This window comes from Apium graveolens, chromosome 6 (genome assembly GCF_009905375.1).
Source record: "Apium graveolens cultivar Ventura chromosome 6, ASM990537v1, whole genome shotgun sequence".
In the NCBI taxonomy this organism is placed as follows: Eukaryota; Viridiplantae; Streptophyta; class Magnoliopsida; order Apiales; family Apiaceae; genus Apium; species Apium graveolens.
Genome location: NC_133652.1, coordinates 129,778,012 through 129,850,100, shown reverse-complemented (window position 1 = coordinate 129,850,100; position 72,089 = coordinate 129,778,012). Strand labels below are relative to the sequence as shown.

Genomic DNA, 72,089 nt, shown 5'->3' with positions numbered 1-72,089 from the left:
CGCGCGGGTGAAATTTATCCCAAAAATTACCAAAATAATTTTAAAATTCTCGGAATATTCCAAACTTAATAAAATATAAATTTCGAAATTTTTGAAGAATTCTAGAATTAATTACTGATTTTACAATTAAATGAAATCAGAAAATTATTTAACGATAAATAATCAATAAAATATTGATTTCTAAATTTTATAAACTCATAAAATAATTAATAAGATTATGAAGCCATAAAAATGATTTTAGAGATAATCCCCATATTTATGAAAATAAATCTTGAATAAAATCACCTTTAAATATAAAAACAAAACAACCCAGCTTCACAACTACTTACACAAATTATACTCGAACACCAATACTCTTACGTAATTAATACAATAAAAATAATATCCAGTTGACAGAACCCATGCACATAATTTATTCATTTAATAATTTGAAATTTACATTTATATATCAGATCCGAAAATAGATTACTTAGCCGTTAAGTAACTATAAAACGGTACAATTTTAATACCAGATATGGATAATTATCAAAACCGGGCTTTTCATAAAACACCATATACGAAAATAATGTAAAAGTATCCCGTCTCTCGAGAATACGGGTCTTGTTGATTTATCGAAATGGTTATCGTATCGAAAATCTTGCGCCGGGCCGCGCACGGGTCAAACCGTAATCCGGATCGAAAAAGTCAAAACACGGAAAATGTCCGGAATTACCTGATTAGGTAATGAAGAAATTTTCGGAACAGTTTCGGGTTGTAAAAACGCAAAAACGAATGAAGTTGGACAATTCCCGGCTTAATAAAATAATTTTGTAATTATTTAGAAAATAATTAATAATTCATAAATTATTATAAAATCATATAACAGTCCAAAAATTACCAGGAAAATACCACAATTATCTATATTTTATTCTGGACATATAAAAATTCAAATACTCAAATAATGTCATATATAAACACTCAAACATCAATTCCAATTATCATATAATTCACTAAAATTCACATAAAATCACATAAATAATTCCAAATAATAATAATAATAATATTTGAAAATATGGAATATTATAGAAGATATTTATCAGGAGATAATATCAGGACTTAAGAAGACATTCAGAGGAGGAAGACGACTGATTGAAGGAAAGAAGATTAAGGCAAACACAAGAAGAGATATGCATGGAGAAGAATTCTATGAAGAATAGAATACTTGGAAGAAAAGATAACTAGTTGATATATTTTAGGATGCAGACTTATGTTCGATATCAATTAGAAGTTTATCTTGTAATTGTGTGTCTATATAAACACAACATAGGGTTTACACTATAAGTGTTATCTGAATCGAGGATATTATTCATTGTAACCCTAGCAGCTCTCGTGATATTTGTTCATCACTGAGAGAGAACAGTTCCATTGTAATACTGTTTCATTAATAAGATTATTGTGTGTTTCATACTTGTGTTCTTAATTCGATTTGATGATACTAGACACTGTATTCAACCCCCTTCTACAGTGTGTGTGACCTAACATGTCAGAATAAGAAGACTGTCAGGATCTGAGTTGATAAGGCAATTCTGCGAGATAAATCAGAAGGTGCTGATATATAGGATCGCAGTTGATATATATAGAAAGTGGTAGAATTATACCATAACATATCTTGTGATTGATAGTGATTGATTGTAGCTGTGTAGCATATAAACGCATAATATGTTAACACTTTAAGTGTGGTTCTTAACTCGAGTATTCGCATAACCTAGAAGCTCCTATGAATATTGTTCTTGAGAGAGTTTTGTAACAGTTTATTAAAGATCAATATAAACTGTTATTTGATTCATCTGTTCTTACTTTACTTTCATAATACATTGATTTGTTTAGTAATTGTATCCAACCCCCTTAAACAATTACTTTAATGGGCAACATCACAGTCAGTTCTTTAGATTGTACTCTCCTTTCACTCCTCATACGTCTTCTATATTGTCTAGATTGAGTTCTAGTGGTTTTTGACGATCCACTAGTCCCAACTAGCTCTTCACTTCTCCTTTTCACAAGCTCCTTTCTTTCTCCCTTTTTACCTCCATCAAGATTTTCATCATCAGCACCATTCAATGTTAGCTTCTTGCATTTAGTTTTATCAACTTTTTCCCCTTTTCTGGCGTCATCACCAAGCAGAAGGGAAAGAACCACCTCCATTGAAGTTTTTACCTCAGTAAGTTTCCCAGATATTAGCTTCTGATTTTCTTCCAATCTAGCCTGACCGGCTTCAATTTGAGTCTATCTGTCAATAATTGGTGCAATCTGCTTTTGAATTTCTTGATGAATAGTCAGCTTTGTAGAAAGAAAAGAATATCTGATTTGATTGATTTGAGAAGTTATAGATTCTTAAGCTGTATGTAAAGATCTTACCAAAATAGTAGATGCTTTTAAATGATTGAGCATGTCAGAATTCTGAATTCAGATGAAATCCATGACTCTGAAACGTAAAGCTCGTCTCCCCTTTCCCATGTAGAAACTTGTTGATACGGCTCCACCAAAAAGTCGTATCTAGTTGGAAAGGAAAACTCACCGATATTTCCCAAGCGATGCATGTTAATGGATTAACTTATTCCAAGGATTTTACTTCCCAAGTGTTGGGTAAGTAATCAAAAACTCTTTTATCAAAATATCAACCTTGTTGCGAATATAAAAATACATCACGAAGCCGAATCCCTCATATTTTTGAGCGAGTATTTAAATCCCCTTCGAAAGGAAGATCTTAAATTTGAAAACGAGTTTTGGGATCCACTCTAACCTTCCAAAAATAGTTTTGATAAAGTTTGAAAATAATCTCTGGAAATATTTAAAGTAAGAATAATTTGATAGTATCAATTATTTGAAAACTATATATATATATATATATAATATACTCGGGAACATCACCTCCCGGTTTAGGAAAATGTTCAACTCTAGGTCCCCTATACTAAGGGTATAAGCAAGTACTGCTTATCTCTAGCATAGGTATTATGCATTTTATAAATAATTGAATCGATAACAAGATATCAAGATTACGAAACATGCATGCATATATATGTCATATCAACATGCTCCAATATATCGCAAGACTTTGCTAATAATAATCATGCACATATCACAAGATAATGCATATATATATACATCACAACAACAGTTATACGGGTAGAAAACTTGCCTGAGTGTTCCGGGATAGACTTAAGTTTAGAGTGGGTCCGGTAACCTATGAACAATAATATAATCCGTAATTAGACCACGGTCGCTTAAGAAACTAGTAAAAACTCACTCATACCCTAACTGTCGCTTACGGTTGCTTACACGCTTAACAATTTGCGTTAATTGCTTGCGTACCCTCGGCTCCACCAATTTTAATAAATTAACCATTACGAATATTAAGACGACTCTTTCGCGAATACTCTACCAACTGCCTAACCCACCTTACATAATTGTTTCATAATCCAATTAGTATTTTAAGGGCCGTAAACAAGGTCACAAAGTAAAGCGAGGGGTAAAGGTTCGTTCGCGAAATGCCGTTACTTAAAATGGTCGTTTCTCCTAAACCGTACATCGAAACCAAGCGATCCACATATCAAAATGAAGCTTAAGACATGATCTAGCTAAATATGGCAATGCTACAGATTGTTTTTTGATTTTTATGTCCTGAACACTAAGAACAAACAGTTGAATAAAAACGGGCATTACAACGGCTATGTTTACGCGATTACCAATGCTTAAACTATTCCAATTAACCACCAACCAACTCATAACCATTAATACAACAAAACTTCACCTAAACCATACCACATAAGTCCATAAACTCCAAGTTTTTCAACTCAAACAACCACAATCAAGACCTATGTACTATAATCAAGCTTCAATTATCAAAATACTTCCAAATCAAACTAAACTACTAATAATCACAATCCATGCTTCTCATTTCACAAAACTAACTATTAAACTTACTAACAAATAAAGTAAAGGCTAGGGTTTGAATTTTATACCTTCCTTGGTAGGTGTTAAGTTTCTAGAAAGCCTTAGGGAGCCTTAATCTAACCACCCACAAGCATGATCTTTCCAAAGAAATTAAGAACACAAAGTTAGGTTTTGAAGTTTCTAAAAGTCCGATTGAAAGAACTGTAAAACTGAGGGTCTTACCATGCTTATTGGGACGAGACTTGTGAAAAAGAGTTGTAGGCCATCTCAATACCTTTCCAACGAGCTATAGAACACAACATTTGAGTGAGTATTGAAGGAGATATGGTAGTTTGAAGTTGCTGGTATTATTTTGGCCGAGAGCTTTTGTTCTTGGAAGCAAAAGTCAACTTCTAATTTTTGTGTTTTATGATATTTGCTTGGTTGCTTCTCCTTTTTGTCTTGGAAAATGTTTTAGCTTTTTACTATGGTAAATTTTACATGGCCCAAAATCAACCAACAAAACAAAATCCCTTGTCATGCTTATGTCATCCTGCTTGTGTCATTTATTTGCCACATGTCTTTTTCTTATGGTTTGATGATATCATAATAGCTTGGATTCTTGTACAAGCTTATCTCTTGGTTGCGTATTTGTTTTACGGTTCGCGTAACTTTCATTCTCATTCGTCGTTTGAGGGATCATATCCGGGATCTTATTATTTGGGTTCCCCTAAAGCTTTCTCAATATTTTATATTCCTTTTATGATCCTCTCTTATAATCCTTGAATTTAAATCCTTTTAATCATGTTACCTTATACTCAATTTTTTCAGTATCTGGTGAATTTTCGGGAAAAATTAAAGTGTTCGAATTTTGATTCTGACGATCTTTACATATACTCATTTACTTTATAGATTACTAATACGATCTTAGAATTTCCATAACAGTACTCCTGTATAGCGTGGTCTGATAATTTTCCTTAATCAGCATCATCAGCAAAAAGTTACTATTCATCAGTGTGTCAAAAATTCCAAAAATTGGGGTTATTACAGTCTCCCCTCCTTAAAAGGATTCCGTCCCAAAATCAGATATAAAATGAATAGGGATACTCTCTTAGCATTGCACTTTCTAACTCTCAAGTAAATTTTCCCACATTGTGGTTCTACCACCAAACTCTGACTAGTTTGATAACCATTCTCCTAAGCACTTGTTCCTTTTCGATCTATAACCCTTCCTGGTTGCTCCATATAGGTTACGTCTGGTTGCATGTCTATGCGCTTATATGCCCCTATTTTTCTGGCATCCGGATTACACATCCTTAACATTGATATGTGGAACACGTTATGAACTTGCTACAGGTTCGGGGGTAGGGCTAGCTCATATGCTAACTTCCCAATATGTCTTAATATCTCCAAGGGTCCAACAAGTCGTGGACTTAGCTTTCCTTTCTTTCCGAACCTCATCAATCCTTTCCAAGGCTTTCCAAGGGGATACCTTTTACAACACTAGGTCCTTTACTTCATACTCCATGTCATTTCGTTGTCAAATTAGCATACTTCTTATGTCCATCTTGGGCTACTACCAGCCATCCTCTGATTAGATCTATTATATCCTTGGTCCTTTGGACTACTGCTGGTCCGAGCATAAGGGAGATCGACATTGTCTTCCCTCAAGGATCTCGTAAGGAGACATCTCGATACTGACATATGATCTATCATCGTATGAAAACTCAATCCGCGATAAATGATCATTCCAAATTCTTTCAAGTCTATTGCACAGACTCTCATCATAGCTTCTAGCACTATAGCTTTTGCTTCTCAATACTCCTTTTCTTGTTCGTAAGCATTACTATCTTTCATTCATAATACCATTCTGGCTATACTGTTACTCTCTAGCGTTCTAAATCCTTCTATTTATTTCATCGACCTTAGTACCAGGAACACATTTTGATTTCGAAGACAACGCACTTACAATACTCCTTTTCTAGATGCTTCTATTTTTGGAAGCTTGATCAATCATATAGAAGTAAAGGACTTTATTGAGAGATCACTATGATCATGAACACTTGTTATGTTGCATAGTTAGTACAGAAGGTGGCCAGCCTTCAGTACTTGACAAGCAATTAAACAACATGTGGTATCCTACTAGGCTTCTATCACACAGATAGATAGTCATTCGGCAATACCCCCTTCTGGAAGGGTTGTTCTTCTCTGTTTACACGAAAATAAAAAGAAGAGAGAAGAAAGAATTTAAGAGAATTATACAAAAATATTGCCACAAAACATCTGGCTTGGAGTCTACATCTGAACTATAGAGGTTTATCACAGGAGAATAAACCTATATATGTATATATCTAAACATCAAGTATTATCGCATCGCAATTCACGTGCCTGAATATTTACTTTCGTCCATCATTCTATGAACCCATGCTCTTGCTCGAGTTTATACACAATCACCTTTGAAACCCCCTCGACATCGAAAATCGAATCTGTGATTTCATTCTAGACATCATCGTTACTAGAATTCTATATTTGCACCGCAACCTTCTTCGTATAGTAATACTACCTTTTATCAATAAGGAGGATTAAATATATCATAGGTAAATGTTCGGCTTAGTTGGTCTATCATTAATAACTTATACATCACCACGACCTGATTAGTTGTACTCAATCTCAACATCTATTCCAATACAACTCTCACGGTTGTAATCGGCTCATTACTCGCATAATCATTGATGCATTACTATGGTCCGCTGCTGACCTACTGTAGTCATTCGTTTTCCTTGGAATCTTAATAGCAAATCATACGGAGTGCATACCTGCCGTATCAAAATCTTATAGAGAGGCAACATAATCACTATTCATGATTCATGGAGAACACTCCTAAACTTGACATACATATAACATGAAGCAAATAAAATTGTAGAAGAGTTTTAATAAAAAAACGATAGCAGGTTAATACCATTATTAACCATATGTCTTTATTAGGAGACATGAAGCTCAAAGGTTCATTTAGTCCTTTCGTAACATGGCCCTGGCTTATCTCAAGATAGGACCTTCTAAGATAGGTAGCCCGCTCACGGTGATAACATGAATTAAATCTTTACCAAACTACTATTATGGTTGAGTAATGCACAATCATCAGAAGGAATGTCAATCTTTCACACCATAATATAACCTTCACGGATTTAATCATCATCACTGTATTCCTCTAGCACGAGCGCCTATAATTGTCCTCTTATACTTAAAGTGTCGGCCACCTCTTTGGCCTTTCTTGATAGTAATATTTCCTTAAAATCAATGTCATTTTAACCACCTTCAACTAAATTTTCTACCTCATTTCAAATCACTGCTTATGTGAGAATGCTTTTCTTAATTCCTGGTGAGAAAAAAATATCACCATTCTTCAATAAGTCATTGCCTTAGTCTTTAGATGTGAACATTGTCACGATTGACTCTCGATCATACTTAGGACGTCTCTTATCTTGGGTCCTTCTTGTTTTTACCAATCTTGACCGTCATTGATTCAATCTATACTTTCTCATGTTTAACTTGTGCCCTACTTGGCATTATTATTATTGTGTCATATTTCCTTCATCAAAATTTATATTCTTGAGAATTTTGAATATTACCTTTCTCCTTGTAAAACCTCTAGGGTTATCCTTTAAATCCTTCATCCTGTACTCCCTAGGTACATGGCATATCAAGATACCATTTACTAATACTAGAACTATTGTATATATAGTTCTGAAAACTTTCTCCACTGATCTTTAAAGGTTGTTGTTGCCTTAGTTCTTCATTCCGTACCACCCAAACTCATAATGTCCCCATTAAGGGTGAAATGCCAACCTTTATGCATTCCCCCATGGTTCATCTCAATTTATCGAGGTTCTGTCACGCCCCCAAATCCGGGGTCAAGGGATTTGGTCGTCACTATAAAACCTCAATCCAAATTAACCTGTTAAATCAATAAATAAATGCCAGCGGAAGATATTTATCATAAATGACCCCAAACTAATCCAAGATCTTTTAAGGTTACAGTTCTAGAAACAAGATATCCAAATTCCACAAATAAATTTTTCACTTTCTTTTAAAACTCTTTTCAATAATTCTCAATATCCAAACTTAACCCGCTAGTATAACTTCGAAATGAAGTATACTAGGCCCAAATAAAATATACAACTATAATATAATATAATATAATATAAACAACTTTACACAATAAAACTTACACTAGCCCGCAAACCCTGGATCAACCACCTTCCAAGAGCTTCTTCTTTGCTTCCTCGAATTACGCAGCTAAACAGCAAGCTAATCCTCACTGGAGGTTAAATTTAAAAACAGGCAAGTATGAGCGAAAGAAATGCTCAGCAAGTTCATTATGACATAAATATGGTTGTTTTGACATAAAACCGACATCTGCATTAGAGCAGAACATTTAAAATCATATAATTGCTGAATTATAAAATTTTAGTTGAGGAATCCCAGAATTGATTCCTTAATTGTATTCAAAACCATTTTGATATTTTTGAGCGAAATGCTTCAGCAATACTTTGAATCTTGACGAGAGGAAAGCTCGTAAAATAGTGTTTATGGAAATATCGTAAACAACAATAACATGAAACAATGATTATGGATTGAATCATAAACTTTATTCAAAACCGAACTCTGGAAATTAATACTTATTTTGTTGTCATATCAAATTAGATATCAATACGAACTTTGATGCTCACAACATTCCATACTGAAGTTAACATCAATCATCTATACTAATACCACCTTTGATATTTAACAACAACGTAAGTATCAACATAAATCAGAATCTGAATCAAAACCGCAATTCATTTTTAATCCACAATAGAATCAGTACTTTTAATCCAAAACAGAATCAGTTGATAAATCATTCCTTATAAGATTATCAAAAGCAATATAATAATATCGATTGGAACCAAATTATGCACTATGTTGTTCCTGATGATCAGTCATGAAACAACACCGGTATCCCGCAGCCATACCGTTAATATAGGTACTACCCGTATCCCGAAGACATACGGTACCTATAGGGCGCCAGAAAAAGGCATAACTAGCCTTGTAAGATATTACACTTCTGTATTGCACTTCCGTATAATAGCTCACGCTGGACCGGTGCCTCGGCCTCTTACGCTACCAGTAACCATTCAATCTCAAAATCTTTTATTGAAAAGGGGTCATAATACTCGATACCCGAAATAATTTTATTCCCCCATTCACTTGGGCAGGAATACTTGCAACAAAATCATTTTTCTCAAAACCCAAAACATTTGTAAATCTATTCTGAATATAGAATAGCAGAGGGTACTTGCATAAACAGAATTATTTAATTCAACGATATGTAAAATATTTATCTATCTTGAACTGAATAGGGAAAGCAATACTTGCATGATAAGATTCAAAATAAATATCACTTGAACAATAAGTGATGATAGGGATACTTGCATGATATGATTCGAAATAAACGTCACTTGAATGATAAGTGAAATCAGGGGTACTTGCCTTTGGGTTTTAGCAGTTAGTCACACTCGCAAAGACGCATCTATTATGACATTCTGTCTCAAGACATCTCCGTCCTGCTTTTCAACACCTTACTGATATGCTGCTCCTGCGATTGCTAGAAGCCAGATATCCACTTCCATTCCATCTCACTCTTTATCCAACATCTTGTCTTGATCAACTCGAATGATCCGCATCTATAATTAATATATAGAACTTTAATTGTCTAATCGATAACCACTCGACGAACTACGCGTCAAAAGCCTATCGTCTACCCATACGATAGCCCACACACAAGGAAAACAGTCAAACACAAGACTTATGACCCACATATACACGTAATTCACATAGCACATAAGCACATAACTCATATATCACATAATTCATATCACATAAGACTCGGTTCATCAGAAGGGTCGACTCGATATGTTTAAAACTAAAATCGGGTCAAAAATATGATTTATCGATCAAAAATCGACTTGGAATGATTCGTAAAACAAACGACCTTTCGAAACAAAAGGATTTGGGTCTCGAAAGTATTTTTAATAAAAGCAGAATATTTTTCTGAGTCTGTACGCGTTCGTTTCGTATTAAACGGACGAACGGTTGATTTATTATGAATTTTTGAACATTTTTCGGAATAAAAACAATCTCCGAATCATTTAATAATAAAATAATAGGGTTCAAACACCCTAAAATAATTTTATATGATTTATCGAGCCTGTAAAATAATTTAAAATAATATTTTAAAGCTCGAAACTATTTTTCGGAATTTTTAAATCAAAATAAATAATTAAATTTAATTAAATAATCAATTAAAATTAATTAATAACTAATTAAATTAATTAATCAATTAATATTTAAATTAATTGACTAATTAAATAATTAATTATCAACTAAAATTAATTAACTAAATAATTTGGATTTATTTTTGAATTAAAATAAATTTTCAGAATTGAAATAATGATTTTCAAAATAAATAAAATGAATTTTCAGAAATTAAAATAGGATTTTTGAATTATTTTTAAATCAGAAATTCAGAAACAGTTTTCAGATTTGTTTTTGGGGAAAGGGAGGATCAAACCCGGGTTTTAATTAAAAAAAAACGGGTTAGTCATGGGTTGTAAAACGGGTCAGGAAGAACACGGTCGGGTCCGACCGGATCTTCCCCAGAAACCGGTCAACAGCCGTTTTCCGGTGACTCAATAACGGCCTAAAAACGCACGGTTTAATCCCGTACTCAAGCCACATCGATTCTACAACATCCCATCTTTTCAGATATCCTGCGAACATTAACAGACAAAGCCGCCTTCGATTTTCCGGCCAAAACTCCATACAAACCGGCGAGCTTCAAGCTCTTTCCGGTGAAAGACCGAGTTCAGTCAAAACGCAACCAAAATCAACAAATGAAATACCAAAATAATCCTCGTGACCTCAGGAACAACATTCAATCATCACAAACAGTCAAAAACCATTAAATCATAAATCCCCAAAATTCGAATATTAACCTTAAAAATCGATTTTATAATTTACCAACTGTTGAAACGATTTGATGATATAAAATGATAGAGAATGGTCTGTGATTCATTTTGGTTATTCATACTTGTGATTTGGGGTTCAATAACACCTTCAAAATTAACTTTGATTTTTAGAATTCTCCAAGAACACCAAGAACACATATTCAAGAAATTTTCAGAAAATCAAACCTTAATTTCTATATGATATTGAACTCTATTTTTGAAGTATAATATACCAAATCGACCAGAAAAACATGTTCTACAACATGGAAGCATCAAATCACATCAACAACATCAAGAACAAATTTTCATAATTTAATTATCAAATAAATCGAATATAAATAAATAAATAAGAAAATTACCATGATTTATGGGAAGAAACTGATGATTGATTCAGAAAGAAGATTTCGAGAGCTTCGTTTTGATATGCTGCACGCCCGAATCGGAGTTCGATAACGCCTTCGTTCTTGTGTTTGATTCTCGGGAATGTATCGGTTTCTCGGGTTTTTCTCTGTATTTACGGTATTTTAACTGGTTGCAAATGAATAAACGGAATAAATGAAATAAGAAATAGGCTATTTATATTTATGGAATATTGGATCGTTCTGGATCGTTTTGGATCATTAAATTAGTTGCTTAGCCACTAAGTAACTACAAAAATGATACAATTCAATACCAGAATTGGATAATTATCAAAACCGAGCTTTTTATAAAACACTATATACGAAAATAACGTAAAAATATCCCGTCTCTCGAGAATACGGGTTTTTGTCGATAACCGAAATGATTATCGTATCGAAAATATTGCGCCGGGCTACGCACGGTTCAAACCGTAATCCGGATCGAAAAAGTCAAAACACGGAAAATGTCCGGAATTACCAGATTAGGTTAAGAAGGAGTTTTCGGAAGAGTTTCGGGTTATAAAAACGCAAAAACGGTTGAAGTCGGACGATTCCCGGCTTTATTAAATAATTTTGGTAATTATTCAGAAAATAATTAATAATACATAAATCATATAAAATCATCTAACAGTCCAAAAATTACCAGAAAAATATCACAATTATCTATATTTTATTCTGGACATATAAAAATTCAAATATTCAAATAATGTCACATATAAACATCCAAACATCAATTCTACTTATCATATAATTCACTAAAATTCACATAAAATCACATAAATAATTCCAAATAATTATAAAAATAATATCTGAAAATATGGGATATTACAATCTACCCCCCTTATAAGGATTCCGTCCTCGGAATCAGCAGAAGAAAGCACTAAGGGTTTTTTTTAACCAACTTTCCATTTCCAAATAACCTCAATTTTCCATAATCTCAAATAAATCTTGTATTCCTTGTATAATAAAACTCTTACAGGAGTTTCACTGTGCACCACTGTTCCATTTACATCCTTTGACCAATTCTTCAATAGAATTACTTTTTACTGATCGCGAGAAAGAAGAATAGAAAGAAAGATAGAGAGAAGAAAAGAAAGAGATATAGCTAAATAGAGAGAGAAATAAAGAAACATACTGACTTCGGTATACACCACTGATATTCTAATCGCATTGCAGTCCACTGTCGTCCTTCGTAATTCCATCACATCGCCTTACTTTGACTTGACCAAGATAACTCAGCTTAACTTGATTGGCATACCTTTGAATATTTGAGATGATAAAATCATAGAATTTTAAAGAGAAAAGAATTTCATGTCATCACAGGATAGAATCTAAATTTGAGAAAAATATTGTTGAAATGAAAGAATAACTGAGAGATCAATATGATCAAATAAACTTGGTATTGCGTGTCCAAATTAAGACACTACTAAAGGTTGTTAACCTTCTTGTAGTCACAACACACACAAATGATGGCGTCCCATCCAACTCCTATCACACAGACATGTATACCTTGTGTCCCTTATATTTAAGGTTGTTCATCTCAGTCAGAATAAAAGAATATCAACGGAATTCAAAATCAAATGAATAAAACTGAAAAGATTTCAAAGCTGATATTTCTGAAGGAAATGAAATCCAGAGAACAAAATTATGTCACCAAATGAGCAAATGGTGTCACATCATCAAGAAACTATCCACCAAATAAGAAAAGTGGAATTAAATTATCATAACTTGACAGAACTATCAAAACCTGAAAAATAGGCTTCATGACAACCTCTGGCACATTTAAAACACAGTTATGATTGAAAATGAGTGTTAGGGAATATATCCTCTAACAATTACTTCTTTTTGAGAGATGTCAAAAGGAATTATAGAAAGAGAAGGTATTGCCAAGTCTTAATATTTATCTTCAATTTGAACTCTTCAGTTGACTCGCCCTCTGATTCTAGACGCTCCTTCATGTTCCAAGGATATCGATAATCTTCATCGTCGTCAAATCGTAGTAGCCTCGAAAGATTTCACCATAGAAGTTTTGCAACTGCCAGGAGTTCCATCCGGCTTAGCACAACCATCTCAAACAAATTTGCCTTATCTTAACTTATTCGTTGGTACTATATCCAATAGTCCAACAGGAACTCGATATGAGCTCAAACGTCCTCACATAGCTATACACACGCCTACACACTCTCGTTTCTAGTTTACTATAACCTCAGCTCTGATACCAACCTGTCACGCCCCCAAATCCGGGGTCAAGGGATTTGGTCGTCACTATAAAACCTCAATCCAAATTAACCTGTTAAATCAATAAATAAATGCCAGCGGAAGATATTTATCATAAATGACCCCAAACTAATCCAAGATCTTTTAAGGTTACAGTTCTAGAAACAAGATATCCAAATTCCACAAATAAATTTTTCACTTTCTTTTAAAACTCTTTTCAATAATTCTCAATATCCAAACTTAACCCGCTAGTATAACTTCGAAATGAAGTATACTAGGCCCAAATAAAATATACAACTATAATATAATATAATATAAACAACTTTACACAATAAAACTTACACTAGCCCGCAAACCCTGGATCAACCACCTTCCAAGAGCTTCTTCTTTGCTTCCTCGAATTACGCAGCTAAACAGCAAGCTAATCCTCACTGGAGGTTAAATTTAAAAACAGGAAAGTATGAGCGAAAGAAATGCTCAGCAAGTTCATTATGACATATATATGGTTGTTTTGACATAAAACCGACATCTGCATTAGAGCAGAACATTTAAAATCATATAATTGCTGAATTATAAAATTTTAGTTGAGGAATCCCAGAATTGATTCCTTAATTATATTCAAAACCATTTTGATATTTTTGAGCGAAATGCTTCAGCAATACTTTGAATCTTGACGAGAGCAAAGCTCGTAAAATAGTGTTTACGGAAATATCGTAAACAACAATAACATGAAACAATGATTATGGATTGAATCATAAACTTTATTCAAAACTGAACTCTGGAAATTAATACTTATTTTGATGTCATATCAAATTAGATATCAATACGAACTTTGATGCTCACAACATTCCATACTGAAGTTAACATCAATCATCTATACTAATACCACCTTTGATATTTAACAACAACGTAAGTATCAGCATAAATCAGAATCTGAATCAAAACCGCAATTCACTTTTAATCCAAAATAGAATCAGTACTTTTAATCCAAAATAGAATCAGTTGATAAATCATTCCTTATAAGATTATCAAAAGCAATATAATAATATCGATTGGAACCAAATTATGCACTATGTTGTTCCTGATGATCAGTCATGAAACAACACCGGTATCCCGCAGCCATACCGTTAATATAGGTACTACCCGTATCCCGAAGACATACGGTACCTATAGGGCGCCAGAAAAAGGCATAACTAGCCTTGTAAGATATTACACTTCTATATTGCACTTCCGTATAATAGCTCACGGTGGACCGGTGCCTCGGCCTCTTACGCTACCAGTAACCATTCAATCTCAAAACCTTTTATTAAAAAGGGGTCATAATACTCGATACCCGAAATAATTTTATTCCCCCATTCACTTGGGCAGGAATACTTGCAATAAAATCATTTTTCTCAAAACCCAAAACATTTGTAAATCTATTCTGAACATAGAATAGCAGAGGGTACTTGCATAAACAGAATTATTTAATTCAACGATATGTAAAATATTTATCTATCTTGAACTGAATAGGGAAAACAATACTTGCATGATAAGATTCAAAATAAATATCACTTGAACAATAAGTGATGATAGGGATACTTGCATGATATGATTCGAAATAAACGTCACTTGAATGATAAGTGAAATCAGGGGTACTTGCCTTTGGGTTTTAGCAGTTAGTCACACTCGCAAAGACGCATCTATTATGACATTCTGTCTCAAGACATCTCCGTCCTGCTTTTTAACACCTTACTGATATGCTGCTCCTGCGATTGCTAGAAGCCAGATATCCACTTCCATTCTATCTCACTCTTTATCCAACATGTTGTCTTGATCAACTCGAATGATCCGCATCTATAATTAAAATATAGAACTTTAATTGTCTAATCGATAACCACTCGACGAACTACGCGTCAAAAGCCTATCGTCTACCCATACGATAGCCCACACACAAGGAAAACAGTCAAACACAAGACTTATGACCCACATATACACGTAATTCACATAGCACATAAGCACATAACTCATATATCACATAATTCATATCACATAAGACTCGGTTCATCAGAAGGGTCGACTCGATATGTTTAAAACTAAAATCAGGTCAAAAATATGATTTATCGATCAAAAATCGACTTGGAATGATTCGTAAAACAAACGACCTTTCGAAACAAAAGGATTTGGGTCTCGAAAGTATTTTTAATGAAAGCAGAATATTTTTCTGAGTCTGTACGCGTTCGTTTCGTATTAAACGGACGAACGGTTGATTTATTATGAATTTTTGAACATTTTTCGGAATAAAAACAATCTCCGAATCATTTAATAATAAAATAATAGGGTTCAAACACCCTAAAATAATTTTATATGATTTATAGAGCCTGTAAAATAATTTAAAATAATATTTTAAAGCTCGAAACTATTTTTCGGAATTTTTAAATCAAAAATAAATAATTAAATCTAATTAAATAATCAATTAAAATTAATTAATAACTAATTAAATCAATTAATCAATTAATATTTAAATTAATTGACTAATTAAATAATTAATTATCAACTAAAATTAATTAACTAAATAATTTGGATTTATTTTTGAATTAAAATAAATTTTCAGAATTGAAATAATGATTTTCAAAATAAATAAAATGAATTTTCAGAAATTAAAATAGGATTTTTGAATTATTTTTAAATCAGAAATTCAGAAACAGTTTTCAGATTTGTTTTTGGGGAAAGGGAGGATCAAACCCGGGTTTTGATTAAAAAAAAACGGGTTAGTCATGGGTTGCAAAACGAGTCAGGAAGAACACGGTCGGGTCCGACCGGATCTTCCCCAGAAACCGGTCAACAGCCGTTTTCCGGTGACTCAATAACGGCCTAAAAACGCACGGTTTAATCCCGTACTCAAGCCACATCGATTCTACAACATCCCATCTTTTCAGATATCCTGCGAACATTAACAGACAAAGCCGCCTTCGATTTTCCGGCCAAAACTCCATACAAACCGGCGAGCTTCAAGCTCTTTCCGGTGAAAGACCGAGTTCAGTCAAAACGCAACCAAAATCAACAAATGAAATACCAAAATAATCCTCGTGACCTCAGGAACAACATTCAATCATCACAAACAGTCAAAAACCATTAAATCATAAATCCCCAAAATTCGAATATTAACCCTAAAAATCAATTTTATAATTTACCAACTGTTGAAACGATTTGATGATATAAAATGATAGAGAATGGTCTGTGATTCATTTTGGTTATTCATACTTGTGATTTGGGGTTCAATAACACCTTCAAAATTAACTTTGATTTTCAGAATTCTCCAAGAACACCAAGAACACATATTCAAGAAATTTTCAGAAAATCAAACCTTAATTTCTATATGATATTGAACTCTATTTTTGAAGTATAATATACCAAATCGACCAGAAACACATGCTCTACAACATGAAAGCATCAAATCACATCAACAACATCAAGAACAAATTTTCATAATTTAATTATCAAATAATTCGAATATAAATAAATAAATAAGAAAATTACCATGATTTATGGGAAGAAACTGATGATTGATTCAGAAAGAAGATTTCGAGAGCTTCGTTTTGATATGCTGCACGCCCGAATCGGAGTTCGATAACGCCTTCGTTCTTGTGTTTGATTCTCGGGAACGTATCGGTTTCTCGGGTTTTTCTCTGTATTTACGGTATTTTAACTGGTTGCAAATGAATAAACGGAATAAATGAAATAAGAAATAGGCTATTTATATTTATGGAATATTGGATCGTTCTGGATCATTTTGGATCATTATATTAGTTGCTTAGCCACTAAGTAACTACAAAAACGATACAATTCAATACCAGAATTGGATAATTATCAAAACCGAGCTTTTTATAAAACACTATATACGAAAATAACGTAAAAATATCCCGTCTCTCGAGAATACGGGTTTTTGTCGATAACCGAAATGATTATCGTATCGAAAATATTGCGTCTGGCCACGCACGGTTCAAATCGTAATCCGAATCGAAAAAGTCAAAACACGGAAAATGTCCGGAATTACCAGATTAGGTTAGGAAGGAGTTTTCGGAAGAGTTTCGGGTTATAAAAATGCAAAAACGGTTGAAGTCGGACGATTCTCGGCTTTATTAAATAATTTTGGTAATTATTCAGAAAATAATTAATAATACATAAATCATATAAAATCATCTAACAGTCCAAAAATTACCAGAAAAATATCACAATTATCTATATTTTATTCTGGACATATAAAAATTCAAATATTCAAATAATGTCACATATAAACATCTAAACATCAATTCTACTTATCATATAATTTACTAAAATTCACATAAAATCACATAAATAATTCCAAATAATTATAAAAATAATATCTGAAAATATGGGATATTACAGGTTCTATCCTTAATTCCACCTTTAAAAAGGTACTTAAATCCTTCCATGGATAAATCAAGTCATATATCCCTGATAAGGGTATCTTATTCAATCATTCCCACCTCGATAGTCTATACCTAATTTCACAATAGTATCCTTATTCAAACTGCGGTCAATCCATATGGCCTCCAAAAGATAACAACGGTTATCCACACTTTTTTTAACTGATTTGGTAATGATGACATGGACATTCTGGAAGATATTGATCGTGTTCAACATGAACTTCTTTTTACTGAATCCTCATTTACTTTTGTTGTTGATCTCAACAGTCATCTCAATGTTGAAATATCTTCTATACTTGGTGTCTCCCTTTTGGGCATCAAGTCACATGTCTTACATATACTTCACATTCTTGAAGGTCAATTCCTTCATCCCATTTTCTTAATTTCTTGTTATCATGTCTCCTCAGTCCATCCGTGTTTCCTTATTAATCCATCGGTCTATCTCAAAGTTTCATCGAATACTCTCAACTTAAGGATATTAATTATACGTATCACTTACGCCTTTAAACCTTGACTTTATCTCATGATCAGTCACCATCGCGTTGATGATGACACACTTCTCTATATATTTATCGCTAGGGTTTCTTAGGGTTTCACATACCTAACTCCCTTATTGCTTCTCAACTCTATTTCCTTTATATCCCTTTATACTCCTTCCCCTTTCAGTCTTTTATTTTCATTTTTATTACAACCATTTCATGAACCAACACAACATAAGCATTGGTTTCAAACATCCCGTCATTCTGGATTCGTGTCCTTCAGACGAACCTTGACGACTTTCACAACCTAGATTCATGATACATCATACTTGTCCGCCTATGGCCTGGTTTTAAAACTTCTACACTATCTCTCTATCTTCCTTAGCCTTCCACCAGCGGGTGGCCTCTCTCTTTGGAAGGTAAGTGGCAAAAATAGTCTTTTGCACTTCGTCAATCATTTAGAATCTCAAATGACTCCTCTATTTCCTTTAGCCAAGATCTTGCCTCGACTGGGTCAATTTGTTCCTTGGAACTCTGAGAGCTTAGCGACTTAAAGGTCCTGAAAGAATTTCCCACCGCATTATTTCTCAAGGTGGTGGTTGGGGATAAAAGTATAAGTTTTGTTTAGGAAGGTCCATGGATTGCCCAATAGGAGTACCATCCTGGTTCTTCCTATCTTGCTCGACTTATGTTTTCTCATTATGAAATGTTTCATCATTCTCCCATAATCGGGGTTATTTTATACGTTAAAATTCTTGATTTCCACTTTATTATGTTATGGGTTCCTTCTTTCTTGATGGTGACCTCCCTGACTATCACATTCAGGGTTTGCCCTAAATCTTATTCCTCAAACTATGGCTTTCATCTAAGGTCTCATCTTTAAGCTCTTGAACATTGAAACCCAATTTCTGTAGGAATACCTCATTATTCCCTTGTCATCTTTCTCGCTATTGATCTCTTCTCCAGTCATTGGCTCTCTGCCTTCATTCATCACTTTTTCTTGGCACCATACGATATTTTTCTGTAATTTGGGCTGCATTGCAATCTCAACAGCTTTTCAGTACCGGCTCCGGTTACCTTTACTTCTATTTCCATTTTCTCAAAATATCTTATCAATTCTCTCGAAGAAATTATCATCTTGAGTCTCTCCTTTCTACTAAGGGCGTCAGCCACCACATTGGCTTTCCCTGGATGATAAAGAATCTATAATCATAATCCTTGATTAGCTCTAACCACCTCCTCTGGCGCATGTTGAGCTCTTTCTGCGTGAAAATGTATTAGAGCTCTTATGGTTTGTGTAAATCTCGCACTTCTCTCCATATAAGTAGTGCCTCCAATCTTTAGGGCAAAACTATTGCCACGAGCCCCAGCTCATGGGTGGGGATATCGAATTTTATATTCCCTTAATTGTCTTGACTTACGATTACCTTGCCGTGCTATATAGGAAGCACCCTAATTCCTTATGTGAAGTGTCACTACAAATCACAAAATTTCCTTTTTCGTCCGGCAACGCCAACATAGGGGCCGTCACCAATCTTTGCTTCAGTTCTTGAAAGATGTTCTCACATTTCTCTGTCCATTCGAACTTCTCAGTCTTACGAGTAAGTCACATTAAAGGGGCTGCTACCTTTGCAAACTTGAACGAACCTACGGTAATAACCGGCCAATCCTACCTCTGGTAGTCGCCCTAACCACGGTCATCAATTCCTTAACGGTCCTTTTTTCATTCTTGTCAGGATCCTCCACGGGATCCTTTCTCAGCAACAATCCCTTTTGGAATAACATCCTTAATTGCTACATCCTTAATATGAACATCATCTGGTCCCTCGTTAGGGTGCTCCATTGGATCAACAATCTGATCCCCAATATATAGTAAAAATCATCGTATTATTGCTCTTGAACTTCCGGGTTCGCAGTCCCACTACCATATACAATAACGAACTACGCTTCTATCATGATATTTATAAAGGTTCTCGTAAGGGTGGTTTTAATTGTTAGGACTACGCTAGGTAGTACGACTATGAACTTGGAAAGAGTTCTTATTATCTTAGTGAACTTATAATTTTAACGACGCATCATCTCTGAGGTTTATAACTCTTAGCTCTGATACCATTTCTGTAACACCCCCAAATCCGGGGTCGGGGATCCGGGTTGTCACGAGTTCCATTTCCCTTAATAATACTTAATCTTAATAGACAGCCAACTACTGCGTACTGTGATCCCACAATATACACACACCCACAACAAGTTATAGTCTCAGAGATGAATACCAAAAATAAAACAAATCATTTTATTCCACAATTATAAGTCATTACACCTCAAAAGGGTTTCTGAATAAATTTACATATTCTTTGCCATTATTACAATTCATAATATACATAAGTCTGGTACATCAACAACTGAAAGCCTAGCCTATTGGTAGTTCCTACCTCGGCTACAGCGGCATCAACGCCTACAGAAAACTGCGAAACGTTTCCTATCCGCTCACGAATTGGGAGCTTGGTCATGTTCATCTTGTCTATCTGTTCTTGTGTGATGAAAGAAGAAAGCATGGGTGAGCAACATGCCCACCGAGATAATATGTATAATAATTAACAATATATGAGCATCTTCATAGTACTCATGAAAGTCTTGGTCAAGCAGAAATGAACCAAGTTTGATATCTTAATGCGACGAAGTCGTAAAATATTCAGTATATATATACATATATACTTCTCACAATCTTTTAAATCCTCTGACATGTATAATATACACAGAGTTCCAATTTATAATTATATAAAGATATCTTTGCAAGGTGATCTCATATATCTAACCTTGTCTCAACATTTTTCTAAAAATCTTTGTCATGCTAAGATAATCATTTACTAGATATAAGTTGAAAAGATGAAGTTACAAGATACTCCAATATACTTATATCTTTTTCGAATACTACTTGAACTACCACCGTTCAAGGTATAAATAGTTCATCCCACTGATGAAGTTACAAGACAAAACTTGTATAGAGTCAATCTCTGAAATATCATCAAAATTAAATGAAGTTACGAGATACTTCATTTGATGAAAACATCATTTTGAAAACTCGACCCTGCCAACACTCAACAATCGCCCAACCGTAGCCTTTCTATCAAAGTGCTCTGGGTAGTGTTGCAGAAATATCCAACTGGATGATGAAATCATTACGAGAGTTTGTCGCACCAGGAAGACCATCACGATGATCAGTTGCAGTAGTGCAACCCCACAATTTTCTACATGTAGAGGAGAACAGTCGGATTTACTTGTCAACCGAACACTGGACTCCTAAGGAATGGACCGTCTTAGCAAAACTTCCGGGCCATTTGGGCCAATATAAAAAGGCTGGGCTGGCGCCACTCGACTACTTACGCCACTCCTAGTTCAGATGAAATCCATGACTCTGAAACGTAAAACTCGTCCCCCCTACCCCCAAGTAGAAACTTGTTGATACGGCTCCAGCAAGAAGTCGTATCTAGTTGGAAAGGAAAACTCACCGATATTTCCCAGGCGATGCCTGTTAATGGATTAACTTATTCCAAGAATTTTATTTCCCGAGTGTTGGGTAAGTAATCAAAAACTCTTTTATAAAAACAGCAACCTTGTTGCGAATAAAAAAATACATCACGGAGCCGGATCCCTCAGATTTTTGAGCGAGTATTTAAATCCCCTTCGAAAGGAAGATCTTAAATTTAAAAATGAGTTTTAGGATCCGCTCTAACCTTCCAAAAATAGTTTTGATAAAGTTTGAAAATAATCTCTGGAAATATTTAAAGTAAGAATGATTTGATAGTATCAATTATTTTCCGAATACTTGGCAAATATCGAAACATTATTCTTTAATAAAATAAAAAATATTATTTAATAAAATAAGCGGAGTCATAAGTCCTCGAATGAATATTCAAAATAATATTCATTAAATAAATAAACGGACTCATAAGTCCTCGAATGAATATTAAAAATAATATTCATTAAATAAAATAAGCGGAGTCATAAGTCCTCGAATGAATATTCAAAATAATATTCATTTATAATATAAAACTATTGAATAAACATTATTTGTTTAATAGTTTTGAAAACTATATATATATATATAATATAATATAATATACTCGGGAACATCGCCTCCCCGTTTAGGAAAATGTTCAACTCTGGGTCCCCTATACTAAGGGTATACGCAAGTACTGCTTATCTCTAGCATAGGTATTATGCAGTTTATAAATAATTGAATCGATAACAAGATATCAAGATTACGAAAAAGGCATGCATATATATATATATATATATATATCATATCAACATGCTCCAATATATCACAAGACTTTGCTAATAATAATCATGCACTTATCACAAGATAATGCATATATATATATAAATATACATCACAACAACAGTTATACGGGTAGAAAACTTGCCTGAGTGTTCCGGGATAGACTTAAATTTAGAGTGGGTCCGGTAACCTATGAAAAACAACATAATCCATAATTAGACCACGGTCTCTTAAGAAACTAGTAAAAACTCACTCATACCCTAACAGTCGCTTACGGTCGCTTACACGCTTAACGATTTGCGTTAATCGCTTGCGTACCCTCGACTCCACCAATTTTAATAAATTACCCGTTAAGAATTTTAAGACGACTCTTTCGCGAATACTCTACCAACTGCCTAGCCCACCTTATATAATTGTTTCGTAATCCAATTAGTATTTTAAGGGCCTTAAACAAGGTCACAAAGTAAAGCGAGGGGTAAAGATTCGTTCGTGAAACGCCGTTACTTAAAATGATCGTTTCTCCTAAACCGTACATCGGAACCAAGCGATCCACATATCAAAACGAAGCTTAAGACATGCTCTAGATAAACATGGAAATGTTACAGATTGGTTTTTGATTTTTATGTCCTGAACACTAAGAACAAGCAGTTGAATAAAAACGGGCATTACGACGGCTATGTTTACGCGATTACCAATGTTTAAACTACTCCAATTAACCACCAACCAACTCATAACCATCAATACAACAAAACTTCACCTAAACCATTCCACATCAGTACATAACCTCCAATTTTTTCAACTCAAACAACCACAATCAAGATCTATGAACTATAATCAAGCTTCAATTACCAAAACACTTTGAAACCAAACCAAACTACTAATAATCACAATCCATGCTTCTCATTTCACAAAACCAACCATTAAACATACTAACAAATAAAGTAAAGGCTAGGGTTTGAAATTTATACCTTTCTTGTTAGGTGTTAAGTTTCTAGGAAGCCTTAATCTAACCTCCTACAAGCTTGATCTTTCCAAAGAAATCAAGAACACAAAGTTAGGTTTTGAAGTTTCTAAAGTCCGATTGAAAGAACTGTAAAACTAAGGTTCTTACAATGATTATTTGGACGATACTTGTGAACAAGAGTTGTAGGCCATCTCAATACCTTTCCAACGAGCTATAGACACAACATTTGAGTGAGTATTGAAGGGGATATGACAGTTTGAAGTTGCTGGTATTGTTTTGGCCGAGAGCTTTTGTTCTTGGAAGCAAAAGTCAACTTCTAATTTTTGAGTTTTATGATATTTTCTTGGTTGCTTCTCCTTTTTGTCTTGGAAAATGTTTTAGCTTTTTACTATGGTAAATTTTACATGGCCCAAAATCAACCAACAAAACACAACCCCTTGTCATGCTTATGTCATCCTGCTTGTGTCATCTATTTGCCACATGTTTTTGTCTTGTGGTTTGATGATGTCATAATACCTGGGATTCTTGTACAAGCTTATCTCTTGGTTGCGTATTTGTTTTACGGTTCGCGTAACTTCCGTTCTCGTTCTTCGTTTGAGGGATCATATCCGGGATCTTATTATTTGGGTTCCCCTAAAGCTTTCTCAATATTTTATATTCCTTTTATGATCCTCTCTTATAATCCTTGAATTTAAATCCTTTTAATCATGTTACCTTATACTCAATTCTTTCGGTATCTGGTGGATTTTCGGGAAAAATCAAAGTGTTCGAATTTTGATTCTGACGATCTTTACATACACTCATTTACTTTATGGAATACTAATACGATCTTAGAATTTCCATAACAGTACTCCTATAAAACGTGGTCTGATAATTTTCCTTAATCAGCATAATCAGCAAAAAGTTACTATTCATCAATGTTTCAAAAATTCCAAAAATTGGGGTTATTACATACGGGATTTTAAAACACTGTTTGAGTTATACGGATTTTGATATAAACCAATAACTGATAATAAAACACTCAATAAATACTTGAAACACATTCCGATCAAAACAGACAACACGTAGCACATAGCAGTTAGGGTTTACGACTCAACACACTTAATCACATAATAATACACATAAATTATCTTTATTAGAATATAATACAATTGTAATTTCTCGGTCGTTACATATCCTGACTATCAAACAGATCCCGATAGGCTTAACATATCATGATTCCTCTGTCAGATCCTGACGCCTTAATAAATCCTAATTCCTGACATAGATAGTTCCTAACAATCTCCCCCTATTTTAGCTTTACAGAATAAGTACAAAATCCAAATTAATGTCTAGTGTCAAAAACCAAAGAGACAAATTATAGAGTACAAAGCATACTTTTTTTCAGACTTGAATCTTCATATTTCTTGATAAACTCTGCAGTATCTCTAAACAAAAGCTTTAACTCGGTCATCAATCTTCTTCAACAATATCTCTTCTAATATGATCTTCAACTTCTTCTCATATCCAGATTTATCTGACAGTTGATAGGTAGCAGCTCTTAAGTTTCTGATAGAAGTTCTTTCAATCATCAACTCCTCCAGTGTCACGTAGCAAGCTTTTGAACCATCAAGATTCATGGTTATGTGTCTCTGTGTAAGAACATTTTCAATCACAACTTATCCTTTTTTCATGTAGAATTCTTACCCTTTGAAATTTATGTATGTAGGAATGTATGATCTAAAGTAATATTGACCATCATCCAGAATCCTTTTTATGATATTAGCAAGAATATTTTTGACCATAACCTTGAAATTTCATCTTCAACTCTTAGCAAATAGTGAATATATTTCGATTCCATTGTAGACATGATCAGCAGTTCAGCCAGTGAAAGAACTTGAACTTGATCATTTTGCAATAAGAGTAAGATCTTCTGTTTAGGTTCGGAACCATCATGTTTATCAAGAATAATCTTCACAGCTTTAAGTCTATCCAGATGATCAGTAGTTACTTCCTGACCATGACTATCAGCAAGAGTGAAGCTCAACAACTTTAAGTTGACAAGTTTAGCTTCATGATGTCCTATTCCAGCTCTTGTGAATGGTTCAATAAATTTGAGATTCTTGGATTGTACTAACCAAGACTGCTTATCTCCCATGGTATTAGAACCAGGTAAACCATACATCCTTATTCCTCCAAAAGTAAAGCTCAGTTTATCTTTACAAATAAGATCAGCAATATTTCTCCATTTGTACTTGCTCTTGATCTTTGGAAATACTTGAGCTTTCCTTTCTGCTCTTTTATGTAACATCTCCATATATGTACTCCTTCATATATTCCCTTCAGATCTTCTAAGCATATTTTGTATGCTTGATTTGCTTCGTCAATAACAATTCTGATTTTTCTTCCGGTGCCCTTTCTTCTTTGTCAAAAGCCATTTCTTCTTCCTTGAAATTTTCAGCATTAAAGGCTTCAACATAAGCAAAGAGAATCTACAAATCCATCTGAAATAGAATTTCTTCTTCTTCAGTTTTAACAGAATCGGGAAACACTATTACTCTTTCAGTGTTAGGAAAAGAATCAGAACTTGTATCTTTGTTATCAGAAATTGAACTTGGAGTAACAAGAGCAGCTTCTAGATTAGATTCATATGATCTACCCTTAGAGACTTGAATTGAATGTGTAATTTACTTTTAAATTCCAGTCCCAATTTGAACTAACACAGCCTCAGAGGTCTTCTTTTCTTTTTATCACCATCATAATCAGAATTGGTATATCTCCTTAAAACTGATTCAGGTTGTCACTTTATCTTTGGTACTATCCCCCCTTTTTGGCATCTAGACTCTGTAGAACAGAGAGAATAACATCCAAATTGGAATTTGTTACATTCTGACAAGCCTCTAGAGCTGTCAGCTTCTCAGACATGTGATCTTCCTTAGCCTCCATGCTGAACATCCTCTTTATCAACCCAATATGTTTGTTTATTCCTTGAATAGTCAAAGAAAGATCAACAATCTTTTCTCTAAGATTAACGTTATCTTGTTTGAGTGCAAAGACAGAAGAATATAATCATTTAACTAAAACTGTTATGGCCTTGATAGATGCTTTTATATCAGAATTAGATACCAACTAAACAACATGATCAGCTAAAGTCTGAGCAGTTTCTATAAGGATCTTTTCACTTGATAATCTCTAGAAGTGAATCCATTTATGAGCCCTATGAGGAGTAAGAGTAGGAGCATGACCAGATGATGAACCAAACTCAAACATTTTAGATGCTTCTATTCCAGCTTTCAGAGCAACATCATTAGGATTATCATGATCAGAATCATCAGACTCATCATCATCACTAGAAGATTTCTCAGGATCAGCAGAATCAGTATCAGGAACTATACCTTTAAACTTTAAATCAAAACTTGACTTAGAAAACTTAGTTACAAGTAATGATCCTGAAAGAAATGAACCATAAGTACCTAAATCTCTCTTTTCTTTTAAATTGATCTCATCACTTCTCACACCACTCATCTCATGACTTTTAATAGTCAGAGTTTTCTCACAAGGATTAACTAAATCCTGACACTCAACTACCTCTCCTTTTTCCAGGTAAGGATCCCGCCTCTCTTTAATTCTGTTTTTCTCTAAATATTTTCTCTCATTCTCACATGAAAGGCTCGGATAAGTTTGTCCTAGAGAAATAAGAGGTGGCTGAGAAGATTTGTATGTGATCATATGACTAGAGGTATTCCTTCGTAAAGGTCTAATCATATTCATGTTAGCTGATAAAATAGAGTATAAAGTATTTGTACCTTGAGTAGAAACCATTGGTATGGACTTGAGTGGTTTTACCAAGATGGCGTCTATAGAAGTAACCAGTATGGCAGGATGTGTTGTGTTAGGAACAGCTGCATCAGGAATTATCCTTGAATCATGAATATGCTGCTTGTTAGGATTTGACCCTATATCAGGATTTGTAAAGAAGTCTGCAACAGAACTTTGAACTGTTGGTTCTTGTGTGACTTGAGGATTAGAAGCTTCTTTAATCCTTTGGACTGAAGATTCTTTTGTACTTCCCATAAAAATAGGATCATTGATAACAACATCTAATGTAGCAATATGCTTCTGATGAGCTTTCATGTCGTGTACTATCTTCTAAATATCATCCGACATAGAAATATGACTTCCTTGAGCAATGTCATGAATAATAAAAAGAATCTCAGTGCTCGCACCTACATAGGTGGTTCTTGTGTAGCTGGGGCATTAATAGGTGCATCTTCATTTTGAGAAGATGGTTCTTGTGGACTGTACCCCTTCTGTAATGAATGAAGCTTGGTCTTTTTACTGATATAAACTTTTGAAGTCTTTGTTTTTCTCTTGACAGACTTCTGTAGACCAACTTCCTTTGCAATTTCATCAATTTTGGTTGTTGGAGAATCAATAATTGTCTCATCATTATTTGTCACTATCATGTCGGGAATTGCTTGAGACCTGTCAGGATTTGATGATGACTTATCAGATTTCGTTGATTCCTGATCCAGAGCAATATCAGCCAATACATTAGACCACCTATTTTCTTTGAAACTCTCTCGGCTGCCTTGATCAGTCTCCTTTTCTTAGGCTTAGTAGCTGCAATTGAAATTTGGTCTTCTTCTGCAATAGCACCAATATCCTCCATTGGTCTAGCAGGCATCTTGAACACAATTTGACCATCACCGTCACTCTCAGTGTCTGATTGCTCATCTACCAACTTAACAGAAGTTGGAGTCTTTCTTCTCTTTCTTACTACATTTTCCTTGATGCTTGTTAATGAGGAAACTCTTTTCTTCCTTACTCCACCTTGTTTCTCCAATAATTTAGGTGAATGTGAAACAATCTTTAGACCTGGTTGTCTCTGAGACACATCAGTCTTAGCTATTGTCTTTGATTTTACAACTGATTCTTTTTTAAAAGAACCAGAGGTGATAGAGTGTTTCCATTTAAGTGAAGAAAAATGATCACTGTGGTTAGGAATATGGTTGGATGTGCCCTATTCAGTAGTGTTAGGATTTAAAAAACTGTACTTGTTAGGCATTTTGTTGGACAAAAACACCCATAATTCTCTTGGTAAAATTGTATCTCTCCAAGTGAAAAATCACGAGAAGTTCAAACACTGTGTAATCAATACCATTTTTCTTATCAGTATACACTGCGTAAATTATCTTATTCCTGCTCAAAACCTATGTTCTTGATTTGTTCGTTTGGAATATTGAGTTTAGAGAGAGTGAAACGTTTAAGTAATGGGTAGGTTTTTAAGAGATAAGAAGAGTGATTTTATAGCTAAACACTACTGGGAATCTAAAGAGACACCTTTGATTAACGAATAATAATGAATACAACATGCATGATCTTACGCGTATCTAGGCAAATAAAGCAAACTCTCTTTACACACTCATATTCCCAATATAAAACAAATTCTGATGACAAATTTATCATGATTACTTCAAGGAGAATAAAACAAATTTTTAACAATTAAAATCATGAAAGAAATAATATTACCGTCCTTTGTAAGAAAAATCATGTTTTGTCCATCACTTGCTAAGATAGAATTTGCAATCCAAATCAAGAATTTAATCATGATTCTCCCCCTCAGCATTTGCATTAATGAATTTAATAACAAAATCAAGAATCTCTTCTCCACTGATCAATTTGTCAAAAATTGAAAAATCATTGGTAATGTAAACTACATGATTAGTTCCATGCGAAGCTCCCCATGTAACTGTGATGTCAGTTCCTGATAGATTTATGTTGCTCCCCCTCAAGTCGTGCATTTTCACAATATTGACTTAAATCATCATGATTTTCCCTCTTTCATGATTTAAGATTTTTGACCACTAGTGCAACCTTTTAATGAGTGCATGCTTTTCCAACTTTTATCTACTGATGTTTTGATTTCCAAGTAAGTTTCAGGACCATCAGTATTTGTATAAAGTTTGGCTTTATAAATGTTTCCATGTCTATAGGCTTTGAAAATAATCTTCTTTATGATCTTATGAACTACTTCACAGTGAGTGTCATAGAACACAACATAGAAACCTCTGTCAGTAATTTGATTAATGCTCAATAGATTGGGCTTTAGTCCATCTACCAGAGCTACATTTGAGATGATAACATTTCCAATGATTATATTGCCATATCCCAATATTTTTCCTACATTGCCATCACCATAGGAAACCATTGGGCCAACCCTCTCCTCATATTTTGATAACAGGGATTTAGTTCCAGTCATTTGTGTTGAACAACCACTGTCCAAGACAAGCAAATTCTTCTTAATTCCCCGTAATCAGAAATATAGAAATTAGTTAGAATTTTAAGAACCCACACTTGTTGGGTCCTTTTTGACATCTTATATATTTTTACATTAGAAGACTTCTTGTCAGGATTTAATCCATCAGGAATTACTCCATCGGGATTTGTCTTGACAACTTTAAATCTATTAGATGTATGCATATTTAGTTTAGCAGTTCTATTTAAAACAAAAATATTATTGAATTTTGATAAATGATCATAATTGTTGTGATACAAACTATGATAATCTTTACAAGTGTAAATAGAATGCCAACTGCTACCATAATGAGAACAAGGGTTCTGTGGTTTATAAAGTAATAATCTACCATTAATATCAGACTCAAGAATCTTAGAAATTTTCTTTTTAGGCTTCCTGCAATCAATAGAAATATGATTAGTATTACCAAAGTTAAAACAAGCTTTCCTAGGAGCATCAGGAATGTACTTATAGTTGCTTGCCTTATTTATCCTTTATTTTCCATTTCTACCTCTCTTAGTCCTAGATTTGGGAGTCCCAACAGTTAACTCAAAGATTTTATTATCTAACTGAATTTTAGAAAGAAGTCCTATATTTTTGCTTTTCTTTTCTTGTATTTTAGGCTCTTCTTTCCTTTTATCAGAGACTCTAGGTTCAGCTTTCTTCTTATCAGAATTCTTAGAGGTTGAACCAACTTCATAGACATACTTCACTCCATTTTCATCAGTTCTAACAAACTTAACATGAGTAGTGTTATTAATAGTCTTATTGATATTCCTATCAGTAAATTTATTATAACCTAGAAATTCTTTCCAATCTTTGTCACGGATGAAATTATGAACTTTCTTTCCTAAAGTCATCAATGGTTTAAACACCTCTCTTTCTTTCTCAAGAACTTTCTCTAATATGACATACTTGATATTTATCTGAGTTTTATTATGTTAGGCCTTCTTACATGCTTTATCATTCTCATGCATGCAAACAAACTCAGCTTCCAAAAAATCATTTCTTTCTCTAAGCTTATTATTATCAGCAGTTAGATTGTCACATTCAATAGTCTTATTTTTAAAAGTGACATGCAAAGATTATAAGAAAGTTTTCAGTTCAGACATGTTATCAATATCAATAGGGAATATAACAGAAGGTACCTTATCAGTTCTGAAGCATCCTCTCCATGAGTTGCCATGAGTGCATAACATTCATCATTATTGTCAATTCCTGATGAGTCCATCCAGTCTTTGTTGAAGTTTGTTGTGACCAAAGCCTTTCCAGTTGACTTGGGGCACTCAAAAGCCAGATGTTCCCTTTCATTGCAGTTGTAACAAGTCACATTTGTCTTGTCAAACTTCCTTCCCTTGGTGCACTGTCCATCAGTTTTTCTGAACATGCCTTTGCCATCACCAGAGAATCTTCTGTTGGGACCACCTATTCTTTGTGGTTTTGCAAACCTCATCCTTCTAAAGCCTTTAAATAGCATAAAGGCTCTACAAATCACCTAACTCACCTTTGTAAAAAGGCTGTTAGTGAGCCAATGGTGGTAGCATGCAAATACAATGAAACAAAGGCTGAAGATCCTTATTCCTTTTGTAACAAATTTGATTGCATTCCTTGCAATATGAAAGTAATGGCAGGCTGTCATAGACTGGGAGTGAATCTCAAAGAGGCAAAAACCGAGTCTACAGCCAAGAAGGAAACTGTAAATTAAAATTTGTACACTCTTCTTTCGGAATCATTAAATTCTACTTCTGTTAACAAGAAGAAAGTACCCAACACTACTTGGGTAGCTTAACACACTTAATCCTTATTGTGTGCAAGGCAAAGAGAAGAAGACCATATGGATCATAGACAGTGGATGTTCCAGGCATATGCCAGGTTATAAAGCCATGCTATCATAATTTAATGGTTGGCCCATTGGTGACTTTTGGAGACAATAGCAAAGGATTCATAATGGGATATGGCAAGTTAGTTTCTGAAAATGTTGTCATTGAAGATGTAGCATTGGTAACTGGTCTTGAGGTGAATCTCCTGGGTGTTAGTCAATTCACAGATAGAGGATTCAAGGTTTCATTTGACAAAGGAGAATGCTCAATAATCAGCAAAAAGACAGGTGAAGTTTCTCTGAAAGAAGCAAGAAAGGGAAGTTTATTTGTTGCAGATTTATACTCAGCAAATAAGGATGGAATATGTTGCTTCTACACCAAGGCATCTATTGAGAAAAGTAAGCTGTGGTACACGAATTTCTCTCACCTAATTACAAAATAATCAATACCTTGGTTAAAAGGGAGTTAGTGAGAGACATGCCAAATCTGGAGTTTGCTCAAGATGATGTTTGTGAGGCTTGTCAAAAAGGCAAAATAAAGAGGTCTAGTCATAAGAGTAAAACTGTGAATTCCATAAGTATACATCTGCAACTTATTCACATGGATCTGTTTAGACCAATAAATATCTTATCAATTTCAAGGAAGAAATATGCACTTGTGATGGTGCATGACTACTCAAGGTACACATGGGTAGAGTTTATGCATTCTAAGGATGAAACTCCACATATCATTATTGAACACATTAAGATAACTGAGAAGCGGGATGAAGATCAAAATTGTGTAAAAAGATTGAGGAGTAACAATATCATAGAATTCAGAAATGCAATTCTGCATGAATTCTGCAAGGATAAGGGTATTGATCAAGAGTTCTCAGCTGCAAGGACACCTCAGCAAAATGGGGTAGTTGAGAGAAAGAATAGAACTCTAGTAGAGGCTGCTAGAATAATGCTGCAAGACTTCAAGTTGCCAACAAGTTTTTGGGAAGAAGCTGTCAACATTACATGTTACACTCAAAACAAATATCTCATTAACAAGAATATTGGCAAATCACCCTACTCAATCTTATAAAAAAGGAAGCCTACAGAGTTTATGTGCTTGAACAAAAGAAAATTATGGAAAACATAGATGTGACTTTTGATGATGACAAGTGTCCAGGCTTGGAATGCCTTGATGAAAATGAAGCTGAAGCCCTTAATTTTGAAAATCTCGATATTGATAGTGATCTGAAGATGAAGCTGAAGTCAACATAGGAAATAGAATGAATGAAGAGTCAACTGAGCAAGTGAATCATGAGAATGGAAGCTCGTCTCGCACACACCTGAATTTGATGACACAAACTCAGGGGGAGAAAGAGGAGAAAGTCCTGCAAGTCATGCCAATGGTGAAGAAAATGCAGAAAATTCAAGTCAACAAACTCACACCAAAAACTAGGATAGGAGTCACGCAAAAGAAGCAATTATTGGTGATCCAAATGTTGGATTGAGTACTAGAAGTGCAACTGCTAATGAATGTTTACATGCATGCTTTCTTTCACAAATTGAGCCTCAGAAAACTGAAGAAGCTCTACTTGATCCTGACTGGATATCTGCTATGCAAGAAGAGCTAAATCAGTTTGAAAGAAGCAAAGTTTGCAAATTGGTTCCTGCACTAAAGAATAGAAGTATAATTAGAACAAAGTGGGTGTTCGGGAATAAAATGGATGAAAATGAAATTGTAACAAGAAACAAAGTAAGGTTGATTGCAAAAGGCTACTTATAAGAAGAAGGAATTGATTATGATGAAAATTTTTCTCCAGTTGCAAGACTTGAAGCAATAAGGATCTTTCTTGCATTTGTTGTACACTTAAACTTTAAAGTATATCAAATGGATGTAGAGAGTGCATTCCTTAATGGTGATTTGGAAGAAGAAGTTTATATGCAACAGCCACCTGGCTTTGAAGATCCCGAATTTCAAGATTTTGTCTACCAACTTCTCAAGGCTTTCTATGGATCAAAACAAGCACCTTGATAAGTGGATTTTATATCTACTTGGAACGCTTCATATCGGCTTAAGTTGGTGTTTTGGACTCAAGTATTTGGTGTTTTTGATGTGTTAATGTTGAGTCATTACAGGGAACTAGTTAGAGGTGGAAATGAGCTTTTAAATGATTATATGTTGATAAGAGATCAGGGAAGGAGTCGTGGAAGTTTGTACGAAGGACGAAGCGCAAAAAAAATGCAGAAATTCTACAGAAAGAAGGCACGCCCGCGCCCAAAGGAGCGCGTCCGCGCCCCATTTTTCAGACACAGAGCGCTCCACGCCTGTTCAAGCGTGACCGCGCCAGCCAAATTTTGCAGAATCCTGATTTGATTATTATTTGGTTATTGCGAGAGTCCAGGTCAACCAGAGCTATATATATAAAGAAAAGAACTTGTTTCTAAGAAGAAGGAAGCCAGGTAGAACATAGAGAACACCAAAAGCACACAAGACGGCTAAGAAGAAGAAGATTTAGTTTTCACTTTTGTATTCTTTGATTTAGGCAATACTTTTGGATGCTTGTTTTTGATTTGTTCTAAACCGTAGTACTTTTATATTATCTCGTAGTATTATGAACTTATTTATTATCATGTTTTCATTGGAACCCATGGTGACGATGTGTTAGATCATGAACTAATCATTGTCATGGGGTTCTAGCAGATTTATTTATGGATTTCAATAGTTGATTGTTCCAAATCGTTAGTGTGTGGTGATTTACGATTTCCTAGTATGGTTGTACTTATTCTTCTTAGATGCGTAGCTAACATCTAAGTCGTTTGTTAATCTTTATTGAAGTGAAAGTGAATATAGAGGTTTAGAACTTGCCATGCTAGCATAGGTTTATGTATGTTTTCATGCATGATTCATAGTGTAATTTTAACCATCTTACGATGCCCTATGTAATCTCAATAGATAACTTGCTCATTAAACTGTTATGTTTTCAAATCTTATAGACATATAGGGTCTATGCATAATTGGTGTCTTCTCAACTTCTATCTTAATTTTGGATGTTTAGTAGTAGGGTATACGTATATCGAAAGATAGCGTATACTAATTTCGTGTTATCTGATTAGTTGTCATCACTATCACATGCTAAGATTAAAGGCAAAAACTCTGAATAAAGTATTTAATGAAGTTAGAATCCCATGTTTTATCTCATATAAGTAAATCAGTTTTATTCTCTTAGTTAATGCATACTAGTATAATCACTTTAATTAGTTAATCAACTCAAATTTGATATGTGTCTTAGTAGTGAATAATAACCATACATTGTTGCATAAGTCACTACTAGAAATATGGGACCAGACATCGGTTCTGAACCGATGTTAAAAAAAAACTGAACCGATGTCTTCGCGTGTAATGTTAAATGTCATTAGCCTTTGACATCGGTTCACAGCCGATGTCTATTATAGTGCTATACATCGGTTTTAAGAATAATTCTGATATCTTTGCAACAAATTTCAGCTTATATTACAGTATTTCTAGGTGAATATGAGTATATTATGGGGTAATTATCCATTAAAACATGAAACCTACAAGCTCTAAAAGACATTTTTTTTAAATCTTTCAAACAAACCGATGTGAAAATCTAGATCAGACATCGGTTATGTTGTCTGACCGATGTGAAATGGTCCATCAGACATCGGGTACTTTTATCAACCGATGTAAAATACTGGGTTAGACATCGGTTTCGTTCATTTGGTGATGTTAAATCCTTTTGTTTAACATCAGTGTTTTTTCTAACCGATGTTTAATCTTTAATATTGTAAAATTTAAGACATCAACTATTGAAAATTCGATGTTATTTGGCTTAAAATACATTGATTTTTTTACAGAACCGATGTCAAATGACTATTTGACATTGGTTTTTGTAGTTCTTTTTCTTTTAATATTTTTCACCTGATGTCTTTTGTTCATTTTTACATCGGTTTTAAATTACCATTCTGATGTTAATGTACTGTAAATTGCATATGCCATTCTGGTACTATTAATAGCCCAGGGAACCAATTGCATTTTCAACCAGAAAAATACCAACAATATGCAATACATCCAACCAAATTTGTAAAAACATAGAGGTATACATTGATACCAAATTTACTAACATTCAATCCAACAAGAGCTCAATTCGGACATTACATTCCAAGTCAAAAATAAACATCCCAACTAAAAACAATAAAACCCAAATTCTCTAGTTATTACATCCAACATTCTAAACATATTTGACTAGTTAATATATACCACTTGTCAAATTTCGACAATTCCAAACATAAATTAGAATGATGGATGTAATTGTCACCAAACATCCCTTAATTAACCACCAACCACCAGCAAACACAATATCAATTCACATAGTTCAGAGGAAAGCTATATATATAGATACTTATCATTTTTACATCTTGTCTTGGATAAATTCAAGCACCTCCATCCGCACCTCATCCAGCTCCTGCCTTGTGTAGGACTTTCGAGTTTTGGCTGCCCACTATAAAACACACGTAAAAATTAGCAACCAGAATATTATTAACCAGAATTGCCATATGTATAATTAAATATAAATAGAACCAACTATTTATAATTTAACCGGAAGAGGACCTTTTCTATATTTAACCGTAATTTTCTTCGTAAATCCAAAACTATACCAGATAGTTCCTTATCACTAATAGTTATCTATCATTACTAATAATAAAAATAAGATCCATCTGGAAATCACTAATAATAAAAACTGATAATAAAAATGGCACTCATATTTATCTGTTCTGAAAAACTACACAAAAAAATTCTACATGCCATCTATCGGAAATGATTTGCATATATACCTTGGTAGTAAAAGATAGCTCCTTATCAGCAATGATATCTTTCATGTATCGCATTATAACATAGCCACATTCAACCCCTCCTGGTTGTTTGGGAGATCCCTGTTACAATATAAAATCTGAATTAGCTCTAGAAATTAATTAAAATTACAAAGTGATAAAAAAATACAAAAAATTTACAAGAAGATTCTTTATCTAAGGAGCTTTATTTCCCCTTCCAGTTTGAGCATTGTAGGATTTCATCGCTCTACATTGCAGAACAACAATAATATACATGATTATTTTTCAAAAGGGAGAATATTTACTATATATATATTTATATATAGTAAACAGAAATATATTACCCTGTTAATGATTTTTCCAACTCGTCAAAATGTTTTGGATGTGGCAGAGGGTTCAGAATATAAATGTCGCCATCCCAAATTACAACCAAAATCCAGTGGCAACTATGTTTATAAAAAAGAAAAAAGAAAAACACAAGTCAGAAATTTTAAAAAAACTACCTAAATATATTAATTTGTAAAAGCATGTCTAAATTAAAAATACTTACTTATGATTATGTGGCATGAAGTACATGCGATAGGGACTACTCTTTTTCAACCGATTAACAAAATAAGAATGAAAAGATTTGTTCAACGTAAATGTAGCTCCTGGATCGAAAAATCCATATAAGACCACATCATCATTCTTCCTCTCAATCTTAATCAGTCTTTGCAAGAGCCTACCAGGGAGTGAATTACATTACTTATAATATCTGTATAAAATATGAATATTGAATATGTAACGATAAAAAATTAACTTACGCCATATAAGCAGATATTGCAGCTTGGCCAATCATATCGAACTCCAACAATGCTTTCACATTTTCATGCAATATATAAATTATTTTCTCAGTCCCAAACACGTCTGAATCACACGGAATCGGTATTGACTCCCTAGTGGCTTTCATGAAGACTGCAACATGTTTGTATAACACCTTGTACAACTTTGGCACATTCTTGTTTAGCTTCATTTTTCTATAATCATCTTGAAGTTTCTGCAACTCATCTTTCTGCTTAGACTGCCCCTGCAACACTTCCTTTTTCTTTTTCTACACAGAATTAAATAAAACAAGAATAATCGGTTATTATTGACATAACTACTATAGAATGCAACAATCAATTCAGAGTATATTGACATAATTTTTATATAACATACCGCCACAGTTGGGTAGATGATCAATTCACGAGGCCATGCTACGTGAGAGCCAACTGCTTGGCGTACAACCTCAATTTCACCAGGTATGGGCACTGGAACCGACGCCTCTGGCTGGATGTGTCTGTCAACCGACACACGAACATGTCCGGGCTTTAGAGGCACTCCGTGTACTGAAACATTCATCTCTTCGTGATCATCAAAAACTGTTCCAAAAGCAACCTTGTTCTCTATGCAATCCAGTGCAAGCTCACATGACTATGGACCCTACATTATAGTGAGGGATCAATTTAATTTTATTGCATAAATCCCAAGTCTGTAGGTATATATCTAGTAGATCTTAATAATATTTTACCTTCTTTCCGCTCGGAGGAGAGGGGTCAAAACCAACAAAGTCTTCATCATTTACCAACAACTGTTTGGCACTCAGCGATTTAACAACAACTCCAACATTCCGCTTATCAGCAGCTCCCTCTTTATTAACAGGTACTTGATAACTTGATTTGTCAGAGAACATAGGAGAGTGACCATTCGAAGCATTAACCAAGGCCTTAAGTTCAGCCATCTCCCGCTGATTTCTTTCCAACTGATCCAACAACTCTGCCTTGGTAATTTTAGTCTTTTTCGCTTTCGGCAAATTGAAGAATGTTGTTGGAGTGACAAAGCCGCCAACCCCTCGAACCCTTCCTGCGTGCTCAGGAGTCTGAAGTGCCGTAGTCAACACATCTTCTGTTCCATGTGGAACAAATTCACCCTTCTCCTTCATTTCAAGTAACTCAGCCTGTAAAATAAATGCAAACAATTAGTGCATTATTTATGACGTAATTATCTTTGAAGGGAATGCAGTATTAAAAATATCACTTACAATTCTCGCATTTATTTCCGCTTGCTCTTCAGTAAGCTCATCAGGATTCTTTGGCATCCTAGCCTTCCACCAAAAAATTGCACGATCAGGTTTCTCTTTCCGCTTTAAGTTCCCTTTCTTTATCTGTTAAAAAAGAGAAAATGTTTAAACTCCCTTAAAACTTAGAATTGCAAAGCCAAATAGATATGGTTCTTACTTCTTCTTCTCGCAAACCAATATACCCCTTCCTTGACAAGCGGTGATGATATTTCCGTTTACCCACTCTATTGCTCTGTAACTTACGTTGTTCCTGCACCAAAATAAATTAGTAAAAATTAATAAATATTATTTAACCAAAATCTATTTAATCATTTAGCAAGTAAAATGGCAATCCTGTATATTTTATTAGTAGAATATATTCATACCAGCCATTTGGGGCTCGTCCTCTCTGCAACAAATTTCTTCCAAGGGTCTTTACCAATAAACGCATACTTCTTCGGAGGCTTCATCAATTTCTTCTTTTTTCCAATAAACGGCATCACATATTTTGCAGTTAAATCAGCTTTAAACTGCCTCCATTTTTCACCTGCCGATTGTAGCACAAGCTTCTCACTTTCTGGGGCAATTTTGAATGTGTCCTAAAGAGCCACATAATATAAATTAGCCACATAATTTACAGTCACAATTTAAATAAAATGAAGAAGTCAACAAGGGATATAATTTACCTGGACATCATCCCATAATTTTGCTTTTAGATCACAATCCACTTTTGGCCAGTTTTCAGTGTCGATTGGAATCATTGTCCTTGCGAGCATTCCTATGTAAGACTGTAAAGTAGGCCTGGTATTTCTGATGGGAACTCCAAAATCATTGTATCTAACTTTAAATTTCTTTCCCCGAGCTTTCTTCACCACTACTTTGTGAAGAGCTGAAACACCACGCGCACCTCCTAGCCTTTTTTTTGCAGATTCAGAAGTGGTCATCGTTTCTTCACCACTACTTTAAGTTTGATATTGTGGAGGGACTTGAACCAACTTATCATTACAAGTCTCTAAAGTTTTGACATCAGGAACAATCTCATCCTCAACCTTTTCAGAGTTATTCTTCCCGTCATTTTCTTCGAAAATTACTTTCTTGCCTTTTTGCTTCTTTGCCATTTTTCTCCCTTAGTCTGCATCAAATTGAATAATAAAGCCATCAGTTGAACAATATATTTTCAGTCCGTCATTAATTACAGTCAAGCATAAATAATAAATTGTAAAATCAACAAGTACGAATACAACTATACAAGAACAATAATTTACCTAAACTGCAATCAGTAATTAATCACATCCGAAATAACTCTAAAGTATTTTATAGAAGTACAATTAAGTAATGCAAAATAATTAAAGAAAAAATAATGCCATCAATCAGTAATTATGGATGAATTACTTATATGATTATAATAATGCAAAACAAAAGAAAAAAAAATTAACAATATATTTTACACATTATAACACAATTAAAGGCAAATATATATGGTTCATTCAGTCATCCAAATTCCCATTAAGATATATATTTTACATAAAGCTACATCATCAGTCAGTAACGACATTAGGTGCAGGAGTTTTAGTAGCAGTATTTTTAATCCAAATTCCCTCAACATTAGGTCTAGCAGTATGATCGACATCATCAGTAGTGACATCAGTTGCGGGGATTTCAGTACAGAATGGGGGATGTTCCATGATCGTGTCTCCTAAGTCATCTTCATTATACAATTCATGGTAGTCTCGAGTTGTGGAGGACAGAACAATAGATCAAGTAGCATCAACGGGATCTTCAAGGTAAAACACTTGCTTGACCTGGTCAACAGAAATATATTTATCTTTTTTGTGACCTTGTCGACTAAAATCCACAAGTGTGAACCCAAGATCATCAACCCTTATTCCTTTATCATTACTTGCCCATTTACACAGGAACAAGGGAGCTTTCAATGCATGGTAGTCTAATTCCCATATCTCTTGTATGATACCGTAAAATGTCAAATCACTTTCTACGGGGTTCAAGTCTTTGGCACTAGAAACCTGGACCGCTTTAGCAATGACAGACACCCCGCTGTTTTGAACAACGCGTATGTCATCTCGTTCCTTTGTAAAATATCGCACTCCATTCACTAGATAACCTTGATAAGTTAGTACTGAAAATGATGGCTTGGCAGCGAGCCATCTTATCGTATCTGAAACACCTTTGTTGTTCTCCCTTAGTTCATCATTCACCTACAGATATGATAAGAAATTTTAAATCCTAAATAGCTAATAGTCGTCATTACACTACAGATCAAAGAACCTATTACAACACTGACTTTGTTTTGAAACCAATCAGCAAAGAGCCGATTGTGCTCTCTCATGAGCCAATGTAAGCTTTTCCTTTTCCCTCAGTGAATTTCTTCAAGATATTCCTTATGCATTCTGAAAAATGCATATGAAATGATATATTAAAGACACATTACAAGACTAATTACTGGATAATGAGGAATTGAAAACAACAAACTGCATGAACTCACAAAATATATGGAAACACTTCAGCATTGTTTAGAAGGACATGTAGATGTGCTTCATCTCGCTCCTTCTCTTCCACTAATTTTATTATCACAGCGGATAATGGACCTGATATCTTATTATCTTGGTCCTTTGGAAGACCGGCAGTGGAGTAATTCTGACTAAGAAACTTGGTGCAACATTCTACGGACTCTTCTCCAAGGTAACTCTCTGCCATACAACCTTCGGGATAATAACGGTTTCGAACATAACTCTTTAGTACTTTATTAAACCGTTCAAATGCATACATCCACGTATAAAATAATGGTCCACATAAGTGTAGTTCTTGGATCAAGTGGACTACTATATGTACCATTACATCAAAAAATGACGCATGGAAAACCTTTTCTAGATCGCATAAGGTTAGTATAACATCTGACTGCAACTTATCCAGTTTTGACACGTCTACTACTTTGTTGCACAAAGCATTAAAAAAGAAACACAATCTAATAATTGTGACCCTAACATGCTTCGGAAGAACGGAGCGTATTGGAACCGGGAGTAATTATTGGAGAAGAATGTGGCAATCATGTGATTTCAGCCCGTAAATATTCAAATCAGGCATGAAAACACAATTTTTTATGTTCGATGCATGTCCGTATGGAAGTTTCATCGACATTAATGATGACAAGAAAGTCTTTTTTCTGCCTTTGACAAAGTAAAGGGAGAAGGAGGAAAATAGGTTTTCTTTACTCCTACTTGGGGAGCCAAATCAGATCTAACGCCCATTTCCATCATATCACGACGGGCTGCCGCACTATCCTTTGTCTTATGGCGCATATTTAGTAATGTGCCAATCAGACTATCACATACATTCTTCTCGACATGCATGACATCAATACAGTGCCTAACATGGTGAAATTTCCAGTATTCTAACTCGAAAAATACTGACTTTTTCTTCCATGGACTTTCAACCTTCTTTGCCTTCTTCATTTTCTTCCCAAATTCAAATTCGATTTGTTCTTGCTCTGCTAACACTTCTTCTCCGGATAGGGTTCGACGCGGCTGCCCAAACTCTTGTTGTCCATTAAAAGCAGCCTTCTGCCTTCTATAAGGATGATGTAGAGGCAAATATCGACGATGCCCTTGGTAGCACATTTTCCTACTATGAGTGAAATATTTAGCTACGGTGTCATCTCCACAAACTGGACAACACTTATAACCCTTATTAACGCAGCCAGATAAATTTCCGTAAGCAGGGAAGTCATTTATCGTCCACATAAAAACTGCTTTTAAAGTGAAAAATGATTTGTTATACGCGTCATACACATTTGGTTCCCCTTCCTTCCAAAGCTTTTTTAAATCATCAATCATCGGTTGTAAGTAGATGTCGATGTTATTACCAGGCTCATGCGGGCCAGGGACCAATATCGACAACATCATATATTTTCTTTTCATACATAACCAGGGAGGAAGATTGTAAGTCACCAATATGACTGGCCAGCAACTATATCTATTAGATAGGCCATTATTGTGCGGGTTTACACCATCCGTCGATAAAGCCAAGCGAAGTTTTCTCGGTTCACTACCAAAGGATGGCCACCTATAATCTATATTTTTCCAAGATGGAGAGTCGGCTGGATGTCGCATTTTACCATCTTGTGTCCGCTGTTGCGCATGCCAACACATTAGTTCAGCGGTGGAAGGAGATTTAAACATACGTTTAAATCTAGGAATTATTGGAAAATACCACATGACTTTGGCTGGAAGATTAACCCTCTCTTCACCTTTCTTTGTCAACTTCCACCGAGAAAGTCGACACTTAGGACACTTGGTTGCATCAGCATGTACACCCCTGTAGAGTACACAGTCATTCGGACATGAATGGAACTTTATATACTCTAGACCTAAATTGGAGAGGGTTTTTTTTGCTTCATATGCATTACAAGGTAACACATTATCTTTGAGAAGTAGAGACCCAACAGAAGAAATGAGGTCAGTGAAGGCACTATCGGTAATACCAAACCTAGATTTCCAGTTATGCAACTTCAACATCGACTCTAACTTAGTACAGTCACTACCCTCATATAGAGGTTGCTCAGCATCGGCTACGAACCTCCTAAACTGATATGAATCATTATCATATTGACCCGAGTTATATGCCGCTTCACAAACATCAACAGTTTCCGAAGCAGCGACATGCTCCTGATCTTGCTCTGACGCTTCATCCGAGGCTTGCTCAGGAGGTGGGTCTGGAGCTTGCTCTTCAGGTGGACAACTAGCACTTGAAGATTTAGGACCCGTAGAAGCAGTCTCCCCGTGCCAAAGCCAATGCACATAACCTAGACAAAAGCCATTATCATAGATATGGCCCCTGATTGTTTTTATAGAGAATTTTTTAAAATTGGCACATCGTCCACAAGGGCAAGGAATTTTGTTACGATCTTCAGAATTTTCTTCGGCATATATCAAGAAGTTTTCCACCCCCATTTCAAATGCTAAATAATCCCTATCTTGCAAAATCCATGTCTTATCCATCAAATTTCCCTACCTGATAGCCACTATAAATATTAAAAATCCAACACATACCTATTTATAATTATTTAATAAAAGGCATATCAAATTTGTGTTGGTTACTGTAGGGATTAATTATATAAACTTAGAAAGGAGTAAATACCTTGATATCCTAATAATTTATAGTACTAATTCATTACTCTAAGATCCTATACATATACCCAATTAATTACAAAACTAGACTAAATTTATAAACTAGACTAAATTAAACCAAGATAATTAAAACAAATTAAACCAAGATATTTGAAAATATCACATAATTAAAAACCAATAATTCCAACATTCACAGCCCAGAAAATTGTTAAATTTCCTTCACATAAATAAAACTCAGTGAGAACTTGAGTATTGAAACAAATTCAGCCCATAAATAAATAAATTAAAATTATCTGTTACTTGTATCTGTGAGAAGGATAATTATACAAAATAATTACTATAATACAACACAAGTAACAGATAGTTCATATCAGGAATGCAGAGACTTGTTCATATCAGAGAAATGACTATCATACAAAACAAGAAATGCAGAGACTTGTTCATATCTGAGACCTGTTCAAATGCAGCCCCCAAAACCCCCCCAAAACACACTAATATGTATGAACAACCCCCAGAAAACACATAATTAAAAATAGAATAGAAATATTTACATTTACATCAATGTACCTAAAACATTGATTTACATCAGTGTACCTAAAATATTTAACACGACATAAAATTCCCAAAAACAGGACATAAAACCCCCAAAAAGAAACAAACATAAAACCCCCAAAAACATAAAACATTTACATGCACAAAGAAGAAAAACAGTAAAGAAGAAAAGAAGATAAACATAAAACATTTACATGCACAAAGAAGATATTAAAATAAAAATGAGGGAGATAAACAGTAAAGAAGTAAAGAAGAATATACCTCCAGATGCTTTCAATGTTCCGAAACCCCAATGTTCTAAAACCTCAGTGCTCCAACCTCCAGATGTTGTCTACCTCCAGATACTAGCTCCAACCTCCAGATGCTGTATACCTCCAGATACTAGCTCCAACCTCCAGATACTAGCTCAATTTCAAGTTTAATTTGCTTTAATTTGAAGCTCCAAATCTTGAATTAGAATTGGGGCTAAAATTAGGGTTTCGGAGAAAAGAGAGAAGAGACGGTTAACAGGTTAACAGATACTAAGGTAAGAAGAGAGAAGAAAGGTAAGAAGACTAAGAGAGAAGGAGGGGAGAGACGAGAGAGGCGAGGGTCAGGGAGAGATGAGAGGCTCGCGGGAGGTTTTTTGGAAAAGGGGGGAAAATATGTTAAAGTGAATTTTTTGTTAAAATTAAAGGGGGAAGTGTACTGAAAAGCTGGGGGGGGAGTTAAGTAATTTTTATTTTTTTTCAAAGGCCATAAACAACGGTTAACAAAATGAACCGATGTCAAAGTTAAAAATATATTTGTGGCCTTTTTAATTTTTGAAGATAGACAACAGCTACTAAGTGAAACTGATGTCAATATGCGTATTCAACATCGCTTTTTACAAAACCGATGTTAAACTGCATTTTAACATCGGGTGCATTACATGCCGATGTCTAAGGACCGATGTCGTATCTACTATTTCTAGTAGTGAGTGCATATTCTGTTTAAACCAGTCTCTTGCTTGGTTTTGTGTGAACAAGTTTTTGGCGCCGCTGCCGGGGAACGAACTTAACTTAATCTTATACTACTTGTGATCGCGTACGCTTGCGTGATTTTGTGCGAACAAGTTTTTGGCGCCGTTGTCGGGGAACGAATGTTAAACTTAGTTTATGTGCTTGTCATCAGTGGTCATTAAAGTTCACTTACTCGGATTATTTTTTTACAAGGTTTAATTTGTTCGAGTGTTTCAGGTACTCTCGAGAGCGTGTATGCGAACACATTCTCAATCTACTAAGGAAACACTAGACGAAGTTGAAGAAGAGGAAAAAGAAGTTTCTGAAGAAGTTGAAAAAGTTGAAGAAGTTTTTGTTGCAATGGGAGAACCAGCTGCAGAAACGAAAGCGTTGAAAGATTATTCTCAATCGAAAATCAATGACATTCAGTCTAGCATTATCAGACCAACCATTACAGCTAATACCTTTGAAATCAAGCCTGACACGATTCAAATGGTAAAGAATTCAATCCAGTTTGGGGTTCTCCAACGGAAGATCCCAATATGCACATTATCGATTTCATCGAGATCTGCGACACCTTCAAATTCAACAATATTTCTGAAGATGTTGTGAAACTTAAACTTTCCTATTTTCTCTGAGGGATAAAGCTAAGAGTTGGTTACACTCTCTACCACCAGGTTCAATTGCGATATGGGAGAATTTTGCTCAGAAATCTCTTACTAAATTCTTCCATATGGCAAAGACAGCTGCAATCAAGAATAATCTTACTCAAATTGCGCAGCAATCAGGTGAATCACTATGTGAAGCCTGGAAGCGCTATAAGGAGATGTTTAGGAAGTGTCCTCATTATGGAATGCCTGACTAGATGGTGATAAATTACTTTTATAATGGTTTGGGAACACAGTCAAGACCTATGCTCGATGCAACATTAGGTGGGGCTTTATGGGCTAAGAGCTATGAGGAAGCTTATGAGCTAATTGAGATGATGGCCGCTAATGAATATCAGAATCCAACTCAGAGACCACCACAAGGCAAGGTAGCAGGAATTCTGGTGGTGGATATAGCTACGGCTATAGTTGCTCAGCTAAAGGCGTTAACTATGAAAGTGGATTCTCTGGCTAACCATGATGTTCATCAAATAACTAGTATTTGTGAGCTTTATGCAGGTTCGCATGCGACGAAGAAATATGCTGTATCTAGTAGATTAGCTCAGTTTGTGAGCAACTTTTAGAGGTCGCACCAACCAGTTCATGCCACTTATCATCCTAAAAACTGCAACCATCCTAACTTCAGCTGGAGCAAAAATCAGGGTGGTAAGCAACAGCCTAACCAGCAGTTTGGAAACAAGCCTTTCAATCCTCCTTATTTTTAGCAACAATTTCCACCAAGGCAACAATTTCAGCCATAGGGAATGCAACAACAATCTCATGGAGGTGCAGGTCCATCTTTGAATGAAAAATCTAAATTGGAGGAGTTGAGGCTGATGTTCAAAAGCCAAGCGATTTCAATCAAAATTCTGGAGAATCAAATAGGGCAAATTGCCAATGCTTTATTGAACCAACCACAAGGAACTCTTTCTAGTGATACAAAAGCTAATCCAGGAAAGATGGAAGTCAAGGAACAGTCGAAGGCAATCACCTTGAGGTCTGGAAAGGTCGCTAGCCCTAAAAATCATCAAAACAAAGAATCTGAAAAATTTCTCCAGAAGGTGGGCGCGCCCGCGCCCAAATCAGAAGGGGGTCGAAGCAGAAACGAAGAAGACTTCTACTGAAAACACTACTCCTGAGAAAAATACAAGAGATAAACAAGTCTATCCGCCTCTTCCATATCCTAAAAGTCTTCAGAAGGAGAAGTTCGATAAACAATTAGCCAAGTTTCTAGAGGTTTTCAAGAAATTGCATATTAACATAGCTTTTGCGGAAGCTCTAGAATAAATGCCGAGCTATGCTAAGTTCATGAAGGGTATTCTTTCTCGGAAGCTTAAACTTGAGGAGTTGGAAACCGTTGCTCTAACGGAAGAGTGCAGTGTTGTGCTGCAACAAAAACTACCTCCTAAATCTATTTTTAAGAAACTTAGTCTGCCTGATCCAAAACCTATAAACATGTCCTTACAACTGGTTGATCGATCCATCACTTATCCGCGAGGTATAGTGGAGGATGTATTAGTTAAGGTGGACAAACTCATCTTCCCTGCTGATATTGTTATTCTGGACTTTGAGGAAGATAAGAAGATTCCCATTATCTTAGGAAGGGAATTAGTCCTTCTTATTGTAAGCATAAAATTCTTCTTGAGGAAGGAAGTAAACCAACCGTTGAACAACAGAGGGGACTCAATCCTATCATGAAGAAGGTAGTGAAGAAAGAAATTCTCAAATGGCTGGATGCAGGGATCATCTATCCTATTTCTGATAGTTCATGGGTGAGCCCAGTGTAATGTGTGCCTAAGAAAGAAGGCATTACAGTTGTTTTTAATGAAAAGAATGAGCTCATTCCTACTCAGTCAGTCATAGGATGGAGAGTATGCATGGATTATTGGTAGTTGAATAAAGACACCAGGAAGGATCACTTCCCTCTTCCATTGATTGATCAAATGCTTGACAGGTTGGTTTTGAATGAGTATTATTGTCTTCTGGATGGGTATTCAGGCTATAATTAGATTTGCATTGCCCCAGAAGATCAAGAAAAGACCACTTTTACTTGTCATTTTGGCACTTTCACTTTCTGTCGAGTTTTTTTTGGACTTTATGGTGCACCTGCTACTTTTCAGACATGATTGGTACTAATGTAGAGGTGTTCATGGATGACTTTTATGTGTTCGGGACTTCTTATGATGAGTGTTTGTATAATCTTGTCTTGGTGCTGAAAAGATGCGTTGAAACCCATCTGGTGCTCAATTGGGAAAAATGTCATTTCATGGTGTAACAGGGTATCATTCTTGGGCACAAGGTATCTAGAAAAGGTCTGGAAGTGGATAAGAAGAAGGTGGGGGTTATTGAAAATCTTCCTCTACCAATCTCAGTTAAAGGAATCCGCAGTTTTCTTGGTCATGCGGGTTTTTATCGGCGATTCTTCAAAGTCTTCTCTAAAATCTCTAAACCCTTGTGCAATCCGTTAGAGAAGGATGTTCCCTTCAAATTTGATGAAGAATGTTTGGCTATTTTCAAGAGTTTAAAAAAATTTTGACTGAAGCACATGTTATTACTACACCTGATTGGAATGAGCCCTTCTAGATGATGTGTGATGCTAGTGATTTTGTAGTTGGAGCTGTTCTTGGCCAGAGAAAGAAGAACATTTTTCATGTGTTTTACTATGCTGGTAAAACCCTTAATGGTGCTCCGCTCAATTACACTAATATAGAGAAGGAGCTTTTGGCAATTATCTACGGTTTCGAGAAATTTTGATCTTATCTGCTTGGGAAAAAAGTGATGGTTTACACTGATTATGCTGCTATTCGATATATGGTCTCGAAGAAAGATTCAAAACCTTGATTGATTCGATGGATTCTCTTGTTAAAGGAATTCGAGCTGAAAATCAAAGACAAGAAAGGTATAGAAAATCAGGTAGCGGATCATCTCTCACGTTTGGAAGATCAAGGAAAAGCTTCATAGGATAAGACGTTGATCAATGAATCTTTTCCTGATGAGCAAGTTTTTGGGGTGCAAGAAGAAGAACCATGGTTTGCAAATATTGTGAACTATCTTGTGAGTAATGTTATTCCCCCAGAACTCTCTTATGCTCAAAGGAAAAAGTTTCTACATGAGGTGAAATGGTATCGATGGGATGAGCCGTTCTTGTTTAGATATGGGGCAGATCAGATTATCAGGAGGTGCATTCCGTATAGTGAGACGTGGGTATCTTGCGAGACTGTCATTCTACTGTGTATGTGGCCATTATGGTGGAGAGAAGACAGCTGCCCGTATCCTTCAAGCGGGATTTTTCTGGCCTACTTTATTTAAAGATGCTCATCAGTTCGTGTTGAGATGTGATCGTTGCCAATGAGTTGGAAATATGTCTAAGAGATATGAGATGCCTCTCAATATGCTTCTCGAAGTTGACATTTTCAATATTTAGGGAATCGACTTCATGGGGCCATCTGTCTCATCATGCAATAATCAATATATTCTTTTGGCAGTGGATTATGTGTCTAAATGGGTTGAGGTTAAAGCTTTTCCAACCAACGATGCTAAGGTGATGATCAATTTTCTTCATAAGCAGATATTCACACGTTTTGGTACTCCAAGGGTCATAATCAGTGATGAGGGATCGCATTTCTGCAATCGCAAATTTACTGCATTAATGGAAAGATATCATATGAATCATTGTGTGGCCACAAATTATCATCCTCAAACTATTGGGCAAGCTGAAGTCTCTAATCGAGAGATCAAGAGAATCTTGGAGAAGGTTGTGAGTCCGTCAAGGAAAGATTGGTCTTTAAAGCTAGATGAAGCCGTTTGGGCCTATAGAACAGCATTGAAGACTCCTCTAGGCATGTCTCCTTTCCAGTTATTATATGGTAAGGCGTGTCATTTTCCTACGGAGCTAGAACATAAAGCATATTGGGCTTTGAAGAAGCTGAATCTTGACATGGAAGCTGCTGAAGAAAAGAGAATGCTCCTACTTAATTAACTCGACGAATTTCGTCTACAGGCTTATAAAAAAACAAGTTATACAAGGAGAAGGTCAAGGGATGGCATGATAGGAGGTTAGTGCATAAGACATTTATGCCTAGTCAGCAAGTTCTATTGTTCAACTCTCGTCTCCGACTTTTTCCAGGAAAGCTTAAGTCACAGTGGTCAGGTCCGTTCTTTGTCAAAACTGTGTTTCCACATGGGGCGGTGGAAGTTTTTGATAAGCATCCATACCAAACGTTCAAAGTAAATGGTCAATGGTTGAAGCATTATTATAGGCATACGGAAAACCTTGAGGTGGTGAGCGTTGTTCTTGCGACAACTTGATTTTGAAGTTCACGTTAAGCTAAAGACGTAAAACAATCACTTCGTGAGGCAACCCACGCATTTGTTGTATTTTTGCTGAAGAAAAAAAAATCAAAAACTGAATTTTTTTCCAGAAGAGCGGCGCGCCCGCGCTCTACACGGCACGCCCGTGCGAGGTCCCTGGAAAAGAAAAAAAGAGGAAAAAACTACAAAATCAGATTACCCAAGCCCAGACCTTAATTCTACCCAAATTTTAACCCTATTTCTACACCCTAAACAACTTTCCACCCCTCCATCTCTATCTTATATATATACACATCTATATACATATAAACACATCTCTTATACCCAAAAAGCCCAGCCTCTCTTACATACAATAATTACACCCAAATTGCTATCACTTGTGATTATGGCACCCAAAAGAGCACAAAACACGGGGAGTAGTAGCACCCATCCCTCGTCTACTGAGGATTCTAGTATGGGTGGCACAGAGAACAGATTTACTTCATGGGAGGCTCCGGCGGAGTTCACTAGGTTGATGTCTAAACCGGTGGCTAAGGAGAGGGGATTTTTGCTTACGGCTCAAGATGGGAAGCTATTGGAGATCATTGCAGAGAAGGATTGAGAGAGTTTTTTGTGAGGTACCATCTGCGGTTCCATTGAGCATTGTGCAAGAGTTTTTTTCCAATGCTAAGGCTGAGAAGAATGGATTTTCTGTGGTTCGGGGTTTGACTATGGATTACCAGCCTGCTGCTATTTGTCGGGTTATAAATCAACCCGCGAGGTCTAGGACTACTGATGATTGGGTGCAGAAGACTAGGGAAGATTTGGACTTGGATTACATTTTGGCTGAGTTGTGTGTTCCGGGCACGGAGTGGAAGTACAAAGCAAGCACCACTGAGCCGCTTACTTTTCCTGCTTCTTGTATGAATAGGTATGCTAGGGCTTGGAACCTGTTTGTGTATGCTAATATCATGCAATCTTTACATTCACACGAGGTTACTATGGATCGGGCGGGCGATTCTATTGTGGGAGATTTTGAATGAAGAATATTTTGATCTCGGCTATGTGATTCATCAGAGTATACTGTATTTTCTGTGAGGGGGAACCAGGGGGGAGATGCTGATGCCTCCATTATTACGAAATTGTGTACTTTGGTTGATGTTAGGTGGCCCGAGCATGAGCAACTGCAGATGCCGAGTACTCCCATTGATAGCTCGACGATTTCGGTGATGCAAGAGTGGTATGGCGGTAAAGCCCATGAGAAGGGATTGGGTTATACATATGATCATCTACCGGGTGGCCAGCTAGCTGACCAATTGTATGCAGGGGTTCTTCTCAGGCACAGCATGCAGCTGCTAGATCCTCTCCTATAGCCGCTAGATCTTCTGGTGCACAACGGACATGGGATAAGACTGGACTTGGAGATGCTCAGTACAGGAGATTGACTAGGCATATGGATGCCATGCATGACATTCACAGCCATTTTGCTCAGGATTTGACACAGGCTTTGAGTACTGCTTTTAGAGCCACTAGTGTCGAGGTCCATTGGCCTGTATTTGGAGCGAGCACTGTTTACCTGCCACCTGATTCTCCACCTGTGGAGGGTGATCCCACTGACGACTAGGTATGCCTTGTATCCTTATTATTACCTTCAATGAGGATATTGAATATTTTAAGTTTAGGGGTGATAATGTAAGGATTAGTTGTGTGTCATATTCATATAGATTCATATTTGCATGTTTAGTTGTAGTTCGTTCGTTATTTTTGCATGATTGTTCATATAGGTCATATTTGTTTGCATATTTGTTCATGTTATTATGTGAGTCCATGTAGTTGCATTTGCATGCATATAACATGATCCCGTAGGATGAGCTGTTTCTGATTGGTAGGTTGGTGTTGATTTGAGTGTAGTGATGTCGAATAGAGGGATGATGAAGTCTTAATAAATTAATTTGCATGCCCATAAACAATGTTTTTTCATAAGTCTTATAGGCTTTTGAACTAGATCATGATCATAATTGTTTGTTCGCCGGAATTTAATCACTTGGTTATATTTATAATTTTTTCTATTCTCATAATGACGTAGAAACACTGAATTTTTCAACTAGAAAAAAGCATGGATATCATTGCTAGTTGTGTATAAAATTAGGCATGAAATGACTAGTAGCCGGCTCATATTTTTGTGAGTAGTCTAGGGTTGAATGAGATGGAGCGAAACGCACTCTATCAGAATCATTGAAAAATAAAGCAAGAAAAAAAAAGAAAAAGAAAAGAAAAAAAAATTGTGTTAGTATATGCAGAATTGACCAAGGGTGAGGTTTTTAATACTCGAGCAATTAAGTTCTAGGGGACTTTGTGCCTAGTGACCTAAGGCTTGTATAGTATGGGATCCGCTAACCTAACGCTCGCTACATGGGTATTATTGTATAAGTCTTTTGGGACCTCATTCATTGCACGGTCAAATAAGCATTTGTGTTTGATGTGTTTCAGTATTATAGCATGATCGTTGTATAACTCTAGTAAAATTGAGGTGTTGTGAGTCATTATGTGTTTAACGTCTATTCTATTTATAAATTTGTGATTGTTTTGGCGAAGGATAGGATATGGTTATTGATCTAGTGTTAACAGTATATCTGAGAAGCATCTTACATATGCACGTTTCTGGTTTGTATGTTGGTTTACGGGATTTAGTTGAGCTCTGTTTAAAGGCATTTCATTCTTAGAGACATTGCTTATTGATTAGGTTATGGTTATTCTGAGGCGATCGTTGCATTATCATTTAGTTGCATTTTCACGTAGTTGCATTCATGCGGTAGTTTTGTTATTAGTGTCGAGTCTGTTTATGCTTAAGGACAAACATCAATTTAAGTTTGGGGGTGTGATAAGTGGATTTTATATATACTTGGAATGCTTCATATCGGTTTAAGTTGGTGTTTTGGACTCAAGTATTTGGTGTTTTTGATATGTTTTGTGTTGAGTCATTGCAGGGCACTAGTCAGAGGTGGAAATGAGCTTTTAAATGATTATATGTTGATAAGAGATCAGGGAAGGAGACGTGGAAGTTTGTACGAGGGACGTAGCGAAAAAAGAAGAAAGCTGCAAAAATTCTACAGAAAGCAGGCGCGCCCGTGCCCAAAGGAGGGCGTTCGCGCCCCATTTGTCAGACACAGAGCGCACCCGCGCCTGTTCAAGCACGCCTGCGCCAGCCAAATTCTGCAAAATCCTGATTTGATTATAATTTGGTTATTGCGAGAGTCCAGGTCCACCAGGGCTATATATAAAGAAAAGAAGACATTTTTAAGAAGAAGGAAGCCAGGGAGAATATAGAGAAGACCAAAAGCACACAAGATGGCTAGGAAGAAGAAGATTTAGTTTTCACTTTTGTATTTTTTGATTTAGGCGATACTTTTGGATGCTTATTTTTGATTTGTTCTAAACCCTAGTACTTTTATATTATCTCGTAGTATTATGAACTTATTTATTATCATGTTTTCATTGGAACCCATGGTGACGATGTGTTCGATCATGAACTAATCGTTGTTATGGGGTTCTAGCGGATTTATTTATGGATTTCAATAGTTGATTGTTCTAAATTGTTAGTGTGTGGTGATTTATGATTTCCTAGTATGGTTATATTATTCTTCTTAGATGCGTAGCTAACATATAAGTCGCTTGTTAATCTTTATTGAAGCGAAAGTGGATATTGAGGTTTAGAACTTGACATGCTAGCATAGGTTTATGTATGTTGTCATGCATGATTCGTAGTATAATTTTAACCATCCTACGCTGCCCTATATAATCTCAATAGATAACTTTCCCATTAAACCGTTAGTTTTCAAATCTTATAGGCATATAGGGTCTAAGTATAATTGGTTTCTTCTCAACTTCTATCTTAATTGTGGATGTTTAGTAGTAGGGTATACGTATATCGAAAGATAGCATATACTAATTCCGTGTTATCTGATTAGTTGTCATCACCATCACATGCTAAGATTAAAGGCATAAACTCTGATTGAAGTTAGAATCCCATGTTTTATCTCATATAAGTAAATCAATTTTATTCTCTTAGTTAATGCATACTAGTATGATCACTTTGTCTTAGCAGTGAATAATAACCATACATTCTTGCATAAGTGCATATTCTGTTTAAACTAGTCTCCATGGGAACGAACTTAACTTAATCTTATACTACTTATGATCGCGTAAGCTTGCGTGGTTTTGTTCGAACACACCTATAGCTTGGTAAACACACTATCAGAATTTCTGCTAAAATGGATTCACTGGAGGAACAATGGATAAGACTCTATTGTACAGGATGCATGGTGGTGATATGATCTTAGTTCAAATCTAGGTAGATGATATCATTTTTGGTTCTACTAATAAAAAACTATGTCAAAGATTCTCAAGACTCATGCAGAGTGAATATGAAATGAGCATGATGGGAGAATTAAGTTACTTTCTTGGACTTCAATTTACTCAAAGAAGTGATGGAATCTTCATCATCCAAACCAAGTATGTTAAAGTTTTATTGAAGAAATTTGGTATTGTTGATTGTTCACCTGCATCAACACCTATGTATATAGCTATAAAGTTGGATGAAGATAAGAAAGGAAAAAGTGCAGACATTTCAAGTTATAGAGGAATGATTGGATCTTTGCTGTATTTGACTGCTAGTAGACCAAACATTATGTTTGCCACATGTCTGTGTGCAAGATTTCAAGCCAATTCAAAGGAATCAAATTTGATGGTTGTGAAGAGAATTTTCAAATACTTGAAGGGAACACCAAACTTGAGATTATGGTATCCTAAGGGAACTGGATTCGAAGTTGTTGGATACACAGATGCAGATTTTGTTGGATGCATGGTTGACATTAAGAGCACTATTAGAAGCTGTCAATTTCTTGGACAAAGACTTGTATTCTGGTATAGTAAGAAACAACAATTTGTGTCAACTTCCACAACTGAGATTAGTGTTACACAAAATTCCAATTATGTGTGACAATACTAGTGCTATATCTATTATTTCTAATTCAGTTAATTATTCTAGAATAAAGCACATTGATGTAAGGTACCATTTTATTAGAGGGCATGCTGCAAATGGTACTACTGAGATTAGTTTTGGTCCAACAAAAAAACAACTAGCTGACATTTTCACTAAACCTTTGGATGAAGCAACTTTCACTAGACTTGTTGGTGAAATTGGAATGTTAAATTCTTCATCCTAAAGGCAAGAACTCAGCTAATATATTGCAGCATATTAATTTCTAGTGAATAAAAATTAATTTGATTTAATTGGAAATTAATTGAAATATGAGTTATAAATATTTCAGAATTCTCTGTATATATTTATTTTTCTAAGTTCAAATTTAGCTTGGAATTTTTCAAATTCTAAAAAAACTGTCTAAGTGTTAATTTACATTTTCAATATGTGAACTTAACATAAGACAAAACCAAAAAGAATAAAGGTATATAGAGAACTGAGTTCTCGATAAGTCTAACTGACTTCTCGAAGGACTTCTCGACAAGCCTTTTTATGATTTTTCGTTAAGTCTTGTAGAGATCTCGATATATGTTAACTCATAGAGTTCTCTACAAGTATACATTTTAGACTTCTCGATAAATTAGAACTGAAATAATTTAATTAATAAACTATTTTAGTATAATGCTTTTGATATAAATCATTCTAATTATATTTTGATTTATTCAAATAGAAACTGGAAAAATTCAGTCCATTCAGGACAAACTGGGTGTTTTGAGATCTCGATAAGCCACAATATAGTTCTCGATAATAGTCTAGAAAAGTGGCATATCGATATGTATCTATTCTCACACGTGACTTCTTTATAAGCAAATCCCAAATGTTTATTTCTACTTCTCGACAAGTCACTTACCTTTTTCTATAAATACCCAGACATCTCGACATAACCCCTCTTTACGCTTTCGAGATCTCAAGTGACCTAACTTTGGAAAATCTTAACCGTTCTCTCTCATTTCAAACTCTTTCTTCTTCATATCTCTTACCCACTCAAATTCAAACACTTAATATGGCATCAAAAATTGTTAGAGTTGTTATCCCTAAGGATGAAACCAACTACCGGGCTTTTATAGATGCTAACCAAGCTCCTGATTGTTTCAAGAGCTTTATCAAGTTTCTATCTGAGACATACTTTGAAGGTGCTCTAACTGCAAATCCAATTATGTATGTGGATGTTCTCAATAATTTCTGGAACTCATCTGTGATAAGGACATTTGTACATGAGAACCAAGCTATATCCATGGTGGTTAACTGCTCAATCCAAGGCCAACAGCTGGAATTTACTGAGAACGATATCAATATGGCTTTGGGAATTCCTACTGACAACATGGTGGAGGTCCCAACTTAAGAAGAGCTAGCTGAGTTCATGGAATTTATCAACTATAGTGAGAAGATCAGCCTGGCTAGCTTGAACAAGAAGCATATGAGGAGGAAAGGTCGTTCCTGCTTAACTCAATTGTGAGGGCTTTCACCTGCAGGAAGATAGGGAATGACAACATCTTAAGCATAGTCCAGATGTTGGTGTTTTCTATGGCTCACAACAAAAACATTAATGTAGGTCTCTTAATTATGGAGGAACTCAACACAAGGCTCACAATGGCTTTGGCCACAAGAGATAAAGAAATTTTCTTTCCTAGATTTATAATGTCTACTTTAAATCATAAAGTTCAAGACATTCTTTCACTTAATGGTATTGATTGAACAAAGATAGGAAATTTTAAACAAGTGTCCAAAATACTATTTGGCTCACTTATTACAAAGAATAAGGTACCCATAACTCTTAGAATCACTCCATTTATGTTGGAGAGATTTAGGACTTACCCTATGCCTGACATGAGGTCAAATGTAACAGCTAGCACAGTTATGGCTCATGTGCCTGTGGAATAACAAACACAGGAACACCAACATGGGCCTTTCCAAAATGAGACCATTTCTTCTTTACCATTAGAAGCTAGGAAACCAACCACTTCATCCTCTCAACAGAGTGGAGTGAGTAAAAAAAAGAGAAAGTAGGTACCCTTAACTGTTATAAATGAGAGTGGTGAGGATCAAATACATTCAGAGTCTATTGTGGTCAAAAAGCCGAAGAAGGTAAAGAAAGCTCATTTGACCACTTAATTGGCCACCTACGCATCTTCCCAAAAGGATGCAGTTATAAAAGAGGGATTAAAACAAACTCTAGAGACATCCTCTCAAAAGGGTGTCTCTACTGAACAAAGCACTCTCCCTAGTGCATCATGTAAAGAGTCTACACCCCAACTTGAGCACTCTCAAGTTGGTGAAAGAAGAAATTTGGTTGGCACACACACTGAGAGAACATCACTTAAATCTCCCTCATCTATTCAAGAGGAGCTGCCAACACTCAATTCTTAAATCACTAATCTTATTTTTCAAATTTCTTCTACATATAATGAAACACTTGAATCCACTTCTCAAGTGTTGTCAAAATCAAGTGACACGGTTCAAGAGACTGTACTCACCACCCAGGAACTACATTCAGTTGGGGAGAGGCTACATTCCGGGGTAGACCTTGATGACACCAACAAAAATACAGGGGTTTCATTAGTTTTTACTAAAGACCCTGTGGTAGTACCAAATGCACCATCATGTGCAAATCAATCTTCTAAGATTGAAAGGTTTGAGGGTAGCACTCCTGAGGGGGAACTATCTAAATCCTCTCCAATTCAATTGAAGTTTTCTCATGTATGGACAACTCCCCTCAAAATCCTGGTTGAAATTGCCCTGTCAATTGAAGCAAAGAGTCCAATTGTCAATGATCTGCTATTGGGGAGGCAAGTCAAGCACATTCAAGTGCATGTTCTTTGAAAAAAGAACAAGGGTTTGAGGCAATTATATATGATAGTAACCTATTCAAATCCCCTCCAATTCAAATAAAGGTTCCCACTCTTGGAGAATAACACACTATAGCAACCACAGTTTCTACTGTGATTCCAATCACAGGGTTACCTACCACCTCATATGTAACACCCCCAAATCCGGGGTCGGGGATCCGGGTTGTCACGAGTTCTATTTCCCTTAATAACACCCAATCTTAATAAATTATCAACTACTCTGTACTGTGACCCCACAATAAACACACACACCACAAGTTATAGTCTCAGAGATGAATATCCAAAAATAATCACAAGTCGTTTTATTCCACAATTATATGCCAATACACCTTAAAAGGTTTTCTGAATAAATTTACATTTTCTTTGCCATTATTACAATTCATATTATACATAACTCTGGTACATCAAAAGTTGAAAGCCTAGCCTATTGGTAATTTCTACCTCAGCTACAGTCGCCTCAACGCTTCCCGAAAGCTGCGGAACATTTCCTATCCGCTTGCGAATTGGGAGCTTGGTCCTGTTCATCTTATCTATCTGATGTTGTGTGATGAAAAAAGAAAGCAAGGGTGAGCAACAAGCCCACCGAAATAATATGTATAATAATTTACAATATATGAGCATTCTCATAGTACTCAAGAAAGTCTTGGTTAAGAAGAAATGAACCAAGTTGATATCTTAATGCGATGAAGTCGCAAAATATTCAGTATATATATACATATATACTTTTCAAAATATCGGAAGTCCTCTTCCATGCATAATACACACAGAGTTCCAGTGTATAACTGTATAAAAATATCGTTGCAAGGTGATCTCATATATCTAACCTTGTCTCAACGTTTTTCTGAAAATCTTTGTCATGCATAAGATAATCATTTACTAGATATAAGTTTAAAAGATGAAGTTACAAGATACTCCAATATACTTATATATTTTCCAAATACTACTTGAACTACCACCGTTCAAGTTATAATTAGTTTCAAAAGTTCATCACGTAGATGAGACTACAAGATAATACTTGAATAGATTCAATCTTTGAAATATTATTGAATGAAATGAAGTTACGAGATACTTCATTAAGTCCCGATATATATATACACCTATATATATCTCTCATACATTTCCTGAAAACCTCTGTCATGTAAAGTATGAACAGAGTTGCAATATCCAATGAATTTGGAAAGAAAAGAAATTTTGGCATAAACCTGATATCTTGCTGATCAGGCAAAGATACCAATAAGTAACCTTTTTTACTAGTAGATGGATGAATCCCCCACCGGTCATCACCCTGGCCTCATTAGGACCTTGTGCTGGACCGCCACCCGGCCTCTTACGCGTTGATAGACTGCCACCCAGCCACTTATACTTTGATAGACCGTACCCCGGCCTGTCGCTTATGCTGACTCAATTAGATGGGCTTACTTCCCGAATGTTGGGTAAGTAATCAATTCATTTGTTTTCTCAAAACAGCAACCACGTTGCGAATGTAAAATGCACCACAGAGCTAGATCCCCCAGGTTTTGAGCGAGTATTTAAATCCCCTTTGAAAGGAAGATCTTAAATATAAAAATGAGTTTTGGGATCCGCTCTAACTTTTAAAAATCATTTTGAAGACTCAAAAACACTTTAAAGAGTGTTTGGAGTAATGCTGATTTAATGAAGTAAATCAGTCCCAATATATTTAGAAAATATCTGAATATTATTATTTAAATAATATTCCTATAGAGAATAATCTTATAAAAATAATCGAAGTAGAAGTTTTAAAACTTATACTTGAAATGGATATTAAATAACCAAAGATATACTTATATGAAAGTACTATCTTTATTTGAATAATCGAAAATAAGTTTGATTATTGACACCTTATTCTTTAATAAAATAAAGAATATATTTCAGTAATAAGCGGAGTCATAATACCTCGAATGAATATTATAAATAATATTCATTAAATAAAATAAAGGTGTCATACATCCTCAAATGAATATTCAAATAATATTCAATTAATAAAATAAAAGGAGTCATAAGCCCTCGAATGAATATTCGAAATAATATTCAATAATAAAATAAAGGAGTCATAAGTCCTCGGATGAATATTCGAAATAATATTCAATAATAAAATAAAGTTATCGAATAAACCTTATTAGATTAATAGTTTTGAAAACTATAACCATATATATATATAAATATATATATATAAAATCTACTCGGGATCTTCGACTCCCGATTTTAGAAAATGTTTTCATCTTTGGGTCCCTATACTAAGGGTATATGCAAATTACTGCTATTCTCTAGCATAGGTATTATCAACTGAACCAACAGATATATATGGAAAGAATACGAAACAGGCATGCATATATATACCATAACAGCATGCTTCAATATATCGCAACATTTGCTAATTAACCAACATGCATCTATCGCAAGATAATGCATATACATATATACATCACAACAACAGTATAACGGATAGAAAACTTGCCTGAGCGGCTGGGGGTTACGAATGGCTTGGGACGAGTCTGGTAACCTATAAGCAACAAGTAAGTTGGAATTAAACCAAAGTCACTTGTAAATCTATACTCTAACCAACTCAGACTCTAACGCTTGTTTTACGCTTAACGATTTACTTAAGTCGCTCGAGTACCCTCGGCTCCACCATATTTAATAAATTACCCATTACGAGTTTTAAAGCGATTCTTTCGTGAGTGCCTTACCATTTGCCTAATACACTTTACATAAATGATTCATACTCCAATTAGTCCTTTAGGGTCCTTAACCAATGTTTCAAAGTAAGGCGAGGGATAATGTTTTGTTCGCGAAACGCCGTTACTTGAAACGGTCGTTTCTCCTAAACCGTGCATCGGAATCGAACGAACTACATATCAAAACGAAGCTCGTAACATGAGCTATCTAAACATGGCAATGGTCAAAATCTAGCAGGGGGTTCACGGGTCCTAATGTTATGAACAAAAGCAGTCTAAAGTAAATCGGACATTACGACGGCTATGTTCTATGTTTACGCGATTTCCCAAATTTAAACCATTCAAAAACCATCACAATTCAACCTCAACCCATTCATACAACCAAAGTCCATCCTTATCACATCATAACAGCCCCAATCAATTCAATATTAACATTTATACTTATGCCTAAGCTTGAATTTCACTATACTTAAGTTCTTTTAACCAAAACAACAAGATTCACCATTCCATTTCACTACCACTCCAACCCACACTCTAAACCACAAGCATTAAGTTACTATATCACCATAATAATCAAAATCATATTATTATACATAGGAATCTAGGGTTTGGAGATGATATACCTTCCTTGAAGTGGTGGGAGTAGCTAGGAAGCCTTAAGAAGCTTTGAGAAGTCTTATGGATGCTTGGATCTTAAAGGAAAACAAGAAAAAATTCAAGTTAAAACCTTGAAAACACTATTCATTGTCTTCTTCATTGATTTATTGAAGAAGATTGAGAAAGAATTGAAGGCTTAAACTCATGATATAGCCATAACTATGCATAAGGATGATTAGGGAGTTAACTCACCAATTTAGGAAGCTTGGATCTTGGATTTTGAAAATTCTTGCCTTTAAAAAGTGAAAAAGCCGAGAGCAAATGAAGAAATAATGCCTTGGTTCCTTTTTGTTTTGATGAAGAATGAATTATTTAGCTTGGTTGGTTGGTTTTGTTTTTGTTTTAGTTAATTACCTATTTAACCTTGGACTTTGTGTGGTTCTCATTCAACCACACCTCCTTCATTCCCATGTCATGCTTGTGTCATGTTATGATGTCATCTTTCCCTCCTTGTCCTCTTCTCATTGGTTGGGTGACATCATCCCCACTAATCTCTTTGATTAACTTCCTAATTGTTTGCCTAATGACCGCTGATCTGTTATACGGTTCGCTTAACTTTCATTTTCGTTTATCGTTTGAGGGATCATACCCGGGATCTTATTACTTAGGTTCCCTTAACCTTTCTCAATATATCATATTCCTTTTATGATCCTCTCTTATAATCCTTTAATTTAGATCCTTTTTATCCTGTTACCCTATACTCAATACTTTCCGTATCTAGTGGATTTCCGGGAAAATCAAAGTGTTCGGAATTTGGATTCTGACGATCTTTACATACACTTATATCCCATATAAAGTACTAATAAAATCTCAAAATATCCTACATAGTGTGGCATGAAAAGTTTTCCCATTCAGCAAAAACACTATTCATAAGGGTTTCAAAAATTTCCAAAAATTGGGGTTATTACAGTCTCCCCTCCTTAAAAGGATTCCATCCCGGAATCAGATAGAAAATGAATAGGGATACTCTCTTAGCATTGCACTTTCTAACTCTCGTGTAAATTTTCCCACATTGTGGTCCCACCACCAAACTCTGCCTAGTTTGATAATCCTTCTCCTAAGCACTTGTTCCTTTTCACTCTATAACCCTTCCTGGTTGCTCCATATAGGTTACGTCGGGTTGCATGTCTATGCGCTCATATGCCCCTATTTATCTGGCATCTGAATTACACTTCCTTAATATTGATACGTGAAACACGTTACGACCTGCTACATGTTCGGGGTTAGGGCTAGCTCATATGCTATCTTCCCAATACATCTTAATATATCCAAGGGTCCAACAATTCGTGGGCTTAGCTTTGCTTTCTTTCCGAACCTCATCAATCCTTTCCAAGGCTTTCCAAGGGGATACCTTTCACAATACTAGGTCCCCTACTTCATACTCCTTGTCCTTTTGTTGTCAATTCAACATACTTCTTATGTCCATCTTGGGCTACTACCAGCCGTCCCCTAATTAGATCTATTATATCCTTGGTCCCTTGGACCACTGCTGGTCCGAACATCTAGCACTCTGCAACTTCATTCTGATACAAGGGAAATCGGCATCTCTTTTTGTATAGGGCCTCGTAAGGCGACATTCCAACACTGCCATATCATCCATCGTCATAAGAAAACTCAATTCGTGCTAAGTGATCATTCCAATTTCTTTCAAATCTATTGCACTGACTCTCATTATAACTTTTAGCATTAGAGCTTTTGCTTCTCAATACCCATTCTTTTCCAGTTCGTAATCGCTACTACCTTCCGTTCCTAATATTATACTGGTTATACTTCTGCTCGTTAGCGTTCTATAACCTTTTAATAACCACGTCACCCTTAGTATCACGAATGTGTTTCCATTCCGAATACTACCACAACTTTACTACTCCTTTTTCAGCTGCTTCTATCTTTGGAAGCTTGATCCATCGTATAGAAGTAAAAGAATTTATTGAGAGATCACTATGTTCATGAACACTTGTTACATTGCATAGTTAGTACAGAAGGTGGCCAGCCTTTAGTCCTTGACAAGCAATTAAACAACATGTGGTATCCTACTAGGCTTCTATCACACAGATAGATAGTCATTCGGTAATACCTCCCCTTCTGGAAGGGTTGTTCTTCTCAGTTTATATGAAATGAAAAGAAGAGAAAAGAACGAATTGAAGAGAATTGTATATATGAAAAAAATATACTGCCACAAAATATCTGGCTTGGAACCTACCTCTGAACTATAGAGGTTTGTCATAGTAGAACAAAACATATATGTATTTATATCAACATCAAGTATTATCGCATCACATTTTGCATGCTTAAATATCCGTCCATCATTTTAGGGACCCATGCTCTTCCTCGAGCTTAGACACAATCACCTTTGAAACTCCCTCGATATCGAAAATCGAATCTGGGATCTCATTCTAGACATCATCGTTACTAGAATCCTATGCTTGCACCGCAACCTTCCTCATATAGTAATACGACTCTCTTTTCATAAGAGGGAATAAATATTTAATAGGTAAATAATCTACTTAATTAGTCTATTCAATGATAACTTATACATCACCACGACCCGATTAGTGGTACTCAACCTCAACATCCATTCCAATACAACTCTCACGGTTGTAATCAGCTCATTACTCGCAGAATCATTGCTGCATTACTATGGTCCACCACTGACCTATTGTCGTCATTCACTTTCCATGAAATCTTAATATCCAACCATACGGAGTCCATACATGTCGTATAGAATCCTTCTAAGGAGTTAACATAATCATCATTCATGATTCATGGAGAACACTCCAGATCCTGGCATACTTTCATGACATGAAGTAGATAAAATTGCAGAAGAGTTTCAGTCAAAGCAACGATAGCAGGTTAATACCCTTCTTAATCGTATGCCTTAAATAGAAGACTTAACTCAAAGGTTCGTCTAGTCCTTTTTGAAACAAGGTCCTCGCTTATCTCAAGATAGTATCTTCTGAGATAGATAGCCCGCTCATGGCGATTACACGAATTAAACCTTTACCAACTACTATTACAGTTGCGTATTGCACAGTCATCAGAAGGAATGTCAATCTTCCAAACCATAATACAACCTTCATTGTAACACCCCCAGATCCGGGGTAGGGGATCCAGGTTATCACGAGTTCCATATCCCTTAATAACACCCAATCTTAATACACAATCAACTACTCTGTACTGTGACCCCACAATAAACACACACACCACAAGTTATAGTCTCAGAGATGAATATCCAAAAATAATCACAAGTCGTTTTATTCCATAATTATATGTCAATACACCTTAAAAAGGTTTCTGAATAGATTTACATTTCTTTGCCATTATTACAATTGATAAAGATACATAAGTCTGGTACATTATTAGTTGAAAACTTAGCCTATTGGTAATTTCTACCTCAGCTATAGCGGCCTCAACGCTTCCAGAAAGCTGCGGAACGTTTCCTATCCGCTTGCGAATTGGGAGCTTGGTCATGTTCATCTTATCTATCTGATGTTGTGTGATGAAAGAAGAAAGCAAGGGTGAGCAGCAAGCCCACCAAAATAATATGTATAATGATTAACAATATATGAGCCTACTCATAATACTCATGAAAGTCTTGGTCAAAAGAAATGAACCAAGTTGATATCTTAATGCGATGAAGTCGCAAAATATTCAGTATATATATATATATACATATATACTTTTCAAAATATTGGAAGTCCTCTTCCATGCATAATATACACAAAGTCCCAGTGTATAACTGTATAAAAAATATCGTTGCAAGGTGATCTCATATATCTAACCTTGTCTCAACGTTTTTCTGAAAATCTTTGTCATTCATAAGACAATTATTAATTAGATATAAGTTTAAAAGATGAAGTTACAAGATACCCCAATATACTTATATCTTTCCCAAATACTACTTGAACTACCACCGTTCAAGTTATAATTAGTTTCAAAAGTTCATCACATAGATGAGACTACAAGACAAGATTTGAATAGATTCAATCTTTGAATATCATTATAAATAATGAAGTTACGAGATACTTCATTAAGTCCCGACATATATATACACCTATATATATATATATACATTTCCTGAAAACCTCTATCATGTAAAGTATGAACAGAATTGCAATATCCAATAAATTTGGAAAGGAAAGAATTTTGGCATAAACCTGATACCTTGCTGATCAGGCAAAGATACCAATAAGTAACCTTTTCTACTAGTAGATGGACGAATTCCCCACTGGTCATCACCCTGGTCGCAATAGGACCTTATGCTGGACTGCCACTCAGCCACTTACGCATTTGATGGCCTCCCACTGAGCCACTTACACTTTCATGGACGCCCACTGAGCCCATGTTGCTTATGCCGACTCGATAGATGGACTTACTTCCCGAACGTTGGGTAAGTAATCAATTCATTTACCAAAACTGTAACCTTGTTGCGAATATAAAATACACCACAGAGCCGGATCCCTTAGATTTTTGAGCGAGTATTCAAGTCCCCTTAAAATGGAAGATCTTGAATTTGAAAACAAGTTTTGGGATCCGCTCTACCCTTTTTAAATTCATTTTGAAGACTCGAAAACATTTTTAAGAATGTTTGGATTAATGCTGATTTATGAAATAAATCAGTCCCAATTATGAAAGAAATATCTGAATATTATTATTTAAATAATATTCCCATAAAGAATAATGGAGGTAGAAGTTGGAAAACTTATACTCGAAATGAATAGCAAATAATCAAAGATATACTTATACGAAAGTAATATCTTTATTTGAATAATCAAAAATAAGTTTGATTATCGACACCTTATTCTTTAATAAAATAAAGAATATATTTCAGTAATAAGCGGAGTCATAATACCTCGAATGAATATTATAAATAATATTCATTAAATAAAATAAAGGAGTCATACATCCTCAAATGAATATTCAAATAATATTGAATAATAAAATAAAGAAGTCATAAGTCCTCGGATGAATATTTGAATAATATTCAATAATAAAATAAAGGAGTCATAAGTCCTCGGATGAATATTTGAATAATATTCATTTAATAAAATAAAGAAGTCATAAACCCTCGAATGAATATTCATAATAATATTCATTAAATAAAATAAAGTTATCGAATAAACCTTATTCGATTAATAGTTTTGAAAACTATAACCATATATATAAATATATATATGTATATATATATATATACAAAATCTACTCGGGATCCTCGACTCCCGGTTTAGAAAATATTTCCACCTTTTGGGTCCCTATACTAAGGGTATATGCAAGTTACCGCTATCCTCTAGCATATGTATTATCAACTGAATCAACAGATATATATAGCAAGAATACGAAACAGGCATGCATATATATATATATATATATATATATATCATAGCAGCATGCTTCAATATATTGCAACATTTGCTAATTAACCAACGTGCATCTATCGCAAGATAATGTAAATACATATATACATCACAACAACAGTATAACGGGTAGAAAACTTGCCTGAGCAACTTGGGGTGAAAAAGGCTCGGGACGAGTCTGGTAACCTATAAACAACAAGTAAGTTGGAATTAAACCAAAGTCACTTGTAAATCTATACTCTAACCAACTCAGACTCTAACGCTCGTTTTGTGCTTACTGATTCTCTTAAGTCACTCGAGTACCCTCGGCTCCACCATTTTTTAATAATTTAACCTTTACGAGTTTTAAGGCGATTCCTTCGCGAGTGTCTTACCAACTGCCTAACACACTTACCATAAATGTTTCATACATTAATTAACCCTTTTTGGCCTTTAACCTATGTTTCAAAGTAAGGCGAGGGGAAATGTTTCGTTCGCGAAACGCCGTTACTTAAAACGGTCGTTTCTCCTAAACCGTGCATCGGAATCGAACGAACCACATATCAAAACGAAGCTCGTAACACGAGCTATCTAGACATGGCAATGGTCATAATCTAGCAGGGGGTTCTCGGGTCCTAATGTTATGCACAAAAACAGTCTAAAGAAAATCGGACGTTACGACGGCTATATTTACGTGATTTCCCAAATTTAAACCATTCAAAACCAACCACAATTCAACCCCAAATCAATCATACAACCAACATCCATCCAAAACACACTCCAACAGCCCCATCAAATCAATGTTACCAATTCATACTTATTTCTCAATTATGAACTAAGAGTTTTACTTAAGTTCATTGACTAATTAACCAAGATTTCCAACTCCAAAAATATCACAAAATCAACCAATCTCTAAACACACAATAATCATGCCTCTCACCAACTAAAATACTCATAACAAGCTTTAACATGATTACACACCCATTATCCTAACCCTTCATCTAAACATTAGGAAATCTAAACAACAAAACTTAAAGCTAAGATCATGAAGAGTTATACCTTCCTTGAAGCTTTTAATCCATGAAAGATCCTTGGAATGCCCATGGAAGCCTTAATCTAACCTCCTACAAGCTTGTTCTTTCAAAGAAATCAAGAACACAAAAATTAATTTCAAGAAAGTACTATTCACCATCTTCTTTCTTGATTTATAGAAAAAGATTGGCTTGGAATTAGAAGCTTAAACTTATAGGAAGTATGTAACTTAACTAGGAGAAGCTAGGATAATTACCTTGCTAAATAGTAAGTGGAGGAGCTTGGACTTTCATTTTTTAAGAAAAGAGGCAGAGAGCTTGAAGAAGAAAATGGGGGTTTTGTGTTTTTTTGATGAAAATGAAATGTTTTGGCTTGGTTGGTTGCTTTTTGTCTTGTTTTTGGTTAATTACTTTTCTAGCCTTGACTTTGTGTGGTTTTAAATCAACCACATCTCCTTCCCCTTATGTCATGCTTATGTCACATTGCTATGTCATCATCCCTTCTAATCTCTTTGATTAGCTTCTAATTGTTTGCCTAATGACCGCTGATCTGTTATACGGTTCGCTTAACTTTCGTTTTCGTTTATCGTTTGAGGGATCATACCCGGGATCTTATTACTTAGATTCCCTTAACCTTTCTCAATACATTATATTCCTTTTTATGATCCTCTATTATAATCCTTTAATTTAAATCCTTTTTATCCTGTTACCTTATACTCAATTCTCTCCGTATCTAGTGTATTTCCGGGAAAAATCAAAGTGTTCGGAATTGGATTCTGACGATCTTTGCATACACTTATATACCACATAGAGTACTAATAAAACCTCAGAATATCCATATCAGAACCCCTACATAGTGGCATAAAAAAATTTCTCAATCAGCAAAAACACTATTCATAAGGGTTTCAAAAAAAATTTCCCAAAAATTGGGGTTATTACAGTCTCCCCTCCTTAAAAGGATTCCGTCCCGGAATCAGATAGAAATGAATAGCGATACTTTCTTAGTATTGCACTTTCTAACTCTCAAGTCAATTTTCCCACATTGTGGTTCTACCATCAAACTCTTACTAGTTTGATAACCCTTCTCCTAAGCACTCGTTCCTTCTTAATCTATACCCTTCCTGGTTGCTCCATATAGGTTACGTCTGGTTGCATGTCTATGCGCTCCTATGCCCCTATTTATCTGGCATCTGAATTACACTTCCTTAACATTGATACGTGAAACACGTTATGACTTGCTACATGTTCTGGGGTAAGGCTAGCTCATATGCTAACCTCCCAATACTTCTTAATATATCCAAGGGTCCAACAATTGGTGGACTTAGCTTTCCTTTCTTTCCGAATCTCATTAATTCTTTTCAAGGGAATACTTTTAACAATACAAGGTTGCCTCCTTCCTATTCTTTGTCCTTTCGTGTCAAATCGACATACTTCTTATGTCCTTCCTGGCTACTACCAGTCGTCCTCTGATTAGATCTATTATATCCCTGGTCCTTTGGACTACTGCGGGTCCGAGCATCTTGCGCTCTACAACTTCATCCTAACATAAGGGAGATCGACATTGTCTTCCCTCAAGGATCTCATAAGGCGATACCTCAATACTGACATATGATCTATTGTCGTAAGAAAACTCAACCCGTGTTAAGTGATCATTCCAATTTCTTTCAAGTCTATTACACAGACTCTCATTATAGCTTTTAGCATTAGAGCTTTTGCTTCTCACTACCCATCCTTTTCCAGTTCGTAGTTGCTACTACCTTCCGTTCCTAATATTATACTAGTTATACTTTTGCTCGTTAGCGTTCTATAACCTTTTAATAACCACGTCAACCTTAGTATCACGAATGTATTTCCATTCCGAATACTACCACAACTTTATTACTCCTTTTTCAGCTGTTTCTATTTCCCAAAGTTTGATCAATCATATAGAAGTAAAGGAATTTGTTGAGAGATCACTATGATCATGAACACTTGTTATATCGCATAGTTAGTACAGAAGGTGGCCAGCCTTTAGTACTTGACAAGCAATTAAACAATAGATGGTATCCTACTAGGCTTCTATCACACAGATAGATAGTCATTCGGCAATACCTCCCCTTCTGGAAGGGTTGTTCTTCTTAGCTTACATGAAATGAAAAGAAGAGAAAAGAACGAATTGAAGAGAATTGTATATATGAAAAAAAAAATATATACTGCCACAAAATATCTGGCTTGGAACCTACCTCTGAACTATAGAGGTTTGTCATAGGAGAACAAAACATATGTATTTATATCAACATCAAGTATTATCGTATCGCATTTTGCATGCTTAAATATTTTTTGCTATTCCGTCCATCATTCTATGGACCCATGCTCTTCCTCGAGCTTATACACAATCACCTTTGAAACTCCCTCGACATCGAAAATCGAATCTGGGTTTTCATTCCATACATCACCGTTACTAAAATTCTATGCTTGCACTGCAACCTTCCTCGTATAGTAATACGACTCTCTATTGATAAGTAGAATAAATATACAATAGGTAGATACTCTACTTAATTAGTCTATCAATGATAACTTATACACTACCACGACCCGATTAGTGGTACTCAATCTCAACACCCATTCCAATACAACTCTCATGGTTGTAATCAGCTCACTACTCGCAGAATCATTGCTGCCTTACTATGGTCCACCACTGACCTACTATCGTCATTCACTTTTCCATAAAATCTTAATATCTAACCATACGGAGTCCATACATGTCGTATCAAATCATTCTAAGGAGGTAACATAATCACCATTCCTGATTCATGAAGAACACTCCTGATCCTGACATACATACATGACATGAAGCAGATAAAATTGCAGAAGAGTTTCAATCAAAGCAACGATAGCAGGTTAATATCATTCTAAATCATATGCCTTAAATAGAAGACTTACTCAAAGGTTCGTCTAGTCCTTTTTGAAATATGGTCCTGGCTTATCTCAAGATAGGACCTTCTAAGATAGATAGCCCGTTCATGGCGATTACACGAATTATATCTTTACCAACTACTATTACGGTTGGGTATTGCACAGTCATCAGAAGGAATGTCAATCTTCCAAACCATAATACAACCTTCACAGTTTTAACCATCATCACTGTATTCTTTTGGCACACGCGCCTATAATTATCCACTTACCTTTAAAGTGTCGGCCACCTCTTTGGCCTTTCCTGATAGTAAAATTTCCTTACAGTCAATGTCATTTTAACCACCTCCAAATAAATTTTCTACCTTATTTCAATCACAGCTTATGTGAAAATGCTTTTCTTTAATATCTGATGAGTAAATAAATAAAAAAAATATCACCATTTTTCCATAAGTTATTGCCTCAGTCTTTAGAGGCTAATCACTGTCAAGACTGACTCTCAATCATACTTAGAACATCTTTTATCTTAAGTCCTAATTGCCCTGAACAATTTCGACCATTACTGGTTCGATCCATACTTTCTCGTGGTTTAACACGTGCCCCACTTGGCAACATTATAATTACGTCATATTTCCTTTATCAACATTTCTATTCTTGAGAATTTTGAATATTACCTTTCTCCTTGTAAAACCTCTAAGGTTATCCTTCAATCGTTCCTCCTGTATTCCCCAGATACAGGGCATATCAAGATACCATTTATTAATACCAGAATCATTGTCTATATACTTCTGAAAAATTTCTCCACTGATTCTTAAAGGTTGTTATTACCTTAATCATTTCTAATTCATACTGTCAAAACTCACACTATCCCTATTAAGGGTGAAATTCCAACTTTTATGCATTCCCCGAGGATTCATTTTAAGTTACCGATATTCTATCCTTAATTCCACCTTTAAAAGGTACCTTCCTTCATCCAATTTTCTTAATTTCTTACTTCCTTGTCTCCTTAGTCTATCCGCGTCTCATTATTTACCCTTCGAATTATCTCAAGGTTTCATTGAATTCTCCCAACTTACAGGGGATAATTATATATGTATCTCTTATGCCTTCAACCATCTATTTTAACTCATGGTGAATCACCCTCATCCTGACGATTACATACTTTTCTATGTCTATTGCTACGAGTCTTTAGGGTTTCCTCATACCCAACTCCCTTATCATACCTCAAACTCTATTGCCTTTATATTCCTTTCCACTTCAG

At 35.3% G+C, this 72,089-nt stretch overlaps 1 protein-coding gene, 1 long non-coding RNA gene and 1 other non-coding gene across 3 annotated transcripts; all 3 read right to left on the bottom strand.

The window, feature by feature from the left end:
* Window positions 1–41,877: 41,877 nt before the first annotated feature.
* LOC141665446 (uncharacterized) lies at window positions 41,878–43,689 on the bottom strand. The gene has a single exon (XM_074471429.1). The coding sequence runs from the start codon at window positions 43,687–43,689 to the stop codon at window positions 41,878–41,880; it is 1,812 nt and encodes a 603-aa protein (XP_074327530.1).
* Window positions 43,690–46,146: 2,457 nt separating this feature from the next.
* Window positions 46,147–46,253, bottom strand: LOC141669076 (small nucleolar RNA R71). The gene has a single exon (XR_012553374.1). It is a non-coding gene; the product is annotated as a small nucleolar RNA R71 (small nucleolar RNA).
* Window positions 46,254–67,068: 20,815 nt separating this feature from the next.
* LOC141666812 (uncharacterized) lies at window positions 67,069–68,270 on the bottom strand. Its single transcript, XR_012552363.1, has 3 exons — window positions 68,194–68,270; window positions 67,965–68,042; window positions 67,069–67,112 (listed from the first exon to the last, which is right to left on the bottom strand). It is a non-coding gene; the product is annotated as an uncharacterized LOC141666812 (long non-coding RNA).
* Between the last annotated feature and the right edge of the window lie 3,819 nt (window positions 68,271–72,089).

Bases quoted from the DNA above. Each gene is read 5' to 3' on its own strand.
- LOC141665446 (XM_074471429.1), bottom strand. From the start codon at position 43,689: ATGGGGGTGGAAAACTTCTTGATATATGCCGAAGAAAATTCTGAAGAT.